General features: G+C 37.0%; 1 protein-coding gene across 2 annotated transcripts; it reads left to right on the plus strand.

The window, feature by feature from the left end:
- Positions 1 to 5,397: 5,397 nt before the first annotated feature.
- Positions 5,398 to 40,253, plus strand: LOC131047696 (heme-binding-like protein At3g10130, chloroplastic). 2 transcript variants are annotated; one of them, XM_059220019.1, is made up of 8 exons: positions 5,398 to 5,737; positions 6,161 to 6,268; positions 6,464 to 6,534; positions 38,356 to 38,457; positions 38,582 to 38,686; positions 38,794 to 38,929; positions 39,678 to 39,787; positions 39,974 to 40,253. In XM_059220019.1, exons 1-8 carry the CDS (start codon positions 5,413 to 5,415, stop codon positions 40,046 to 40,048), a joined length of 1,032 nt encoding a protein of 343 aa, XP_059076002.1. In that variant the 5' UTR covers positions 5,398 to 5,412; the 3' UTR covers positions 40,049 to 40,253. The 2 variants fall into 2 exon arrangements, with proteins under 2 accessions (XP_059076002.1, XP_057837477.2); XM_057981494.2 differs by having other exon boundaries at positions 6,179 to 6,268.
- The last annotated feature ends 31,836 nt before the right edge of the window (positions 40,254 to 72,089 follow it).

A 72,089-nucleotide genomic window follows, 5' to 3' on the forward strand; every position in this document is an offset into this window, starting at 1 on the left:
AATTTCCACGTTAGAGCCATGTCTTGATCCCTCACATGAGGACTTGTCAAACATTTTTGAGGAGAATCCTACATATGTCTCTTTGTCTAGCTTGTCGCTATCAAAAATTGATACTTATGATATCAATTTTGAGAAGTTTATGATGCAATCATCACATCCTTTGGTTACTGAGCAAGCAATTATTATTGTTCAAACATAAACTTCTCCTAGGGTAACAACTATAGTCCAAATGGAACTTGTTTCTTCACTACCTCTAACAATTTCCGAGACAAGTTCGATGGCTTCACCTCCATGGCTAAGCTCCTTCACTCCTAAAATAAAGAAGCAAGAAATTTCTCTTGATATCTTTGATTTTCAGCAACTTAATAAGTCTAATCCCAAAGCTGCTAAAAGTGCTCAGATAATTTCAAGAGTGATAGTTGATAGCAACATAATGAAAGTTGTAGAAATTGTTGAACCAATTGTGGACAAGCCACATGAAGAGATGCAAGATTCTGACTATAGAATCACAAGGGTGGAACTTGGTAAGAAAACACATGCAGTTGTCATGCATGATGCTCAACACTTAGTGACTTCATTGGTGCAATGATATGATGAACTCTTGACAAAGAAAGACGAACTGAAAGAGGCAAATTTACAGCTTATCTCAGTGATCCAAAAGATTACTAAATATTCCAAGGAAGGGACCAATCCTTCAACTTCTTTTGTCTCAGAAGAAACAGTTCAAAAAGTTGAACGAGTTGTTCAAAAGGTGCATGCAATTGATTCTTGGGTAGATCATCTTTCTGATCAATGTGCTCAAGTGGTGAAGGAAAAGTTCCAAGTGATGGTCAAAATGGAAATGACCAAGGTGAAATTGAACCAAACTTCTGAGGCTTTCAAATAGAATTTGGAAAACATTGAGAGCGACTTGAGAGTTTGGCATAGGTTATCATAGGAAAAGATGGATGTTCTATGAGAGAATGACATCATTCCTACCATAACCATGTATATAGAATTTGGAGAACTTTTAGAGAATATATCCCTTGTTCTGAAGGAACTCATTCAAGAGATTGATGATGCCTTGAAATTGTGCATGGAAATGGTGCAAGATATTGTTTCTCGTTTTGAGAAAATATCTTGTAAGATTGTAAGTTGTAATGAGGAGTTGTTATTAGAAGAAGCAATTCTTTTCGATTTGAGCAGAAAGATTCTTCAGGAATTGGAAGCAAAATAATTTTCAGTTGCATCAATTCAAGCTTTGGTGAAATACCAAGTCGTCCTGGAAGAAGTTCATACTGTTCTAGAAAAATATAGAACCACAATTCTTAGTTGTTGTGATGTTGTTATCAAAATGGTTGTTGTTGCTAGGAATAACCATGAGCCAAATCCTGATGAGCTGCAAGGAATCATCCAAAAATTTGAAGGATAAATGGCCAAACATGCTGTTGCATAAGTGTTTGACACTTAGTTTTAATTTCAGAATTGCAGCTTTCTTTTTAACAAGTTTATTTATAAAAACAATTTTGTAATTGCAAGTTAACTCATCACTTGCACTTTTGTAATTACATGTAAACAAATTACAAGTCAATTTAGAATAGGACTTGTAATTTTGAATAAGTCTTAGTTATTTGTTGAATAGGTCCAAGTTAGTTGGAATCCTCCCTTCTTTTTCTCTTGAGGGGATCTATTGTAATTTTTATCTTTAGGAAAATAAGCAAGTAAACACTGCCAAAATTTACGGCAAGAAAGACTTTGTACTTTTTATGTATAAGTTGAATTTGAAAGGAATAGAAGAAAATCATTCAAGGATTTAGACTTTGTGCTGAATCTCTTGAGTTTTGTGTTCATTATTCCACCTCTTGCATGTGATTCTTGAGAGCTTAATCAAATTTATTTTACAAACTTTGTGCTGCAAATATTGGAGGTTAATATAGATAAAAGTAGAGTTCTTATCAAGGAAGGTTGTAGGACTTTGTGTCTACACTTGTTCTTGAAATAAATTAGAGTAGAGATTGATTTGTGTTGAGAAACAACTGTGAGACTTTGATTTCACAATAATTCTTGTTGTTTTGTGCTAAAAGCGATAATATACTTCAAACTTTGTGTTGTTGTACCTTGCACTTGTTCTTATTATCATAAAAGGGTAGATAGGATTTTAGATATTCAAAACTTTGCATTTGATATCATTTTCCCATCTCGGAGGAAGTGATGGAAGTCTTTGTGCTTTCAGGAAACTTCATTTTCTCTTTCCCATTTTACTTTAAAAGTGTTACTAATTATTCATTTACAATTGTTGTTACTTTTCTGTGAAGAGAAAAGAATATGGTTTTTCTTGAAAGAAGAAAAAGACTATTGTATCACCCATATTAGATTACTTTAGTTTTTAGATAGGGGATCCTTCCCTAAATTAGGAGAGTTTTATACTCACATACTATGGTTGAAACCATAATTTTGTACATTTCCGAGGTGTACAAAATTTTCACCTAGCACATATGTATCATGCTTTAGAATATGGAATGCATCTTCAATAGCATCAGGCAAGATATCTTGGATCACATTGTCAAGTGGGCCATATACTGTTCTTTCATCTAGATTATACTTGGATGCACAAGCCATGATTAGGTCTGGAGACTGTAGTGGTATTGAGAATCCTATTGCCTTAACCAATCCAAACGGTACTAGAGAAGTAGCCCAGTTAATTCTCCCATTTGGCGCAGTCATCCTTTGCATCTGAACTCATTCAGGTTGACATGTCTTATGTCCGTGTCAGTAACACCCATGCCCACAAAATGGAGTTTGGTCAGGGGAAGGTAGGAATCAAACTTATACTTCATTGCAACAACCATTAATTCAAACATCACCAAATTTGCAATATAAGAAACTGATATCAAGGGCTTTATTATTAAGTGTAAAGAAAAACAAACCACTAATTGATTAGTGAAAACACCTTATTAAAGAAAGCATGCCGAAGTTAAGAAAAATATTTGCAAACAGTTGGGGTTAGGGGTATATGCATCATCGATCCCTACTTGAAACAAGCTTTCATGGCCTTTGGGGGTCGAGGGTGCCAATACCCCCAATCCTCGGTTGCACTTTATTATGGTCAAAGGGCAAGTGTAATAGATGTCACTACCTCTGATCCCCGATAACAAGGTTATTGGGGGTCAAGGGTAACAAGATCCCCTATTGGACTGATCCTATCGTGGATCGTTGAAAACGCCAGGGATCAGGGTTGTTCAATTCTTGATCCCTTTGATCGGGAATTGGGGATTGAACATCCCTGATCCCTAAAAGGATAGTGTAAAACAAAATGACACCCTAAGGCACAGAGAAGGAAACCCTTAGTTCAGGGTTTCGGGTTCTGTCGATCCTCGACTAAGGCATTGATTAAGCTCAAGCCATTTGTAAAACTTCAACTAAGGAAGAAAAACAAGAAGAAAAACCTAGCTAGATGAAACCAAAATGAATAGGCGAAATGACATCCAAACCCTAAGGCACATACTCAACTCATTTAGGCCTTTGAGCAAACCCAAAACAAACACTCAAAACACGAGCTTGAAGAGCAGGTGGAATGATGGGGTTTTAGAGGAAATCCAGACACAAGAAAATAAGCAAACAAAATGAAAAAAGAGAAAGAAGAAAGGGGGAACAAAGACTGACCACTCCGATATGCTACTAGGCTACCCATGCTCAAACTCCCCAGAAACGCGCACAAATGACTCTCTAAAACACCAAGAAGCACCAATAAAAGCGTTGAAAGCTTGAGTGTAAGTGAGGAAATGAGTGGGGGATGTAACTTATAAATACCCAAAAGGGCTCATTAAATGCAGTGCGAGGTAGGTCGGACCATCAGAGGTAGGGGGCTCGAAGGTCATCGAGGTGGCGGTCCTTGGGATCATTGGTCTCCAATCTCTACCTTGAAGAAGTGGGGGTCGGGAGTGGATCAACCTCCAATCCTCGATTACCTAATTGGTGATCACTCAAACAAAGGCAGGAGTCAGGGATTTGAGGTTCCATCTCCCAAGAGAAGAAAGGGGGTTTGGAATCCTCGATCTCCTATCCCCAAAGACACACAAAACACCAAAGGGAGAAAGGAAAAAGAAAAAAGAAAAAGGAAAAAAAGAACCAACAAAAAAAAGGGGAAAGAAAGAAGGAAAGTGAAAAGCACAAAACAAAGAGGGGTCCCCTTTCTTGAAGCAAGAAATAGGGGTGTGAGTTGTGGAGGCACAACACTTCCTATGGTAGACCAAATGAATTATCACTAATAACTTTAGTCTTAAATTAGTTCATAATATCATCACTTCTAATATTTTTGGTCAACTATTCTTGAGTCTAAGTTGGCATATTTTGCTTAATTTATTCTCTATCAAGGTCTTCCTCGTAGTGTTCATTTCGCCCCTTTGGGGAACTCAATCCTTATTGCCTAGTTTGTGGGTAAATCGAGAATTTCAAGCAGCTTTTCTGATTTTGTCCCAAAGTTCAAAAAGCTTGGCTTTTACCATGATTTTTAGGCCTTTTAGGTTCACTCCATTTTCTTGACATATGATTTTGCTCAGAGATTAGCTCTATTTCATGTTAAGTATACCTAAATTTGGCATGCTTTTAGGGTGGAAATTCTCTTCAACATTTAGAAAGATAGACATGTAGCTCTTTTTTAGGTTGTTTTATAGATAAGTATTTTTTTTATGTATATTAAAGTTGTGATTTGTTCTAATATTCTTATGCAAATTTAGGTGTATACTCATAAAGTTACACTTGAATTTGCTTTTGGACAATTAGGGGAATATTCCCAACATTGTTGTTAGAGTTCCTCCCAACCCCTCTTCTCCTCAAAGGCATAGGAGTGGTCAAAACTAGTCTTCTAGACATGACAAAGGTTATTTGTCTCTTGGATCTCAACCTTTGGGTACTAGAGATAATGTTGCCTATGGAGAATGGTATCAATATTCTTGACAACCCTATGCCTTTTCTCATAGGTGTGATGTTATTACGTGGCCTAGTTTTGGTATGATTCCATGCCTAGATATGTTCATCTCTGTAGTTCATGCTCCATTGATTTCAAAAGATACATTAAAGAGAAAAGAGCTCTCATTGATTGGTGGTTTATGTCCATTGAAATACCTATGAAAAGCTTCATGAAAAAGATCCACCTTCTATCAAAATTGTTTTAGTTTTTTAATATTATTGAACTTGACCCTTATCATTTTGTCTTTGTTTCAAATCATATCTTGCTTTTGACTTTGAAAATGTCTCTTTATACCACCCCTTTGTTTTTTAAAGATGTACTATTGTCATTTTAATTTAATAAAAAAATTACCCCCGCTTATTCATAAAAAAGAAAAAGAAGAAATGATGAGAGCCTTCCACTTTTTTTAATTTGTTTATTTATTAATTTGAAATTTATAGATGAAATATATAGGCCAAGCAAAAATGTGTCCTCCCTTCAACAGAATTCCTCATATTCCACACCCAAATATCCGCAGTGCAATTCATTCCGTGTATCGTAGAATGGTGGCGTGTAATTTCTTCTCCATCTCAACCCCGAAGAATGCATTGCTAATCCCTGGGTCATTCAATACATTGAACCTGTGCGCTCATATTAAGCCAAAATATAAATTGGCTGTAACAAACAGAAAAGGAGAAACAGCTACCTTATCAATGGCTGTCAACACTTCTACAATTCGCTCTGCAGATGAATCACGGCGTTCCCTATTATTCGCTCTGGCTACCCAGGCCGCTTCTCAGTCTCAACGTTGTAATTGTTTAAACCCACTTCATTTTTTTTGAGGCTATAATTGTGCAAAACAATTTATTTTGTAGTACTATATTTCTTTCAACCTTTTAATTTATTATATTTTAAAAATAAATTTTACATATTTTGTTTCGAATATATATCTGGATGTGATTATGGTCGACTCTCTGTATTTTATGGGTTTAACTTCTATTCCTCTCCTCAGGGACTCATTGGATCATACAATAAGGTTTAATTTAGTTTGATTTTAAAAGCTGTGCTAAAATAGGTTAACCACTAATATTTTGATTGGTAGATCTTGGATGAGGCTGTTTTAAGATAAATTTATACATGCTGAATTGAAACGCCATATAATTGTTATACTATAAACTTGCTGCAGGAATAATTTTTTATTATTTGATTTTTTTTCTTTTAACATGTTTGAAGACTGGTACTTTGATACAGTTATTCAGGATTTGGTTTCAGAAACATTTAATTATATCAGCCCTAGCACTAGATTTGAAGCGCGTAGCCTGGAAGAAACTTTGATGACTGGTGGGCTGTTTTTCTTTTCCTTAGCTTCAAATATATTTTCATTATCATTTCTTGTGCTGCAGTTTTTATGGAATACTAATAATTGTATCTTATTATTCTTGGGTTTTCATTTGGCGTAATGGGTATGCATCCTTAATTATATTGGCACATAAGGTCAGTAGCATAATTTAATTTCTTTTGTGTTTTTGGATATAGTCCCAAATCTGGAAACAGTGCAGTTCAAGGTTTTAAGAAGAGAGAAGGAATACGAAATCAGAGAAGTTAAGGTGAGTGTTCGGTGATACATATTAATCACTGACAAATTGATTGATATGTTAGAATTTGAACGCTTAGTTTGATATCTTTCCCCTAATGTTATTCTAATTGGGGAGGGTGGAGGTTCTTTATGCACAAAATGGAAGGTGCAGGTCAATCATATCTCATCCTAATTGAATGCGTTTGCTGTTCCGTGAAAACCTTAATTGCATTCTGTTTTATATATTACTCGTCATTCATATATATGCATATACATTTTATACATTAAGTTTTACTTGTATTCTCATTCTAAATTAGAAAATAAACCACTACTAAAAAGTTTGTAAATAATCCATTTCCACATTATACTCACAACTCCTTGTGATGAGATTGTGCATATTACCACATCGATTCTATATTGAGCTTTCAACTCTGCTTTCAATCTGAATCCATCCTAAACAGATTATACATAATAATTGATAAAAAAAGTCGTTCATCAACTCCGTTCTTCATTGACAAATCCTTGGTTTAGATGGCTATTTCTATTTGTACTTTGGCTCTTCTGATTTGCGCTTTAATCACCTTTAGTTCACCCTCTTGATTTGTTTTCTTGGCTGTGGCTTTTTGTTTTTAGTTACTTTCATAACTTGGAATCTTTTTACCGTCCCCGTTAAATTACTTAAATGTAGGTTGTATGTTCCGCTGACGACTTTGGTCATTTGTGGATGTTAATGCAATTTATTTATTTATTTATTTTTTCTGTCACAACACAAGTCCAACAATGAATTGAGCCTACGTTCTAAACAGAGGGTCATTTGCATTGATCTCATAATCTTGTCTTGGTAAATTGCCTAATGCCATCTCTAACATGGTATGCAAAAAATTCTCTATCAATCGATCTTTGGTTTGTCTTTGGTCGTAACTTGTGACGCTTTTGAAGCGTTGCACCATTGCCGATGCTTTCAAATTTACTTCTTCATTATAGGGAGTTTCATACCATCTTGTCAAGTTTAGCAGGCATTTAAATACTCAGGATTGAAGAGAAGAGAATTATAGAAGGGACTATGGTGGGCCTGATTAAGACAGGCCTTCAAAATGGATTAAGGTTCAGTTTCCCGCTCTTACCCAACACAAGTTCACCAAGCTATGCTTGGTAGGAGAACATCTTAACTAGATTTCATCACAAAAAAGTAGGAAGAAGGCGGTCATGTTTCCTTGATCGTAAAGAGAAAAGGACTTATGACTCATTTGTGATTGTGTACTTTGGCTGTATACTTTATTATCTCTTCTGCTTATTTTTGATAGGTTTATCTATTTGCCAGATGCATTTCATATTTCTAGATTTTGTTTTTCTGAAAACAGCCAAATACTACTTTCTATATGGAATTTTGTAAAAGCTTCCGGAAAGTGGAAACAACTATGTGTTTAGTTTTTCATCTAGAAACTACTTAAAGAATTAGTTTCTTCTATGACCTTGATGGAAAAACAAACACACAATTGTTTTGACAAGCATTTTACTTAATTACTTTCCATTGTTTTGCACACACATAAAAAATTACAAAAATATTTTGAAGTTGTCCTTATGTGACTTCTAAATGTTGGAGTTGATTCCTCAACCCTACAGCTCCCAAAGATTACTTGCAATCAAACACCTATTATAGAATGAGAGAAAAATTAAAGAAATTGCTATGGAGGTCAAAGAAACAATCCAAAAAAACATGAATCACTATGAATGTGCAACCTTGAATGAATGATGCAATAATGAATCTTTAGAAAAAAAGCAAAAAGCAAAAATAAAATCCCTAGATAAAATCCTTGATGAGGATAAAAATAGATAATGACATGTGTCCCAATCCTATGACTTGAAACCAAAAAAAGCATATGACCTAAGTAAGCTTAAGTAGCTAGTGTGTAAAGGGACATGAGTAATTAAATAATTAATTAGGAAGATACCCTTTTTATAACATCACCCTTAAGTTCAACTTAGGGACAAACTAAAACCTTTAATGATGAATGTATAAAAATCAAAATATGGATTCCAACAACTAGGCTTGATGAGATACCTGTATACAAATGAAAAGGACCTCTCATAATTGGAGGAAGAAGCAGAAAACCTTATGGAAAAGCTCTTCTCCAAAAGAGATGAAGACATATGGAGGACTAAGAAGCCTCCAAAACAATGTCCCAAAAAGAATAGAAACTTTAAGATGAATATGAAGAACACCATTAAAGCACAAAGAAGCTGCCAACTGTTGGATCAATGAACACTGAGAGGGGGGGTGAATTAGTGTTCCGATAATTATTAATTTATTAATCTGATTCTTAATCAATCGGATGCCCAAATAAGAGACTGAAATGCAAAAACACAAAGTAATCAAGCACATAACCATAACACCAATATTTTTACGTGGAAACCTGGAAAGGGAAAAACCACGGTGGGATTTGAACCCACAATATTATTCCACTATGGCCAGTAGCAAAACAATATTACAAAGGGGAATGCACTTACATTCAGGCACACTGCCTAGAGCTCACTGCTCAGTTACAAAAACTGAGCTACAACCTCGAAGGAAGGCTCACTGCCTTACAGGCTAATAGAGAATGATTACAATGAGTAGTGAATTGAATAAAAGCATCTGATAATGCCAAATAACAATTCTGGTTAGGCACAAAGTGATCCGTTGCACTGTATGATAAACTGCTTTGTTATGCTCTGCTCTGCTTACTGGATCAACACAACTCAAGGTGCGCACGTGAAACTGCGCTCAATCGCTCCAAAATCATCACACACATCATATCCATACATAAATGCATTAACCAAGTCGATTTTATATATCCGCACTAGCAAATTTGATCTCCTACAAGTCGGCTTCACAAAATATCAAAATATGAAATGCGTAGCTTCAAGTTGGCTCAAGTCTTTTCAAAACCATATTCCGGATCCAAGACACACAATCACACGCTTCCCATAAGTTAGTCCAATCACCTCGAACTTGCCATTAACCACCAGAATCAACTCAAGGAATCCAGTTCACACGTTACACCACCAAAAATGAAGATAACCTTGTTTTGCTGTTCAACTGGATACCAGACCTTCTAACATGCCAAAATATCATCACCAGAGGATAATATTGTATGATAATCTGCTTCTCATACCCAATCAACTTAACTCAAATCATTGGAACCAAAAGCACGTCACCAGAAATAAGAAATACCCACAAAACTGTACACTGAGCTTCACCGAGCAGACTTGATACCAGAAAACTTACTCAAGACATCCAGTTAACCAAAACTCCATACCGGATAAGATCAGAAAGCTGAGTTGCCATCAATGACAACTCCTAAGAATCTACATGCATCAGATATCACCAATCTTCACCAGAGCATCACCAGAACAACATCAAATGCCAACAATCTCCCCCTTTGGCATTGATGGCAACACTGTGAAAAATGATAAGTGTCCTAAAGATCCAAAAATTGCAAGCAATCCGAAAATCTGAGATCTATACACTAAGCTGACTCCAAGACTCCCCCTAAGAATAAGCATCATTTTTCACTGCTCTATCCAATTCTCTCCCCCTTTGACATCAATGGCAAAGGGTAGGAACCCGCCAAAACTTATGTAGAAAAGAATGTAATAATTTACATGAATTTGAAAATATCTGCATATGTAACCTTCAAGGATTGCAGGCACCCATTCCATCCTCTCAGAAAACAATCTAATACATTAATCAGAGCACTGAACATATATGCATGCACTTCAACTCCTTTGAGATCAGATGGCACCGGTTTACCTAGTGCACCGATTGCATCCTGTTGAGCTCTGAGCAAGGTGTCCATCCGAGGAGTAATCAGCTTCTCAGTTCTCCCACTCTGCTCAATGTTTGCTCTTTTTCTTTATTCAAGCCCTTTATTTTGTCAGTAAAATCCATTATTTGGGCTTCAAGGGAGCTAGGAAAAACTGAATGAGGTGCAAATGAATGACCTATACTAGCAAGCTTCCCTTCAAAATCTCTTATTTGCTTATCAATGTCCGTAGTAAACTTAGGCAAAAATATACATGATTTAATTATTTTTCCGCCTTCACTTAATGCATCCTCTGCACTCTTCACCGCAGTCTTCAAAACTTTTCTGTCATCTTCAATTGTCTTCAAATATGTTTGAAGCCTCATCTTATTGAATTTATTGAAAACCTTTATGTCTGCCGCCTTTTCTAATGATACAAAATCAGATTCAACTTTATTCAACATATCCTGAAGCTTACCAGATGGTGAAATCTGCTTAAGTTCAAGTAAAACTTTTTCCAAAAATGCAATGGCCAAAGATATCACTTCCTTCTCTTCCGAAACGGACTCGAGTAAGTCCTCACTGGCCTTGATCTGAGCAAGAGTGGGCAACTTTAATGCTTGAAGAGGGGGTAAAGTGCTTAGATCTACCGGACCATGAGAAAGATCATCATCGACTACAATCTGCTTCCCCTTATTAGGCACAGTAGATTTGATCATGGTTGCCGGAGCTTTATCTGTTTACCCTTCACCCTTTTCCTTCACCGGATCTTCAATCTTATCCTTTTCAGCCTCTTGGCCATCATTTTTGGTCTTTCCCACTTCCCATAACTCCTCTGCTATCATTTCTGCGATAATCTCTATCTTAGGAGGATCCTGAATAGCATCACCGGAGTTATCCATTGCTTGATTATCAATGGCATCAACGGGAGGCTGTTCAACCGGATCAACAGATGATTGATCTTGCTATTCACCGTAAACATCTACAGATACATCTGGGATAGATGGAATATCTTTAGGCTCAGAAGCTGCTGCTTGCTCTTTCGGAATAGATTTTTCTTGAGAAGAGTATGTCGGATTTACATCTACTCTCTGTTTAATCAAAAACTATCGCAAAATTGTTTCCGTTTCTTTTACCACCTCATCTTTCTTTCCTATCATGAGCTTATTTACCCTCCTCTTGCTTCGGAACCTATCCTTAGCAAGTTTCAGTAACCGGATGACTTCATCTCTAGAAATAATAGAAGATATATTTACAAGCACATATTCCTTTATTCTCTCATCCTCAAGCAAAGTTGTATGTCTCCGTACATCCAAAATGTATAATTCTATTAACACCTTACTGAATTTATCCATATATTCTACAATTGCTTCTCCTACTGCCCGTTGGTCTTTATCCCCAAAATTCTCATAATATATAGAAACATTTTTCAAATTACCATCTTTCAAAATTTCATCAATCAATTGCTGCAAGGTCAATGGAGGAACAATCTCATATGGACTTTCTATCTTACCGGATTTGAGAGATTCATCTATTTCGGATTTCTTCTTCTTGCTGGCTCTAACCTTTTCGGATGGCTCTATTGGAGATTTAGCTTTCTTAGCAGAAGGAGCATCACTGGATGTAGGCTTCTGGATTACCCTTGCATAGGTAGCGGTCTTCTTAACTTGCCTCACCTCTTCATCCAACTCGGTTTCCTCTTCAGCTGCAATATACTGCCCTATAGACTTTTCTTTCTTCCTTTTCTCTGCTCCATCGATAGATACTGCTAGTTTGGGATTAGGTGGAGGTACCGGTTTCTATACACCGAAGGTAGGTGCAGATTTACTAGGCTTGGCTTGTGTCTGCTTCAGAATGTTCTTGTCTCTTGCCTCCTGTACTGCTTCTCGGGTAATACCCATCTGCTCTGCAAGTTCCTCTACCTCCTTTCTTACTTTTCTCTTCCTACCGGCATCAGCGAACTTTTTATGCAAGTTGAGGTCCTTTTCCTTAAATGTTCCAAATCTTTCTTCCTTTGGGTCTTGTTGTGACCATTTCACACATCGCCCCATTGCAAATGGGGACCCCCTTTTTTTTGCTCGTTCCTTTGCTCGTTTTTTGCTTCGTTTTTAGGATTTTGTTAGTCAGTCAATTGTCTGGATTTAGGGTCAAGCCTTAGGGTTTTAATTACCGTCTTTTTAGGTCAGAATCTAGTCAGTTTTGAGAGCTTTTGAGCTTCTTTGTAGAATGCAAATTTTGAATGCAATGATTTCGCCAAAGTGGTCTATTTTCAATTGGAAATTTTGAGTGCTGAGCTTAAATTTGTCTAAGTATTGATGATGAAATGTGATTTTTGTCCAATTGAGTATTTTTTGACCAAATTTTGAGTTTTTTGATTTTGATCCCGGGCATGGGGAATGATTTGTTTTCGCCTTGCGAAGAGATTAAATGTGCAAAATCATGATATTTTGGCCTGTAGGAGCAAAATCGCTCCTGTCCCTCAGTGAAGGACCGGAGCTCGTTTTCAAATATCTTACCGTCCCTGCAGAGTCAAGATGAATTTCGAATTGCAAGTGATAAAGAATGGCGTGATCTTTCCGTTGAATATAAATTGAAGAATTTCACGAACACGGAAGTACCTCCAGGAAGCAAAATCGCTCCTGTCCCTCAGTGAAGGACCGGAGCTACAAATCAAATATTGCTTTGTCCTTGCAGGATTTTGACGACTTAACAATTTGAAGATGTCCGAGGAGATATGTTTTATCAAATGAATATAACTTGAAGTGTCGAGATGAAGGAGAGTGGTCCAGAATGCCAAAATCGCTCCTGTCCCTCAGGAAGGGACCAAGGCGAAGTACATTGTAGCTCCCGTCCCTCTCCCAGGGACCAGAGCGATATTCTTCATAGGACATGTACTAAGCGAAGATCAAGCAAGTTATAAGTTTGAAGGCAAGAAAGACGATGAGTTGAACCCGTTGAAGACAAATTGAAGATTTTGAAACGTCAACAAGGGTCCCAAATGTCCTAGTTCGCTCCTGTCCCTCAGGAAGGGACCAGAGCGATTTTTGTTTTAGATGATTTTCTTGCCCAGTTTGGATGGATCCCAAGGCATAGATGAATGGAATGGAACATTGCGAATCCGTTGAATATAATTTTTGAAGGATATGAAGTAAAGTGAAGCCTACAAGAGCAAGATCGCTCCTGTCCCTCTCCAAGGGACCAGGGCGATGTAATGAGTATATTACTTCTTATTCAAGTTCAAGACATTCCAAGACGGAGAACAAGGTGGCAAGGACATTTCAAGACATTTCAATCAAGCACGAAGTATCCAAAGTTGCCAATATTGAAGGAACCTCACCAAGACATCTAATTCGCTCCTGTCCCTCAGGAAGGGACCAGAGCGATATTTCCATAAAGGCATAGATTTCAAAAGTTAAGCAAGTGTCAAGCGACCAAGGGGATCAAAAAGACTACGTTTTACACGATGATAGCAATTACAAGTTGGAGAACGCAAGCATAAGCTCAAAGTGTTGAAGTTCGCTCCTGTCCCTCAGGAAAGGACCAGAGCGATGTCTATTATATTGGCCAAATCTTTCAAAAATCACGTAAGGTCAAGGTTTTGCAAGGTCGTAAGGGGTCCAAGACATGATTAGAAGGTGATATACAAAGACTTCAAACGTTAAAAGATCCTCAAATTGAACAAGGAAGCTATATCGCTCCTGTCCCTCTCCAAGGGACCAGGGCGATTTGTATGGGATCCTTCATTTTCCTTCAAATTCATGCCAAGTCAAGGTTTTTCGAGATCACACAAGGTATAAGGTGTCTTTTGAAGATGATATGCAAGAATTTTGAACGTCAAAGTGTTACCAATTTGTGCATGGAACTCATATCGCTCCTGTCCTTTGGACAAGGACCAAGGCGATTTCATTAAAACACTCATGATCCTTTAAATGCATGTCAAGGCAAGTGCACGTGAGATCAAGGACGTCCTTCAAGAGGCAATGAACGAAGAATCAAGGTTGAAAGATCACACATTTTGGCTAGAGCTTCCAGGTCGCTCTTGTCCCTCTCCAAGGGACAAGGGCGATAATCTTTCTAAAGTCTAAATGCCTTGTAAAAATCAAGTGGAACCAGCATGGAATGAACAAACAATGTTATTATTCGCCCTACAATGAAGATTAGAGATTAAAGATGCCAGGTCAAGGAGAAATTATTAAGATCGCTCCTGTCCCTCTCTAAGGGACCAGGGCGATATTTGCCAAAACACATGTTATCCTTTAAAGATCACCGCAAAATAAAGTTGCACAAGGTTTGAAACGTCTTCTAAAAGGTGATGAAGGAGGAGTTGATATCAAAAACGGAGAATTTCAAGTGAAAATATTTGGATCACTCCTGTCCCTCTCCAAGGGACCAGGGCGATAATACATCCAAAGGCACTCATGCACACATGCAAGTCGATCTAGTTTGAAGGACCTAGCGAAAATGGTAAATCCAACGTGGAGATGGAGACCTTGGACGTAAAAATTGCAAGAATCAAGACAAAAGTGATGGATCGCTCCTGTCCCTCAGTCAGGGACCAGGGCGATAAGGTTAGTATTTTCCATATTCAAAAAATTTGGCGCTCAAGCAAACATTTTTTTAATTTATTTTAAATGCTAAGATCGATAAGTTTGAAAATCCTATTAAATTAGCATTTAAATATTGCGCTTAACATTTATTAATTATTTTGCCTTTAAAAAATCGAATTTGATAATTTAAAAACAAAGGCATTTAATTAATTATTGATTAATTAATAAAAAATCAAAAGGAGCGCTAAGATATGGAGGTCGGCCTTTATTACTTATTTAAAAGGTTCGTTTAAAAATTGCTTTATTTCACAAAAGTCGGCCTTGGGGTGAATGGTGAGATGAGTGCTATAAAGGGAGAGGTGAAAATCATTATTTTCACATTATCATTTTTCCATCTCATATGCGATCAAAGGGAGAAGTGCGAATTTATATCCAAGGAAGTGCGAAATTGTGTTTGAAAGTGCGATTTGGAGTTTACAAAGCTAGGTGGTGCGAACTACTATCCAAAGTGGTGCGAGTCCAAGTTTCCATTTGTGCGAACTTGTCAAATCCATTGGAGATCACGTCAAAAACTTGAAGGGTGGCGAACTCGATAAGAGGAACGTGGCTTTGAAGATCACATCGAGGACATATCAAAGGGTGGTGAAATTGATATTTTAAAGGAGAGATTGCGTTGAAGACTATTTATACGTCAATTTTGCCTAGGCGAATCCTTTTTATTTTGCATTCTAGAGTTAGCTCTCGAGTTGAGGTATGGCGATATTGCTTTATTGTTTTATTCGTTGATCGTCATAGCCTAGATTTTGAAATTTTGAATTTTGAATTCCTAGCTCAATCGTTTTATTTTAGGAAATGATAATTCTATGACTTATCTTGAGATTTCCTAAAATTTTTACTCTCTAATCTATGTTATTTATTGCAAAATCTAGCTTCTCATTATGAAATGTTGTGTAGGTATGGCAACCCCGAAGGCGGGAGCATCCACCAGTCGTTCAGCTCTCATGAAAGAAGATCAGAAGACCGAAGAAGTGGAGACTAAGATCGTGTCCAAATGGAGCAACATTGGAGATACTAACTTAGGCAACTTTAGCACGAAGAAGTTTCGAGATGTCCCTTACATTGGTAAGCCATCACCTGTCGCCTGGAGAATAATCGAGAGTGGCATCATTAAGGCGGCCGGCTTTCGTCCAGCTATTTAGTGCCATGAGTTGATGATCGAGTGTGCTCGTCACTATAATCCACAGTCCAGAACGATCGTGTCCAATGAGGGAAACACTTTGGCGTACCTTTCAGAGGAAGCTATAAGTGAAGCTTTCCATCTTCCAGAGCACAGGGACATGATATACAAGAGCATAGAAGGAGCCAGATCAATGTACGAAGATGATCCAGATGCTTGTCTAAGCATTATCAATAAGAACTGGCTACTTAAGAGCCGTCCCCGTCTGAGCAAGGTCCCGAACACACCGCACAGGATTGATTTCCAGGAGGAGTACAGAGATTTGATTACCATGCTCAACCGAGTTACAGGAGCCCCTCACGCCTTTTATTTTGAGAAGTGGATGTTCTACTTCATCCAGGTGATCGTTCAAGGGAAAGGTACGATACATTGGGCTAGGATGATTAGCCATTGCTTAGACGTACAGTTGAGGAGACTCAAGGCTACTAAGTCCTTCCACATGAGTTCATACGTCATCTATGTTTTGATCAGGAGTGTTGAGTACGCAGGACTACCTCACAGAGGAGTGATTGGAAGAGGACTCGGCGAGGTCAGAGCTTGTGATTCCTATGCCTACTTGCATCATCCGCTAGGGAGAAACTACAAGTTAGTTAATGATACCTTCACAATGAACATCACAAGGACGTTGCAAGGTGGAATTCACAACAGATTATCTCAGGATGCCCAGGAACTAATCAAGAGGTATGGTGCTTGGTTCATTCAGTTTCCCAAGTTCACTTATATTAGAGTGCATGGATGTCCTTTACCTCCATACATGTTGCCGAGATATCCGACAGACAAAATTGTGTTACTTGAAGTAACGAGACAGTTGGCAGCATATGTGAAGGCATTTAGACACAGACATCAGAATGGAGTTCCAGTACCTATCATTTTGGGGAATTCAGTTGAGGTATGTCCTAATGCTTTAGCCATGGATGACGCAGAGAAGGAGTTAGCCTTGTATTCTTTTTCATCTTTTGCTTTGAGAGAAAGCTTTGATCCACATGGACATTTAGAGGAGACAGTCGGTAGAAGGTTTAGGCATGAGTACCAAATAGAAGATTTTATGATGAATCTCTTAGATGATCTTGAAGTGAAACGAAAAATGCATTCTAGATTGCCTTTGGATTTCATCAGGAAATGCAGGATTTATAGAGTGGCCGACCAAGCTCAGGACAGTGGCAGACATATCCAGTCTTCCTATGATCGAGAAAGCAAAACAATAAGGTTGGATTGGAATGAGCCTGAGGTCGTGGATCTAGATACTTTGATGGCACCAGTCTTGTCTTGTACTCGCAGATGGGTTGACATACAACATCAGAAGTTGAGAGAACAAGGCATAGCTATGACTTTCACTTTGGAAGAGAAACCAGCCGAAGGTGGAGCTAGTGTGAGTGAAGGCAATCCTAATCCTAGAAATTCAGGTGAAGGAAACCTTCGATGTGCCAGTGAGGGCAATCTCCATTCAAGAGGTTCGAAGAGAAAAGAGAGACCTGGAAAGAGAATCTTCCAAGAAGAAACAAGATGCTAACAGAGATCGATCATCCGGTACTTCTTCTAGACCTGAGAAGAGAATAATTCAAGTGGAAGAATCCATGGAATCGATGGTAAAGAACGATAGGCAGGAGGAATGACAGGCACAGCAAGGGTCACCAGATGGATCTCTCCAGGACTATGAGTTAGATGAAGATAAAGAGGACAATGAAATAACATCTCCTCCCAGACAAGAGGAAATAGTGCACAAAGAGATTCAATTTCAAGAAACAAGATCAGCTATCCCAGATTGGTTGAAGGAAAGATTAACCAAGGTGATCGTAGTTGAGGACGAGGACAATGCAATTGATTTAGAGAGCCTTGTTGGACATTCCCAGGAAGTGACAAAGAAGAGAAAGGCTACCAAGATGTCCAAGATGATTCGAGATGAGACTGGATCCAGAAAACTGCAGATAGCTACACCGGCAGTAGACAAATATGAAGGTGAGATCCTAGCAGAAGAATATGATATACAGACTTTTGAGTTAGGACCATCCACAGCAGAGCAGACTTTAGATGATGCTACCGATTCATTTGAAGCATTGAAAGACAAGCTTAGAGAAGAAATGGAGAAGAACAGAAAGCTTGAGAGAGAGGTCGGTGCATGGAGGACATACTTCAGTCAGATCAATGAACCTTTGGGACGTCAGGATCCAGCTAGATCACCAGTGCAAGCACTTCCACTTCAATCAATCAGTGAGGCAGAAAGATTCAGGAACATGGTCCAACGTACAAGTACTTGGATGGATAAATCTCATACAGTGGCCATAGAGTTTGTTACAAGGATGATGAAGATTATTCATCAAGCTATCCAAGTTCTTGAGATAATCCACAATTTGATGATAACAGTAGCTGCATTTGCCCATACCAAAGATGTTATCATTCCTGTCTTGAAGGTAATTAGACATACATCAAGGAAGATCTTAGCGCAAGAGAAGATTTTGGAGGGAGAATCTCACAGTTTGTTTCAGTGGTCAACCTTACTCCATATGAAGAGTGTTTTCTTTGAGGACATCAGTACTAGATGTGGCCAAGTTGAGGAGGTGATCAATCCGATCCAGGACAGAGTATTTGAGGTACTTCGTACCATTCTTGGTAGAAGGATCGAGGTCGAGACAGATGTGGATATGCAGGAATTAGAGGATAGAATCAAGGTCATCTTTTGCAAGGACGCAAATGTTATAGATGAGCAATATGATCAAATGTTTGCCACTATGCTCCTGATTGAAAGAACAAAGGAACTTGAATCTACTTGGGACGCAGCTCTTCTAGATGCATTCGATCAGGTCATCCACTTGGAAGAGAGTATGAAGAATCTTCCCGAGATTCCAATTGCAGAAATCGAAGGAATCGTGACAAGATTCATTGCATATGCCAAAAAAGAACATTGGAAAGGGAATAAGGTTCTAGATGAAAGGTTGTTATAGATGACATGGCATCTTATTTGTCATTGGTTTATGTCTCCTAGATTTTTGTGCCAAATTTAATATTTGGCTATGTATTTAATATTGTTCAGTAAAAAGGAGGCCATTTGTAACAAACCCTAATTAGGGTTTAGGTGTCATGATCTCGACCGTTGATCTACTTTCGATCTGGACCTTTCATTGTAACTGGGGATGCTATTTATACCCCCATTTTTCATTTCATTTAGTAATAGTCAATAGTTAGATTTCAGAGAGTTTATTGTATTAGAGAGATTAGAGTTAGAAGCAATTTTATTTTGTAGCAAGATTGAGTTTTGAAGAGAGGAATTCAAGCAATTGTTGTACATGATGACTTGGAAATCAATGAAATATTGAAGTTATGGTGTTTTGTTGCAACTTTCTTGGTTATCTTCATGGTTGTTTAATTTACTTGAATCATGCTCAATCAAAGTAGTGTGTTAATTTGAAGGACATAGTATGAGACTTGATCTTTGGTAGGATTCGTAATCCAAACCACTAGCTTCTTGCTGATTGTAGGAACGCCTTGCGTGGTCAACTGGAGAATACCTTGAATCCCTTAATCTTCAATCGTTGTTGTATCTTGGATATGTACCTTTGTGGTAGTATCTTTGACCTTTGATGTATTGAATATCATTTTATTACCTTAGAAGATCGCATCAATTTCAATTGAGTTGTTATCTTATGGCAAAATTGAAGTTGGTTGAACCTTGCCAAGTCTTGTCCATACGAAGTCATTCTTAGCGTTAGGTTAGATTAGACCTCTTTCAAACCCTACTCTTCTGTTATTTTTGAAAAGTTTCTTTAGTTTAGTAAAACCTTGAACTTTCGGAATATGTAAGACCCCTTGAAGGAAACAGCAAATCACATCATACCGCTGGAAGCTTGTCCACATGTAGAGACCCTACTAACAGAACCTTGGAGTCTTCCTAACTGATCCTTTATGCGAATCTTCAGCAGTTAGAGACTATTTTCTCAAGAGAGGATAAGATGCCTATTGGTATTTTATTCTGTGTATGATGGTGTATAAAATACACGTCAACAGGTCTACCGGCTTGCTCAATAGGTGTTGAGCATATGCTTCAAGCGTAATAGAATCAACTTCATACCCCATGGGCATGATCCAAACTGTCCTCGGCTCAACAACTTCCATATGGCATTGATCTTTATTAACCATAAAACAAATTGTTTTCTCATACTTCTCTACTATCTCCTTAGGAATTCTTTCTCGGGCTTTGATAGAGGCTTGGAAGGTCTTAAAATAACCCCATAATGTAGATATTCTCATTGTGGCATCACCTATGCTCCACAACCCTTCCTTAATTTGCATGGCCATCGGTTTATCATAAGCCCATTGGACTTTTCCTTTTATTCCGGATATCTCATTCAAGAAGTAAAATGCCAAACAAATAAGAAGGGGGACCCAAACTTGAAAGTGTGTTTCTTGTCATGTTTAATCTTCTTCAAGTTACTTATCAATTCATTCAGGAGAATTGTGCATAGATCATACCTTTTATCTTCCTTGAGCATTTGATATGCTGAAAATATTGCAGTACCGGAGACCGAGTTATGCCTGCTTGATTGATAAACTTTGTAACCAACCACCATCGAGGCAAATCTGACATCATGCTCCAAGATATCACTGATAGTCATTGCCCTGTTGTCAAATTTGGAACCGGTAGCGACTATCACAGTGTTATTCTGTACTTTTCTTAGTCCAGGCACTTCACTAGTTGCACTTAAGCATGTGACTGCTTAAATGGCCTGCTTTGTAATCTTATGTGGTCTATCCAACTAGATGAATTCATCATGAACCCTGTTGAGAATATACCGGACCCATTCCGCTTCATCAAATATGGGAAAATGAACAAACTGCGCAAAACCCTTGTCGTGAAGAATCTTATGTTCCGGCTTCAGGTTTCCAAGGCTGTCCGCCAAATGCTTGTTGTAGAGTGTAAGCATGTCAACATTTCCGAGTTCTTCAATGTCACAATGAATGTATGCCCTTATATCCTCGTTGTGAAGAACCCCGTACCACATTGAGGAAATAACTCCTTTCGGATTGTGTTCGATCGATTTGAAAGGATGTCTCTTGAAAATGGGCCTTGCCCTCTTAGAAATCTCAACCACCAGAGGAGTAGAAATACCAGACGCAGATGCCATCGAATTTAGGGTTTAAAACAGATAGCTTGTGAAAAATGGATAAATACCTTTAATTCTCAACCGGGTGTAGGAAATTGCTGGATGATCGCTCCAAACTTGATTTCATTGTCAAATCTCTTTCACTTAGATGCTCTGCTCTTTTCTCTTGATTGCATTTCCAGTTGTAATAAATGTTCAACCTCAAAGCTTCCGGTTACACTATTTTTCATCAATTCTTTCACCAAATTGCCAAACTGCTACAAAATCTTCCGGATATCAACTACATGCTCGATCTGAATCTTCTGCAACCTTCCAAAATCGGTTACAGATCTCCGCAAGGGGTTTTAAGGATTTGCATGAAAAACTCCCCCTAAGGCCAAAAAGCCCTAGTTACCGGATGAGGTTCCATCACCGGATTCAGGTGTGGAGCCATTCTGTACATTTTGATCTTCTTTCTTTACCCACATTTTCTTATACTGATCTTTGATTTCATCAACCTTTGCTTTGCCTTTCTCATCAGATTTGTTCTTATTCACCGGTGCATTCTTGCTTCTGCAATACCTTGCAATATGACCTTGTTTGTTACATGCATGACAGACAACATTATTCTGTATAGGCCTAAAGCTCATCTGATTTGGTCTCATCCTGCATTGGTTAGATATATGTCCAAACATTCCACTTGCAAAAGATCTCTGAAAATTGATCATCATTCGGCACATATTTGACTTATGTCCAAAATTGTTGCATATGAAACACTGACCGGTAAAGGTAGGACTATTGTTCATATTATTCATCCTATTTCTGCATTGGTTTGCCATATGACCGAATTTATTGCAAGTAAAACATCTACCATTGAATTTATAGGCATTAGGCTGTCTTATCGGAGGTTTCTTGCTCTGCTGATTATTTGATTTTGCATTGCTCTGTCCAGAACCAGAGGATTCTCCTTTCTCAAATACAAGTCCTCTTGTATCTTTCCCATGTCTCTGACTATCTAGCATCTCATCCAACCGGGCTGAACTAGCTTTGAACTTTTCCTTGTACTCATTAGCAGTAGTCAGCTCATCTCTCAGAATTATGATTTGTCTCTCAATTTCTTGTCCATCATTCTTTGTCTGCACCAGTTCAAGCTTCAACTGATCATTCTCATATGTTAATCTGCAACATTCATCAGATCTGTCGTTCAAGGATTGAGTCAAGCTTTCTTCATTCTTCTTCCGGTCTTCAATCTCCTTAGTCAACTTCATCACAGTAGATTGCATCTCATTCTTCAAAACTGCATTCTCTCTGGCCAACTTCTCACATTCATCAGTCTTGTCTTGTAGAATTTGATTGTCAACACTTTGTTGTTCTTTTTCCTTCAGCTTGTCCATTAGCTCCTTTCTCTTTTCCCAAGAAGTGTTTACTTGATCTTTCAGGGTTTCAATGAAGTCTTCAGCTGCACTCAGATTTCTTTTCAAGCTACTCTTTTCCTTCATTGGTGCATCAAGATCTTCAAGTGCCACAACAAGCTGTCTTTGCAAACCGGAGTCCATTGATTCAATCTTCCGGATCTTCCTCAACCCGTTAGGCTTCCTCAGAGGAACTAAGCTCTGATACCAATTGTTGGAATCAATGAACATTGAGAGGAGGGAGGGGATGAATCAGTGTTCCGGTATTTATTAATATGATTCTTAATCAATCGGATGCCCAAATAAGAGACTGGAATGTAGAAACACAAAACAATCAAGCACATAACCATAACACCAATATTTTTACGTGGAAACCCGAAAAGGGAAAAACCACGGTGGGATTTGAACCCACAATATTATTCCACTATGGCCAGTAGCAAAACAATATTACAAAAGGGGAATGCACTTGCATTCAGGCACACTGCCTAGAGCTCACTGCTCAGTTACAAAAACAGGGCTACAACCCCGGAGGAAGGCTCATTGCCTTATAGGCTAATAGAGAATGATTACAATGAGTAGTGAACTGAATAAAAGCATCTGACAATGCCAAATAACAGTTCCGGTTAGGCACAAAGTGATCCGCTGCACTGTTCTGATAAACTGCTCTGTTCTTCTCTGCTTTGCTTACCGGATCAACACAACTCAAGGTGCGGATGTGAAACTGCGCTCAATCACTCCAAAATCATCACACACATCATATACATACATAAATGCATTAACCAAGTTGATCTTATATATCCACACTAGCAAATTTGATCTCTTACAAGTCGGCTTCACAAAATATCAAAATATGAAACGTGTAGCTTCAAGTCGGCTCAAGTCTTCTCAAAACCATATTCCGGATCCAAGACACATGATCGCACGCTTCCCATAAGTTGGTCCAATCACCTTGAAGTTGCCAATAACCACCAGAATCAACTCAAGGAATCCGGTCCACACGTTACACCACCGAAAATGAAGATAACCCTGTTTTGCTGCTCAATCAGATACCAAACCTTCTAACATGCCAAAGAATCATCCCCAGAGGATAATATTGTATGATAATCTGCTTCTCATACCCAGTCAACTTAACTAAAATCACTGGAACCAAAAGCACACCACCGAAAATAAGAAATGCCCACAAAACTGTAGACTGAGCTTCACCGGGCAGACTTGATACTAGAAAACTAACTCAAGACATCCGGTTAACCAAAGCTCCATACTGTATAAGATCCGAAAGCTAAGTTGCCATCAATGACAACTCCTAAGAATCTACATGCATCAGAGATCACCAATCTTCACCAGATCACCGGAACGACATCAAATGCCAACACCAACAACTGTTGACGAATGATTGCTACAGTGTTGTAAATGAAGAACCTCCTTTGGAATCAAGATGATGATCAAAAGTGACCCCAACAACACTACACGAATAATTATCAGATGACAAACTAAGGAAACAGTCTAACAGTGGAAAATACAGATGGCACTCAATTTGCACAAGTGACCTTGATCAATTCAAAGAAAACTACAAGTAAAAAATACAAGTGCCAATAGTATAAAGAAACTAATCAACTGAGGATGGAAGGTCACCTCAACAAAACAAGAATGTAAGGCTGTTTACATAGTATGTGTTCCATCTCATTCATGCATGGGTAACTTGTTTTTGCATCCACCTAGTACCTAAAATCAAAATACCTATTTCACTCCAACTCAAAACCAAAGAAGCATTACCAACACCAATATGAAACCCACCCATAATGTTGACAAGTTAGAGGTATGACAAGTCCACTTAAACAATGTGTCACAGTATAGTGCCTGAAGGAGAAGAGACATCATTAGAATGTGCACAAGATAGTACCTATAATTGAAAAAGGGTTTGCAAATAACAAATCACACACCACAAACCCCCTATGGTATTTTATAATATAGTGTGAGTATGAAAAATAGCATTTGATGTGCAAGATTGTAATGTCCCCTACTTGTTATAGGCCTTGTAGCAATGATTTTCCTATTTTAATACATTTATAACTTGAGTTAAAATGATTAATGAGGAGACAAATAATATCTAATGTCTTTAATTAAAGTTCTTTTTAATGAATATATGAAACAACTAATGATCTTAACTCTATCCTATGAATTAAACTGTTATTTTTGAATACTAACAATAGTGTATAAAGTAAAGATTGTGACTTACCTTGTATTGGAAGAATGCAGCCTTGAGAGAACAACCTGCACCCAACAAAGCAAACACCTTCATACATATTCCATTATTATAATTAGATCTAATCTATTCAAGCAGATAGAGTTGGATAGTTGGAACATAAGAGGGGTTGTGTGGGCCCGTTGTCTACCAAGCCCAAAGAATGGTTGCTTCTAACCTCCTTGCTAGACTTGGCGGCCCATGTGGCTTGCCCTTCAAGTCCATTACCCATACAAGTCTTACCTTGTGGGTTTGTGTAATGTCCCCATTTTAGCAGACATGGTTTTTGGGTGATTAGCTTATCATTCTGACCCTCGTAGGCTAATGAATATGTATAGAGGGTCTCCCGAGGCTTGTATCGTCTCCAGAGTTCAGTGTGTTTTGATCTGGCTTTCGTTTGGTATCATTTGGACTTCGTTTGCTATACTTACTATTTATAGTAAGTTTGAGATGTTAGAGATGGACCCCTTCTATTTTTAGTAAAGGGGTATGGTCATATGCAACTTTAGCTCCCAGTTCGGACGACATTAAAAAATGTTGAGTATTAATGGAGATATTAATGTTTATTTAGTTTAAATAAACATTAATGTTTTGAGCTTATATTATTAAGTTATAATATAATTTTATATTATAACTTAAGTAAGGGTCCAAGTATCATTAAAGGGGACCATTTAATTAATTAATTGTGGCTCTTTTACCAAGGTGAAATATTAAATGACAAAGTGAAAATATTATATCATTAAATGTCATTTAATAATAAATATCATTAATTGATTTAATGCCTTATTGGAGAAAATCAAACCTTCATGGGAAATATATATAAGGCTTTTGAAAAGAAGAGAAGGGGGATTGATCATTGTTATTTTTGATGAGAAGACTTGTCTCTTGGCTTTGGAGAAGAAGCTGGGGTTTCTGCAGCTTGTCCAGAGTATTGACATTGGAGAACGTGAAGACTTCATTGCATCAGCAATCTGAGGGTGTGAGATATTCATCTGAAGTTGCTCCTAGGGTTGGCTTCAACCAGAAGTTGACATTGTGTTGATTGGAGATTTATTGGCATAGCTGAGGGCATATTTATATGGCAGACTGAAAACATCATACAAAGGGTTTATTTGCTGCTACAGTATCGTGAACAGTGCACATGAACAGTGCGCGTGAACAGTGCGCTACAATGTCATGAACAGTGCACGTGAACAGTGCACTGTTCAGTGCGCTACAGTAGTTCGAATTCTATAGAAGGGAATTTAGAAAGGTGAACAGCTATATATATTTGACAAGGGCTTTGCATATGAGGAGAATCAAACCAATATATGAAGGCAGCCATTGAATTTCTAGGTTTTCTATCTATGGTCATTGTATTAGAAAATCATTACTTCATTGCATCATTTGCTATTATGATTATATCATGAAACACTCGGGGGTTACATATGTTTAATGGAGATATAAGTTGCATATTCCACATTCATGGTGACATTCAACATTGATCAGCCACTTAGCTTTCATGCCAACTGTTTGCTTAAATGCCTAATGGCTGTAGGTATACTTTGGGATGCATGACAAGTGTTTGTCTTAATGTGAACTAGCTGTACTAGTTAATTTCAGTCATTACATGTGTGTGTAAAGGTCTAAAACAGCTAGCATATCATTTTTATAACAACTTTGCATTGTTAGAAGCTTTCCATAACTTCATTTGCAGCCTACAAACCCAAAGAAGACAAATAAAGAATTCACCACAACGGCTTCAAACATTGTATGCCAAGTGTTTGACAATATTCCTTGGGGTTCAAATAAGCGAAACAAGGTCGGATTAGCCAAGGGATACTACAGTTTGCCATAGAGGGTGCAATCTGTCTCCTTGACTCCAAAGGTCCTTATGACTGCTTGGAAGCCCCTCGTTGCCACTGGATTACACCTTTATCCATCCCTCACAAGATGCACAAACAAATCTTATTCAATATATATGGAGTGAAAGTGCAGTAATAAATCAATCACTATATTATCAACAGTTATAGTCTGATATGATTCGTATTACAGACTTGTTCCCTTATGCTAATTCATAATCCAGTAGATTAACAGAGATACCAATCAATAGAATCTACGTATAAATCATAATGTCTTCATTCAGATATACACAGTAAAGTACCAGCATGATGCTCCATAAATATCTATTCCTACTAACTGAACATACCTTAGTTTTTATGCCATAATGGCAGAGTGGGTAGATGATATACTTTTGCTGAATATTACCTTCCAATTGGGTCTTTTTCTGCAGTAATAATCTTCCTCAGATTGTTACGCAGTGGTGCCAGTGTCTCTTTTATTTTCCATGGATTCCTTCTTTCTACTTCAGCAATTCCTTGCTGTCCTTTTCCTCTTCCTATTGATAGCAATGAAGCTAAAAAGTGTCATGTCTGATATATCCCTATGATTGCGTAATGATGAATACCCTCCCTCCCTGAATTGGATGTCTTCATCTTCCTTTTATGCCTTACCAATCAAATGGTTGCAACTCTTGAATGAATAAGAGACACGTACGTCCCTAACCACAACTCTCCATCCACTAATGATTACTTTTAATTATTAAATTTGTAACATAATAATTATTCCAATAGTTGTCTTTATCTTATTAGTTGTTATTCACAAAATGATCGCTATCTGACTTTCTGATGTCCATGATCATGCCTCTTCATATTGGGTGATGATTCAAATTCTTGTCTCTAATCGACAACACCACTAAATCTGGTGACTAAGTAATAATCACTTCCAACGATAAGGATTAATCCAAGGTGGTGACATTCAGTGCTTTGTATTCTACATCCTTCTTATACATGACCGTCTGTTGACCCGAGTCTTACATAGCATTGAGCATTCTCAACTTCGCTGTCTTCCTTGTATTGTTTGGGATATTTATCGCTGCTTCAATGGCCATTGCCATGTCTTGCGGTACTTCCTTCATCGCACAACCTTTCGATATTCATATCATGTATCACCCATTCGACAATAAATATCTCACTCGCATCCCTCGATAATTAAACTATTGGCGTCAATCATCGGTGTCGCATTGAATCTTTTTTTGGGATGTTGGCAAAGGTTATTGTTGACTCTCTGTTTTGACCCTTCGCCACTGTTGTAGTATCCTCGTTCTTATTCTGTAAGTTCACTGTCTTTTTGTTGGTTGGCATCAATCGTTGTTTAATCATTGATGGCTTATCTCCGATTGTTCTATAGGGAATGTTATCTATGTCTTACGTCTTAGTGTTACATGTATCTTCTTTATTCACTAATGTTACTTCTTGATCGATTGAGTTCTTTTTTGACTAGTGACTCCTTTCATATTACGCTTATCCGATTGTTGTATGATCTTTTGATTCATTATCGCAATTTTGTCTCTCTAGAGACTTCACAAAATTGAGATACTTAGTTGACATGATTAGGGTTTCAAGCTGGGGTCATGATAGTGCTCCCCTCCCAAAATTGCTTGTCCTCAAGCAATGATTTTAACTAAATCCTGTTTGGTTTGAAGGCTCTGGAACTACCCCTTGAAGTTTAGTAATCCTTAGTTCTTTTTGTGATTACCTTAAATTTACCATTTGAACTTTAACTTTCGACAAGGTAATCTAGAGTTGGGGATTTGCCAAGTTCGTAACTTCCTCACTCTTTCCTCGTATTTATTTTGTAGATGGTATGCCCACTTCCCTCAATGTCTCTCAATGTTAACTGGTAGGTCATATCCATGTAATGTTCTACAAGGATGTTTGCCCAAGGCATCGTAGGTATTTTATGGAGATATTTCAAGTTGAGATTTTTCGAACTTTCTTATCTTGTTTCCCGATCTTATAAATGTGTCCCTCACCACCAAACTCATCTTGAGTTTCTCCTTCTAGCTTGTTTCCCCAAATTTTAGAAGGATTATAGACTAGTGCTTATAGACAAAATTGAGTTTTACTTGGGTCGTAAGGATTCAATTAGGTGGATTGAAAAGAGGATTATTATTTGTATTCTCATGTATTCTTTCATCGTATCTTTTGACCCATAACTTATTGCCATGTTTAATAGTTCGTTTTTAGTTGGGGACAGGGGTGTCTTTATAATCCAACATGCACCCCTGAATTTAAGAATATGGCTCTGGGAACATCTATAAGTATTCATAAACACTCACGGAATAACCTTGTACATCAACCATGGAGTGTACCCATTAGGAAGACATATACACTCATAAAGTAACCACACTAAAATGTGTAACACATGAGGTGTTTACTTGAATATGCATAAGGCATGAGTCATACATGCGAGTATGAAGTAAGCATCGGATACACATAGGGCGAAAAACATCTAAATACACATAAGTCAAGAATCATACTTATAAATACATTCGTACATACGTGATAGAGCGTGAATTATACTCGTAAAGCATGCAGCATACAAATGAATACATTTGAAGCATGAAGCATACAATGAATACTTAAAGCATGAAGCATACAAATGAATATACTTGAGGCATGAAATATACAATTGAATACACTTGTAGCATGAAGTATACAATTGAATACACTTGAAGGATGAAGCATGCCAATGAATACACTTGAAACATGAGATATACAATTAATACACTTGAAGCATGGAGCATGCCAATGAATACATTCGAGGAACGAAGTATACAATTAATACACTTGAAGCATGAAGCATGAAGCATGCCAAGGAATACACTTGAAGAATGAAATATACCATTAATACACTTGAAGCATGGAGTGTGCCAATGAATACACTTGGGGAATGAAGTATACAATTAATACACTTGAAGCATGGAGCATATGTTCATGAATACACTTAATGCATGAAGCATACATGTAGATCATAAAGCATGAAGTATGAACATGAAACATAAGACGTGAGTCATACACATGAATACGCATAAGGTGTAATACACGCAAAACATGAACCATATATGTAAAACATGAAGTAATACGTAAATACACACATGGTACAAACGTACATGCACATGGAGTAAACACTCTGAAAACACATCAGTCATGGAGTAAATATGTTTAAGATATGAAGCTTTTGAGAAAGGCATACATAAAATGCGCATGGAATAAACATGTTGAAAATACATCAATCATGATACGAAGTATATTCAAGACATAAAGAACACATGAAAAGAATACACGTATACAATGGAGCTATCATACTGAAGACACATCAAACATATAGCAAACACATAAATATCTGCAAACTATGGAGTATATATACATGAAACATACGTTTGAGAGAAATATACATAGGCATGTGAATACACTTAAGGTATGAAGCATACACTTAAGGCAAGAAGCATGCACATAAAACATAAAGTATACACATACGGCATAGAGCATGCACATGGATATATGCAAACACGAAGCATACACACAAATACATGTACTGTTAGATTCCTTCTTATCAACTAGAATGACTCATTGATTTGTGTTTACCCTGCAGGATGGCAGGATCAAAGCTCTGATACCAATTGTAATGTCCCCTACTTGTTATAGGCCTTGTAGCAATGATTTTCCTATTTTAGTACATTTATAACTTGAATTAAAATGATTAATGAGGAGACAAATACTATCTAATGCCTTTAATTTAAGTTCTTTTTAATGAATATATGAAACAACTTATGATCTTAACTCTATCATATGAATTAAACTGTTATTTCTGAATACTAACAACAGTTTATAGAGTAAAGATTGTGACTTACCTTGTATTGGAAGAATGTAGCCTTGGGAGAACAACTTTCACCCAAGAAAGCAAACACCTACATACATATTCCATTATTATAATTAGATCTAATCTATTCAAGCAAATAGAATTGGGTAGTTGGAACATGAGAGGGGTTGTGTGGGTTTTTTTGTCTACCAAGCCCAAAGAATGGTTGCTTCTAACCTCCTTGCTAGACTTGGCGGCCCATGTGGCTTGCCCTTCAAGTCGATTACCCATACAAGTCTTACCTTGTGGGTTTGCCATAGAGGGTGTAATGTGGCTCCTTGACTCCAAAGGTTCTTGTGACCGCTTGGAAGCCCCTCGTTGCCATTGGATTACACCTCTATCCATCTCTCACAAGATATACAAACAAATCTTATTCAATATATATGGAGTGAAAGTGCAAAAATAAACCAATCACTATATTATCAGTAGTTATAGTCTGATATGATTCATATTACAGACTTGTTCCCTTATGCTAATTCATATTCCAGTAGATTAACAGAGATATCAATCAATAGAATCTACATATAAGTTATAATATTTTCATTCAGATATACACAGTATAGTACCAGCATGATGCTCAGTAAATATCTATTCCTACTAACTGAACATACCTTAGTTTTTATGCAATAATGGCAGAGTGGGTAGATGATATACTTTTGCTGAATATTACCTTCCAATTGGGTCTTTTTCTGCAGTAATAATCTTCCTCAGATTGTTACGTACTGGTGCCAGTGTCTCTTTTATTTTCCACGGATTCTTTCTTTCTACTTCAGCAATTCCTTGCTGTTCTTTTCCTCTTCCTATTGATAGCAATGAAGCTAAGCAGTGTCGTGTCTGATATATCCCTATGATTGCGTAATGATGAATACCCTCCCTCCCTGAATTGGATGTCTTCATCTTCCTTTTATGCCTTACCAATCAAATGGTTGCAACTCTTGAATGAATAAGAGACACGCACGTCCCTAACCGCAATTCTCCATTCACTAATGATTACTTTTAATTATTAAATTTGTAACATAATAATTATTCCAATAGTTGTCTTTATCTTATTAGTTGTTATTCACAAGATGATCGCTGTCTGACTTTCTAATCTCCATGATCATGCCTCTTCATATTGGGCGATGATTCGAATTCTTGTCTCTAATCGAGAACACCACTAAATCTGGTGACTAAGTAATCACCACTTCCAACGAGAACACCACTAAATCTGGTGATAAATCTGTTGATTTATCAACCCTACAGTACTCAAGTATTACTTGTAATCAAACACTTGTCATTGAAAGAGAGAAAAAGTAAAGGAGTTGATCCAAAAAAGCATGAATCTTTATGAATATGCAACCCTCAATGAATAATGCAATAATGAATCCTTATAAAACCAAAAAGAAGCCCTAGATGAAAATAAAAATAGATCATGACATGTGTCTCAATCTTAGTACTTGAGACAAAAAACAGATGACCTAAGTAAGCATAAGTAGCTAGTGTGAAAAGGGACCTAACTAATTAAATAATTAACTAGAAGATTTCTCTTTTACTTGAACACCAAACAATCATTGCAATCACATTTTTGCAAATCCAAAATAGCAAAAGCCACTCACTACAAAGAATGAAAGTTCCATCTATTGAACTTGTTTTCCCATAATATCAACCAGATTCTAAGTTGTCGGTATGGGTACAAGATCAGGTTTGTGTTCACTAGTATGATAAAAAATTTCCTTGGGTTTGGTACAACTAGATATAGGTATATACATACATACATACATATATATTCAAAATATATGAAATAGTCATATTTTGTTTAAGAAAATATAGATTTGAAAACATAGTTGAAAGTGATAAAGATAATTGATAATTTGTTGTCAATTGTCAAATCAATTCAAAGTACAATCAATAATATTCATATTGCTCTTCATTGAGAACATTGAAGTTATCATTTGGTTCATTTGAACCACAAGCAATTGTAGTGCCACTCCCACAAACTATGCCCTATATAGAAGCAAGTTAGCAAAACTAGGGGCTATGTTCCAATTCTTCATTATCACCACTTTCTTGTCCTGAAGTTGGTTATGTGATAGGTGGTTCAAGTTGGAATGCATATAGACTAAACTTCTTTTTTGCAGCCAACTGTTTGTGCTTAATTGAGTCGACAAAGGAGTATGTATTCAAGCTTCACAATCGAAGTCAAAGTCACAACTTGTTGAAATTGGAGCTAAAGTCAATACAACATTTGTAATTACAGAATGCGATATAGCTGAGAAAGAATAGTAAGAAAGTTGAGAAATAAAAAATACTTACATCCGATAAAATTTTGATTGCAAGAGGTTGGAGGTAAATAGAGCCTTAACCATAGAGGTGCCACCATATATGAGTGTCCTTGTAATTGTCTCAAAGAGTGCTAAGATTGTGATTCTTTGAAGTTATGAAACTACCAAACCCATCCACAAAAATATCCTCTACATTTGGATCTAGAAAGATTCTTTTGAATGTAGCCCTATTCCCATCAACAAGTTCTACATCTCTATATGGTGCCACTCTCTTGTGCAAATAAAGTATATTGTGTTGTAATATTCAGGAGAGAATACAAATGCAAGGAGCAAGGGTGTGATCGTAAATTTTTGTGGGATCATTCTCCTTAGTTGCCATTGTGTGCTTTATTTTTCAATCATGCAGTCCATGTCATCATATATTTATATCTAACATGATCAATACATATCAACCTAATCATACACATGATAGGCTTGGTGAAACTCATGATAAAATCCACACAGACCCATCAATCACCATCTAGAATCAATGAGTTGACCTTTTGGGCCCTCTTAATTTATGCCTTGACACATCTTAAAGGTTTTTAATGACCATGTTGCTGAATGCCTTTCGCACCTTCACAAGTTGTCTTGAGATGATTGAATGTGATGCAAATTAAGTTGCAATAACCTAATATAGTGTTAAAAAAAAAATTTATAATTATTTTATTGTAGATGATATGCCACATAACTAAAATTTTATGCCAAGCTTAAGGTAAATTAAAAATAATATTAAAATTTCATAAACTTATCTTCAATAATTCCAACTTGGAGAAGGGCCTGAAAATGTCTTGTGATGAATGATAGTGTCACAGGCATCTGAATCCCCTTGACCTCACTGTACATTTCTTTCACACACTATTTTTATATTAGTCTTCTGCATCACCAAGTTGAGGAGTGCATGCCATATGGTGTCCAAAAAATGTGCCCATGGCTTGCCTCCACTGATAAACTTTTTATCTTGTAATTTTTGGCATTGCCTGTTATGATTTGGGCAACGCTTTTAGCACCCACCATCAATGAACTTCATGAGGATGCTGACAATAGATTTTGCATCTTTCACTTTCCCTTCAAAATCAGTTTCCTTCAAAAACATTGCACCTTCAAGACACACTGCAATGACATTAATTAGGGGTGTATTAAACTTTTTTTCTATAAAAAATGATAGATGCTCTTGTTTTGCACCATGAATTGCTAATTGACTGTAGTTATGTCTCTGCAAATTATTTTCCTTTGCTAATAAGGTTGGCAAACCTTTCATACTTGAGCCTTGTGTGAATTTGTAGGTGTTTAATTAATTTTCATCACCATTTCTTGCCAATATGGTGATTTCATTAAGTTGAAAGGGAGTGCATAGTCATAAATGCAACACACGATGTACTCATCTTCTATGCCTCTTTTCTCATTCTAAAATGCCCCATTGGATGTTCCTCTTTGGTGGAAAGAAAGGGGGTTTCATCTTCTTGGGAAGATAGTGTCACGATGAATGGAAGTGGGGCAATTACTATTGCCAAGATAAAAGATGGTCCTGTAGGTCGCTTGTGTGATCCTTAGATATTTGATGCTTTGTGCTCTTTTATATATGAGAGGGGCAACCCTGTTCTGCTTGATTCTGGACAAACTCTAATCCTTTAGTTGTCCTTAGCACATAAGTGAGATTTCACTCAATTATATGAGCTCTTATGTTCATTATTGAAATGACTACTGTACCAAAGAAAACTCCCACCTCTTGGAACCTGCTCAATGATTGTCATGTCTCCAAAGAGGGGATCCTTGGTCAAATTTGAAAGACCTCCCAATCCTTGGGCCCACTGAACTTGAACTAGCAACAACCATTAGAAATATTTTTTTTAAAATGCAACCCTAGGCTCCATAAATAGAGAAAACTAAGAAAAGTTAAAATACAACGAAAAAACTATAATCTGACCCTATGATACATTAAAAATAAATAGCAAATAAAAAAATAACAACAAAATATTTTAAAATAATATAGGAAACCTGGAGATAAATTTTTAAAACTTGAAAAGAACTTTAAATAAACTTACCTTTGAATGGTGATTCCGTTTGGTGCAATCTATTTGATCTCTGGACACTAATGAAATGCTTTTTCATGCTTTTGCAATCCTTCACCACCCAAAAAACCAACAGCCTTTTCTCTTGACAAAAATAAGTTTGAGCAAGTTAGACTGTTAGAATGAAAGGTAAGCTGTGTTTTTTGTTTTGTGTTTATGTTTTAAACTTTGTTGTTTCTTTTTAGGTGTTTTTAGATGTTTTTTAACAGTTTTTAGGCCATTCGGCCTGTGAATCTGCTTGGGTTACCTAGGGCACCACCCTAGCAACTAGGTATGCATTTGGATACTTGGGATGTGCTCGAGGTGGACTTGAGACATACCCGTTCCTAGACTTGGACGTTGGCCTGTTTGGACTGAGTATGAGGGCCTTTAGGGACAAACTTGATAATGTAAACCAGATTCATCAACCAAAATGTGCTTTCTGCTGGACGATTGTATTAATGTTCACAAATCACCAAAGTAGGTCAGTGGGATCTGAAAGTACACAAATTTATAATAAATATGTGCTAAGGCAATTTTAGCCCATATTTTTGACAATTAGAGAGAGAGGAAGAGGAGAATTAAAAACACGTTTTTTAAATCCTTGAAACCCTTTGAAGAGAGAATAATTGAAGTGTGGTTGTGGCAATTGCCTACTACCTATATTATGTAGTAAAGTGGCATATACAATGAATTATGCAATAATAATATGGGTACAATACCCTTTGTTCTGTTCAATAAAACTTGGCTATCAATGCAATCTGGCAATTGCCTGCTACCTATATTATGTAGTAAAGCGGCATATACAATGAGCTTTGCAAATAATAACATGGATACAATTCCCTTTGTTCTGTTCAGTAAAACTTGGCTATGAATTCAATCTGCCCCTTGCTCCATTAGCTGCATACCTCTCATGTTTGTCTATGCTTCTATGTTTTTTTAAATTGCCTATCATCTCTTATTTTGAAAATACAACGATTGTTTTCCTCAATTTTGGAAGAAGATTCAACATACAATTGTTCCCTTCTCCAAGAAGGAAGAACATTCAATTGGCCTCTCATTGCCTTTTTACAACCAATACAATCACATATTTATAGATTAGGAGAGTTCTCTCAGGCCCAAGAAGAAGTTCTGTCAACAAAGGAAGTTGAAACAATGACTATTCAGTTCAGATTTCAAGTTCTGGCATTTGTACTGTTAGTGGATGCTTCTGCAAACATGGTCCTGTCCAGCCCACTTCCCTCAATCGCAGTACAGTCCCTGTGTTTTTTCTAGCTCTGTAGCACTGTCAAACACCTGTCTACAAAAATCCATGTCTTTAAATCATAATTTTAATGATCCATTCAGATCATTAAGGGGCACATGAAGATGCAACATCTGTGATGTCTTGAAGTTCTAAGTCATATGCATTAGTTGGATCTTTTAATAATTTAGGGCTCATGTTCAAATTGGATGTAATTGGCTAGCTATAGCTTTAGGTGATATAAGTCTTAAGTACAAGTTCGATTAATATTTGTGTGAAGATACCTTTGATTAATTCGAATTGATCAAAGCATCTTAGCATACAAATATCACCACATCATGAAAATTGAGGGTTGGGATGTCCAAGAGGTAAATTTAGCAAGAGGTTAAAAAAGTTGGTAAACAGTAAAGGTAGTTGTGTAAATTACACTTTATCCAGCGTTGTATAAATGACTTGATGTTTAGTGAAAAAAAAGTCTTCTCCAACTCCTCCTACCTGATTGAAAGCATGCAAATCTGTGTTTTTACTTAGCAGTTTGGATGCTTTCACTTTGACCAAGTGACTGTGCTTATGGATTGGATGCATTAAATAGTTTGAGATTAGTATTATTTGTTTGTTTAGTTATGTCTGGAAAATGTAAGAGACTATTAATTTCATTTATGAGTTCAATTGATTTTCCTCTACCAAAATCAGTTGAACTAATTGCCAAGAAAAATTAGTTATATTCCTGTAACCAATCCCAGGCGCACGAGGATTTTACGAACTGTAGGAAACTGTGTGCCACAAGGATTGTGAAAGGTGGACTTTAGGCCACCAATGTGTAGCTGATGTCGGTAGAAAGTTGAGTTTTCCAAAAATCTTACATGTTTATGTTACACATGTATCATATACCACTTTCCATTTTGTAGATTAGGTGAAGGGTGAGGCATTTTCTATTTCACAAAATTTTCTGGTTTCTTGGAGTGTTTCTTAGCCTTTATTATTCTTGCAGGTCAAACATTTCACCAATCATAGTCTTTTTTACCTTGTCTTTCCCACTTTCAGCTAAAAGCACAGTACAATTCCTTTTACCGTGTAGCAAAAATGTACATAGAATTCATTTAAGTTTTAAATGGAAAAAGATGAGGCAAAAACTTTGGAAACTAAAAATGGTTTAACATTTGTAAAAATGAAGGAAAAAAACTGGTTAACTTATTTCATTGCATGTTTAATGAGATGAAAACAATAGTTTGTTCAACCCTAATGCATTTTCTTGTGATCAGCATTTATTTATCTATTGTATTTCATTGCAAGTTTAATGAGATGAAAACAAATACAATAGATAAATAAATGCTGATCACAAGAAAATGCATTAGGGTTAAACAAACTGTTGTGATTTTACTTGTGAGCCAATTGATACAAATATTTAGCTCCTTACAAGCAATACAATACTTACTACCTTAAGAGCATTAACATTTAGGTAGTAATTTAGAAATTACTGCTAGAAGCCAAATAGTGGAAGTCCAAGAGTTATCATATAGAATTTCATCATAGATTTCACTTTGGGGATTTGAACTTGGTATCAACAATGAGAACCCAATGCTTTAATCACTTGATCTCAACCCCATGAATTGTCATATATTAAAATTAAAAAATCCTCATTATGGCTTAAATTAAAATGCCCTAACCCTACACCTAAACTAAAAATTCAGTGTAAAAATGAGAGAAAAAGGATATTTCAAAACTTCTTTATAAAAAAAATTTAGAGTCACTTTTAGAACAACACAGCCAATGAGACAAGTGTTGACTAATCGCCATGGCATCACAAACAATGCTATTCTGGGAGAAAAGTACAATACCCCTAAAAAAGCCACCCCTTTCAAATGGAGAAGAAATCCACCATGCTTACATAATTTTTTGTACATGTAGCCCATTTTTATTGCATTGCATTGGGAGGAATGGAAACATCATCAAGGGTTTCGCAACAAATATGGGTGCTAATAGGTAGAAAGAACCAATCTATGTTCTGAAAAGTAACTAAACACTGTAACGATGAATTATGAAAACATAACTAATTATAAGATTGCTTCTTCTGTAATATACCAAAAGAATTGTAGGATGCTCGCTGCAAGAATTAAAACCATTAGGCAATGATTCATTTTCTTTCTTTTCGCCAGTGGAGGATATCTTGCTTGATATTTTGGGCATCTTTTTGTAACTCTTGATTTTTGTTAAACAGTCCTTCTATGTAGCAGAGACGACAATGCCTGGAAATACAGGATTTGACTTTTATGGATCATCTCAGGGTTTCAACACTTTAGCAGCTTATCTCTTTGGTAAGGTACAATTTTGTGCTATCACTTTGTAGTTTGTAGCATTATTTTTAATTCTTTCTGCGCAAGTAGGTTTCATTAAAGTCTAATTTTAATGTATTATAGTACTATTGGTAACATGCACATGATCAGAACACAAAAAGTGAGGAGATGAAAATGACTACCCCTGTTTTTGCCCAAAAAACCCAAATTGATGGGGAGAAGATGGACATGACAACACCAGTAATCACAAAACAGGTTTACAAGCTTTTTCTTTTTTCTGAAAGCTGATTCTAAGTATTTAATTTTCCCTTTCTTTAATCTTTCAGTCTTTGATACATTGAATATCCTTATGATTATCTTAGGAGCAAGATCAAGGTAAATGGCAGATGTCCTTTGTTATGCCTTCCAAGTATGGGGAAAACTTGCCAGTTCCAAATGATCCTTCTGTCAGGATAAGGAGAATACCAGAGAAAGTTGTTGCAGTTATTGTGTTTTCAGGTACTAAGCAGTTATTTTTCATTTTTATTCACTTCTAATTTTTTCAATGATGGTGCTACATAATATCAGAAATCTGGCTCTTGTCTTTTCAATGATAGCTTATTTAATCTAAAGGAGTAAATCATCACGAAATTCTTATATCCACTGATTAGGAAGAAATATTTGGTTCTCAATTTTTGTCAACATGAAATTGTTTTTGATTCTAGTGCAGCAGAAGGAAAATATTAAATATGTATTCTGTGGGGCTATGTTCATTGTTCTTCATAAATGCCATCTTTAAATTCAACAAGTATATTCTTATCTAGGGATTGTTCATTTTGGCAGCTAGTAATTTCCTTTTTTCTTTCCAACCATAAGATGGGGATATGTTGTTTAGTGACTATTTGATGAGTGCACTTTAAAACTCTTCCTTGAATTAATTCCATGGATATACTACTCTTTTCGAGGGTTTGTGTGGTAGTCAATGTAGGTATACTTTAAGCATCTCGAACATACGATTTTGTAGGTGTTGTGAATGTTTCTTTGTTGGGCGAAGGGAGCTTTGAGTTAGGAAGTATGTTCTCATGGATTAGTTCAACCTAGAAATCTAAAATATTGCCTCTTCAGGAATTTTTATGTCCATGATATCTATTTAGCTAAGAATTAGATGAGTCCTTAAAATTGATATCATTCTGGTCTTGGAAAATTGTCCTCCTTGTATCAGCACTAGAAAAGAAGACTTTTGGGCTTATGTGTTGTTCCATCTCAGGGTTTGTGACTGATGACGAAGTGCAGCGTAGAGAATCCCAATTGCGAGCTGCTCTAAGCAAGGATCCTCTGGTGCATATAAAAGAAAATGCAACAGCAGAAGTTGCACAGGTATGTACATAACTGGTTTGGATGGATTATGTAATTCACTAATGTATCTTAGAGTTGGTTTGGATGGTTTATTTTATGTATCTCAGGATGCTGAAAGTTGAAACAAGAATAACTTTTGTTTTGCGTTAATGATATTTTACTATGAATTGTAGTAATTGATTAAGAATTATTTCCTTTGTACAACAGTATAACCCTCCCTTTACCCCTCCATTTATGCGGCGCAATGAGGTAATCTTGGAAGTAGAGCTGAAGCAAGATTAAGCTTGCTAAAGGAGAATCTACTGATTTTTCCATGTTACATGTATGCCCTCCATGTAGAGGTGCCTCGACATATGAAGAATTTACTGTAAAGGTGTCTTTGCATAAGCATTTGTATGTGATTCTACTCTGCATATATTATAAATGACTATAAAAAATGTATATATTTGATAGTAAGCCTAAATTAATTTGTATAAGGTGTTTTTGACATCTGTTTCTTTTCATTGTTCAGGAAAAAGGGCCAATAAGATTCTATTACGAATAATAAAAAATAGATTATAACATCATATGACAATTTTGATGTTGTCCAACATGCAAAGAGCAATAATGTTTAATTATCAGGATAAACCAGTTAACCTGATACATAATACTACTGCTTTTATTGCACAAACTATGGAGCAGTAGTATTACTTAGTAGTATTACTTATGTTAGGGGAAGCATACCAATAGTCGTTATAGTTAACTTTGCGCACCCACATATTCTAAATGGTACATCAGATTTTGACCTTTTTTGTTGTTGTTGTCTCTGCATGTGGCTCAACTGCTTATAGCTATTGTTTTGACTTCTGGGTAGTAACGATGCATGTTGTGGGATTTGTTATGTGCACAAGGGTAAAAAAGTACATGTTTCAAAGTGTCACCCAATACCTACTTAAAGATGCCCTAATAATTGTGCACTTAAAATTGTCAATACTTATGCAAAAATGCCTAGTAGTTGCGCGCTATGAGGACCAATAAAGGTGCACAAATAGGTCAATTATGATCCAAAAATGCTAAAAAATGAGCAATATTGGTACATGTTAATTTTATAATAGGCTTTTAGTTATTATTATTTTTTTTTTTGAAGTTAGTAATTGGGGGTTTGGGTGTGCAAGGAGTGAATGGTTATTGGAACATGAATGGTAACTAGTGCTCTTCCCCTAACTATATCACAAACTAACTAAAAAAGAAATTAGTAGCTAATATCACAATTAACAAAATCAATGAGCATCAAAATATAATTATACAGTCATACACCCTCTTCTTAAAAACATACATGGTAAAGGTACAAGTATGATTATAAATAAGGTTATTTCCTTCCTAGACATTAGTTGGTACCTATTCACATGTTAAGTTTACTTAGGTCTTGGTGCCATTTTAGAAGTCTCAATTGTTAAGATAAGAACACATCATATCTTATCTTTATGACTTTATTTACTTTTAGTGTCATAGGCATTTAATATTTGCATTAGGCATTTAATGCTTTTCTCATGTTAGTTTTTCTTGTTACATCTAACCTTTGTCTATATAAGCAAGGCTCTTGTACATTTGTTACACATGTTTCATATCTCAGTATTCAAGTAAGCTAATTAGTGCAATGGTACCTAGAACCAAATTGTGGAGTAGAGTGGAAGTATTGGAAATTCCATAACAACACTGTTGTTCATAGTTTGTATGACCAAGTCTAGACCAAAATACAAACCAAACAAGGATTATCAAAATTCTTCGGAAGTGATATTGGGGTCAAGTAGGGCTATCCATTATCTCCTACTCTATTTGGGATATACATTGACAAGTTAGAGGAATGTATATACAAGTTTGGTGGTGGGGGAATTTATTTGACCAATTATGTAATAAAGCTACTTCTATATGTTGATGATCTTATTTTAATGGCAAAAACAACACAAGATTTGAAAGAACACTTGAAGGCTCTAGAATTCTTTTGCCATGAGGTGGGGATGCAGGTGAACACTAGCAAAACCAAGGTCATGACCTTTACCTTGAAGAGAAAGAAGGTTCATAGAGAATTTTTTTTTGAGGGCAGACCTTTACAAATGGTCAATGAATATAAGTACCTTGGCCTTGACTTCCACAATAAACTCAGTTGTGAAACATGTAGCAAAAATGATTCAAGGGGGATGGAAAACCTTATACTCATTGCAAAATAGATGTAGAAGAGTTGAAATGTGGGACTAGAAAACTAAGAAAACTCTTTTTGGGCTTCTTGTGGTTCCAGTGGTACTATATAGATGTGAGGTATGGGGTAGCATAACTTCAGCAATGAAATAGAGATAAATGGAGAGACTACAAAAACATTTAATCACAAATAGCCTTAAGATTAAATCATCTAGCCCATATGAGATTGTCCTAGCGGAAGCGAGGGCTTTTCCTATTGAGGCACTGGCTATGTTCTGGTATATTTGAAGAAGAAAAGATAACGAGAGTTGTAGACTTCCTAATCGAGATACATAGTAGAAGATCCAAGATGCAAAAGGAAAATAAGGTTTAGCAATTGCAATGTTAAAAAGTATGTGCAAGGAAAATTCAAAGAAAACATGTGGACATGACAACTAGGGAGGAAAAATGAATACTATATCAAACATTTCAATCCTGCACATGACCATACGCAAAGAACTACATAGGAATGAAAATAAAATGGAAAGCGAAAGTGTTAATTGCTCAAATTAGAATTAGCTCACATCAACTTAGATGCGAAACAATGGATGATACATAAAGAGGAGCAGGAAGATAGAAGATGTAGATATTGCACTCAAGGAGTGGTCGAGACATAATGTCATTGCATCATGAAGTGTCCAACCAACAAGGATATTTAGATCTATGTTGAGACATTAAATGTAAACACCTTGAGTAATATATTTGAAGAAGAAAAGATAACAAGAGTTGTAGACTTCCTAATCGAGATACATAGTAGAAGATCCAAGATGCAAACGGAAAATGAGGTTCAGCAATCACAATGTTTTTGGGATTTGCATGCTATTTTTTGGTTGGCTATCTGTGGGTCCCGTAGGTTGTTTGGCCTCGTGGACGTTATTAATAAAATTCATTCATTCATTCAATGGAACAAGTAAAGTGACATTCGTGCCATTAATAGGACATGGTGTCCCTTCTCCCATAGGAAAATCGGTAGCTCATGAGTAAATGGCATTCCCTACTATCGTAAGAAAAACCCTTGAAACCTCCATATTTGATCATTTTTTTGGCTCTACACAAAGGTGTGACTGGTGGTAGGAGGGGGCTTGGTGACTGAAGTGTGAAGATATTTTGGTGGGAAAGGAAGATAATGTGAAGGCATGTTAGCTCATAGTTCAATAATTGAGATCTTTCAAATGCCCTATTTTCAGGTTCCTTTTTTTTCTTTGTCTTGTATTATCAATCGTTGCTTGTAATAACCACCCTCAATTTTTTTTTGAAAATTTGTTAGCTTCAACTATAAATGCAATACCAACTTCATTTCCTTTTTTTGATCGCCTAGATCTCAAAAAGGGCAAGGTGAGAGCATACAATGTCTGGATTACAATTCAACTGGAAATAAATCGCTGAAAGAATTTAGGCATCAAGTAGCAAGCCAACCAAACCATTTATTTAGTGGGTTGCATCATGCAATACATGAAAGTAAAAATTCACTTATATAGAGGGAATTACAATGACACATTCACTTTTTGTGAGAAAGTATATTTAATTTGAAAGTAAATTGAACTTGTCACATCCACTAATAGTAGAAAAGCTTATATAATTGAAAGTAAATAGCATGCTCTTTCCACTTGTCTAATGGCAGGCAATTAAAAAACCAATTGCTTAGTGGGGTAAGTACGAACTATAATCAAATCAACTTACTACCAGATAACCATCCAAAGCTTAGAATGTTAGATCAAAAACAAGAACAAGGAATAACTCTTATCATTGAATGCCTGTAGTGAAAATAAGTTGATGTAAATGTTGATTTTTGACTTAACACTATTGAAACACCCCAAAACTATGCCCAATATGAAGGAAAGACACCCAACTTGAATATAAATTACATGCTGATATGATGAGGGACAAGTTTGAGAATCACCATGTGGGTTGTTGTATGTGATGTATCAGGTTTGATATGACTAGAAGAGTTGTTTTAGGTTTTATATTCAACTTTTGCAAGTCAAATGTCATATTAAATAATCAAGCACCTTCCAAAACCATAAAAGGACACACCAACAAGAAACAATAGTAACATACACATCTACTACCACCAAACAACAACAAAGGGTCACAAAAATATAGGCGATTCATGCCCAACACCTCACTCCAAGCCTCTAGGGGTTATGACCTATACCTATGTTGTACTACAATTCCAAAGTCCTTTTTCGCTCCTTCAATCACCCATGACTTTGGAAGAGACAACCTTCAAAGGTGGCAACTAGTATCAATAGGTAGAACCTTCAATCCTAGCAGCCAAAAAAATGAGCTCAATCACTCCCATGTGAAAGGAAAATGGGCAACCAAAGGACTAGTATGACGAGGTAGTCAACTCTATCAAGTCACCTTCAAAGCTTCATCAACAAACTCTACAAAAAGTTAGACACCATTCCCAAAACTAACTATTACCAAAAAAATCAAATACCTCCATCATGAAATCCACACTGAAAACTTTGCTTGAAGCTGATGGTGATTCTTGAATGAAATCACACCCAATCCAATCAGGGTTTTCTTTCAAATATGAAATGAGAATTTTAATGAGGGTTTCATCCTTTGAAGAGCATGTAAGATCTGTTAGGTTTAATCTAACAACAAAACAATAACAATCAACGACACTTGCACAAATGAGCCCACTCAGCCAACTTTTATAGCTTTTGGAGGGAAAATATGCAATTTGAAATTATAAAATAATTCATTTATCTCTTAAAGGTCTTTTTGAATGATAAAAATAGCTTTCATGTGCAAACTACCTTCCTTTTTCCTAAGTGTCCACTTTTGAGGTGGCTATAAAACAACTTTATAAAGTATAGCACTTACATAAATAGTTTACCAATTAACATTAGAAACTTAAGTGCATATTTTAAATATTCCATTTGAGTTGCAAACAATACTGATAACACTTCAAAAACCAATTTTAACCACACCATGATGAATATGAAGCAATGAGATGATAATTAGAGAGACTTACTAAAATAAATAGCTCTCCAAGAAGTTTGGAGAACACCTAGGATTCAAAAATAATTTTGAAAGCATCATTGTGATTCTCCATACAAATACAAATACAAATACAAATACCAATAGAAATGAATACGAATACGAATACGAATACGAATAACGAATAACGAATAACGAATAACGAAGGACGAATTACGAATTACGAATTACGAATTATGAATACAAATACAAATACAAATACAAGAACAAGAACCTACCTACAAAGAAAAAGCAACTGCTTAATATAAACACACACAAAGACATACATATACAAACCTACATCCAAAGAAAAAACAAAAGATATATAAATAACACACACACACACACACACACACACACACACACACACACACACACACACACACACACACACACATAGAAATGAATACGAATATGAATACGAATACGAATAACGAATAACGAATAACGAAGGACGAATTACGAATTACGAATTACGAATTATGAATACAAATACAAATACAAATACAAGAACAAGAACAAGAACCTACCTACAAAGAAAAAGCAACTGCTTAATATAAACACACACAAAGACATACATATACAAACCTACATCCAAAGAAAAAACAAAAGATATATAAATCACTCACACACACACACACACACACACACACACACACACACACACACACACAAAGAAAAAGGGATGGAAAAACGAGAAAAGGAAAAAAAAAGAATCGAAGACCCTATAAAAGGAGAGAGAAAAAAGACAAAAAAGGTGGAAAAATGCTAGAACCAAGAGCAAACACCAAAAGGCGGGGGTGGGGGGGGGGGGAACAAGTTGGGGAAAGGGGGAAAATGTCAAGGTGGGGCAAGGGGAAAAGAAGTCAAGAGAAACAAAGAGGGAAGATAGAGAAGCAGGGGCAAGGCAGAGAAAGGGGAAAAAAGAGAAACAAAGGGGGAAGAGGGAGAAGAGTAAAGGAAACCAAGAAAGGAAAAACAACACAACCTTTGGACAGTCATAAAATCCAACTGAGAAACCTAGAAACCTGACTGAAAACACCAAAACCAAAAATACATAGAACAACACATTTGTACCACAGAATAGTGCATATGACAAGTGATTCAATGCCTTTGTTAAATACTTTGCATATAAGAAACAGTCTAGCGCTTTTATAACATCTCCTGACGTCGTTTGCGACAGGAAGTAGCGCATCTACCTACCAGCCTGACGCATTTACGACCAAAAGTAGCGCATCTGTCACCCAGTCTGGCGCATCTGCGACAGGATGTAGCGCATCTATCACCCAGTTTGACACATTTGCGATATGAAGTAGTGCATCTAAAATAGAGGCTTAAAAACTTAGACTTATGGAACACAAAGTGACAATTTGCACAGAAAAATACTAATGCACAAAAATATGACCCGAAAACACTATAGACATAGATGCCAGGAAGAAAGGAATCCAAGGAACCAAACTAGATCCAAAAATGAACTCAAAACATGGAGATTAAATCAAATTCCCCATGAAACTCAATCATAGAGAAAAAAACTAAAACACAGAACCATTCTGAAAAACTACTCACGAAAGATTCAATAAAAACAATTCTCAATCTTATACATTTATCTCCAACCATATAATATATCTATAGATTTAATCTGTAACTAGAAATAACTCCCAAAGCTTCCCAAATACAGTCACGAAGAAAAAAATCTTTCAGAATTGAAAAAAGCAAAGGAAAAGTACTCCGATTTGGAAAAGTAGAAGTGGTCTATGAAAATTTGATGAAGAAAATTCCAATCCAAAGCTCAACGAAATCAATCCAAGCTCCCAACAAGCAACTCCAAAATCCGAATCACAAAAAAATGCATTCGACAACCAACCCCCGGGCAATGACAGGAAATCAAACCCCAAACTATACAAAAACGTCGACCAATAAGAATAATAGAATAAATAATATTTCTTACCAACCCTTCCACATACCAAGACAAATATTAATATAATAATATTTAATTTACTTACCCAATAAACTCAATCAATCATACAATAGGGTAGCTAGGATAAAGAATTATTTAAATCAACCCAAGAGGGTAAATAGCAAATAAAAATATAAACAACCAATCATAAATAAACCCATGGGCACCATTAAATATAAAGTCCAATAAATAAAATAACCGAAGGCTATATAACTAAATATTCCAAATTAATATTAAAGCCTTAACTTTACAAATGGATAATAATTCCAAAAGGCCAATTAATAAATAATAAATGATAACTAGCGAATATCCAATAATATAAAATCACTTATCAAATATAAATCCAATATTGCTCTTCCCATAATATTAAATATTAATACCAACTATTTATTTATTTTATTATTATAAACTATGTAAACTCATTAATTTAATTTATCATTATTAAACTATATAAATCAATCAATCAATCAATCAATCAATCAATCAATCAATCAATCAATCACTTAATAATTAAATCAATCAATAATCATAACACTTCAAGAAAACTAACAAAGAATAACTCAAGAGACCACTCGATACTAAACAACAACTCACACCAAGACACTAAAGTGACAAGGGTAATCAACTTAAACCTAGAGTGTAGAATGAGTTTTCATGTCATCTCCGATCAACTTGCTATTAGGATAAGACATGCTCAGACCTGTGAAGCCAGGTGGAGTCAATGTCTGGTACCTACAAACCTGTCATCACCAACACAAGTGCAACAATGTATACCATAAAATAGGCAGACAAGTGAAGAGAATCACAACATCATATCATGCTCGCAATGAGTGATATGACATCGTCTCTAACACGAATACAATAGAAGACACTCACAACCAAACAAACACTAACATAATCATCATCATATCATGAAATAGGGTTAGTACACCATAAAGTACCATCAAATCACCATAAGTAAGTATAAACAACACATAGAATGAGTATGCATAGATCATCAAATGAGAGTCTAACATTGTAATAATCCATATAACAATCCATAATATCATCATCCATAAGGAATCATAATATCAAATGGAGATGTAATATGTCTATCATCCATAAAGAAGTATCCAAATCATAAGTAAATCCATAACATCAAATCAAAGTATCACAAAATAGTCTAAGCTATGCCAATATAGTCTATCGATGCACAAAAAAGAAAGATAAATCAAGGAGGGGCACTACAATCTTCACCTCCCTTCACGACCTCACTCCTTTCCTTTCTTGGTTTCCTTTACTCTTCTCCCTCTTCCCCCTTTGTTTCTCTTTTTTCCCCTTTCTCCACCTTGCCCCCGCTTCTCTATCTTCCCTCTTTGTTTCTCTTGACTTTTTTCCCCCTTCCCCCACCTTGACATTTTCCCCCTTTCCCCAACTTGTTCCCCCCCGCCTTTTTGTGTTCGCGCTTGGTTCTAGCATTTTTCCACCTTTTTTGTCTTTTTTCTCTCTCCTTTTATAGGGTCTTCGATTCTTATTTTTTCCTTTTCTCATTTTTTCATCCCCTTTTCTTCGTTCATTAGTTGCTTTCTTTTTTTTGAGAGGTGTTCATTTCTTACACTATTTTATTCGTCTCTCACAATTGATATTCTTTTTGGTTTTTCTTTGTTCGTTTGCTTTTTCTTGAGGTCTTCTTTGAGGTTACTTTTTTGTGTATATATATATATATATTGTTGGGTGAATATTTTATCACCAACGTACCAATGACAAAATATATATTTCACACATAACACAACTATGATAAGACAAAGTCTTTCCTCTCATCAAGGGGAGGTTCCCTATTGGAATTTTGGGTATCTCAACAACTTATACAAAACAAAATTTGGGTGTAAGCTTAGAGCATGTAATTCTCTTTTTTAAGAATTAATGTATTCTCCCTTCACTTGGTGATATTTCTTACAACTTAATAAACTTTAACAACTAAAATAATTTCTTGACAAAGATTCTTAATATCTAGACAATCATGTAAGCTCAAAGTCTTACGTGAGTGCAACTACTTTAATCACCACTATTTTAACTTGAACCACAACTTGTAGCTCAAAGTCTTCAAGATGTGATCAATGATTCCTAAAACTACAAGTAATTAGAAGCAATACAAAGCTTCCTACGCAATCACTTAATTATCATAAAATTTCTCAAATATGTAGACAAAGTCTATTTACGTAATTAGAAAGCTCTTTTATTAACATTCACAATTTCACCAAAAAGATTCAAGTGCATAAGAAATGATTATGAGAACTAAACATAAGAATGATTCCAATCATAATCACAATCTTCGGCCCAGCACAAAGTCTGGAAACTAGCCGATTGCTATCTTTATTTCCTTGAATCAACTTTTACATCAAGAAAGCACAAAGTTTTAGTTGAGACAAAAATTTGGCAGAGTTTTTCTAAGCATAATAAAAGATAAATATTTACAAAAGGAGGGCCTCCTTATATAGAAAAAGAGTGGAGAAAAATGTGGGCATAGTTGATTAATTCAATTGTACAGTCCCACTTGACTACAACTGCTGCATCAAATGAAAATGCAACTGCAAGAAAACTTGCAGTGACTAAGAATGCAACTACATGAAAATAAAGTGTCAATGGGGACACTTTATTCATTTTTCTCCTCATTGGATTTTTGGAATTCCTCAAGCTTGGCCAAAACAACTTCCATCTCGCCTTTATCTGGCATTGTGGTAGAACTAGTGATGGCGTGAACACGGGAAACTGCATCTTCAACTTTCATGTATTTCTTCCTTCCATCTTTCAACATTGATGCAACAACTTCAAAACTGACTTGTATTTCTAGCAACTTATCAAATGCATTCAATGTGAAATTTTGTTTTGTACAGTGATCTATTAGGGAAAGAAATTCTTGTATGATGGTGTCACTGGTCACAAGCTTTTGATTATCATCATACAAATAACAAGGAATTTCAGTTATCCTTGCTAAAATATGGTCAATCTCATCATCACCTTCTTTCTTCTCCCGATCCAGCTCCATAATCATTGACCTTATTATTTCCCTCTTATGAGATAATAATGATAGAGTCTGGATGCATTTCTCTCTTGTTGAAATTACTTTATTTTCTACAAGGACATCAATTTTGAAATCCTCCATTTTACCCCAAAGTTACACACTTTTCAATATTTTGTGCCTCTTGAGATAAAGAAGTTTTAACGCCTTGCATTTGACTTTGAACAAATTCAAATTCAGTCAACAACTTAATCATTGGATCCAAAAGATGAGAACCCTCTGATTTCAAATGGGCAATCTATTCGTCCACTACTTGACCCTTGATGCCCACCTATTCCACTTTTTTGAGAGCCTCCGTATCAATTGAGGAAACAATTGACTCAACTTCCTGAGAAGATTGCGTGACCTTGAGAAGCACACTGGTCAACTGCTCACATTTTTGCTTCAATTCATTCTTTTCATCTCTTTCTTGATCAAACCTTTGCACAAGAGAATTGAAAGCAATTTGAGAGTCTAACTTGACACTCTCATGTGTCTCCACTCCAAGTTCTACAGTTTGCATAGTATAATCTCCAGGTTGAATATTATCCTTGTTCTTATCTGAAGATGGCACCATGACCTCAACATATTTTCTTTTTGTAGTAGGATCCACCAATACCCGAGAGATAATCTTTGGCTTTTTAGTGCTTTTGGATTTAGGAGGAGCCAACTGCTCAAAATAAAATTCATCTGGTGAAATCACCTGTTTCTTCCTTTTAATTGGTACTATATCCATCCATGGTGGTAAATCTGCTTTAGTAGATGGAGTTGTGGCCTCCTTCTGAATGACAACTAGCATTTGAGAGACATTCTGACTGGAAGTTGCAGCAACAGAAGATGGAATTACTGGTAGTAAGGTTCCGACAACAGATGGTGTTTTTGTTAATGGAGCAACAGTAGCCATTATTGATGCCTCCTTGGAAACAACTGTGGTTGCAACTGTGGATGGTGCATTAATAGCAACAATAGTAATTACAATAGGTGGAACTTCAGTTATGATTGTTATGGAAGGTAGGACCACTGACTGTTGTTCTATAGTTACTTGTTCCAAAGATTCAGTAAAATCCATAATTGAAGACTCAATAATGGATGTAGGAACATCATCAAAACTCGATAGACTAGACAATGTAACATATTGTTGATCACCCTCCTATTGTGGTGGGGGTATCACTCTCACCTTGAGGAGTTGGTTCTTCAGCTTGCATTTACTCTTCATGAGGAATTTCTCCTTCTTCTTGTTCTTTTTCTTTCTCAACGTCTTCATCAGCTTGTTGCTCATGCTCCTTTTCTTGTGTCACTTGTGCAATTGACGATGATTCACCTTTCTTTGATCCTTTGATAATGAATTTGATTTTAGGTCCTTTTCCCTTAGATTAATGAAGGTGCTTGCACATCTGCTCTGCCATTGGTCCTTAATTCAATTGTTTTACCAACTGGACCATCACTATTATCATCATCACCATAACTGGAAGGAAGCTGCTTCATTCTTATATTCTTCTCCAATAACCATGCATTATTATTGGCCAGAATAGGAGCAATTCTTTGAGTAATAGACTTATTTTCCTTTCTAGACCATTGGATGGGTGGAAATGGAGAATCAATGATTTTCCGTTCAAAATAGACTAGGTCTTCTATATCATCAGTATCTTCCATTGTATATGAGATTTTAGCCAAATCCAGGTTCTCAATCTGTTCCAAAGTGAGATGACTAAAATCCATTCTTCTCACATCTTCCTCATTTTCACAATCTGCCCAGACATCTTCGAGCCAATATACATGTGTATATCTCCTCTTGATTTTGTTCTTCATCCCACGAAAAATCAAAATTATTACGAGCCTTGAACCTCCTTATGGTGTTCCATTGCATTTCCTCTTCCATAGTTTTGGCCTTTGGGTTGGTCATCACTGAATATCAACCAATGAATTTTGGAAATTTCATGCCAGTCTTATGAGCTTGTGACTGTTTCTCATGTACATGGATCAATTGTCGACATAATTCCATGAGAACAATTTTATCTGAAGGATACCTTGGTAGCATGAATGGTTCACCTATATAACATCCTATACAGATATATGTGAAAGTGGGAAATTGGAGGAATACACAACCAAAGAAAGAAAATCTGTTGTAAGCCGCTTCTAAAAGTCTTTTTTTCTCTAAACCTTTATCAAACATACACTTCCAGACAACAAAGAAGGCATCATTGACCCTTCTGAAATGACTTCCCTGGTTATTGATTGTAAGTTGATCATAATAGTTCCAGACAGGTACTAACCTTCTATCACCCTTTGTAGACAAACCTGGATATTGCCTCATAGAGGCGGCTGCATACACAAGGTACGAGGTCATATAGAACTTTAGTGTTGTTTTGACCTCTTTCAGCTGTGCACAAAGTGCATCACTAATCTGCTCACCCCAATCAATTTTGGTATTCCCTTTCTTGATTATGCTCATGTAGTAGCAAATCCAGTTCTGAAAGTAATGAGAATCTCTCAAACCTTTCACTCGTGCCAACATAGTGACCATATCATTGTATTCTTCATTGAAATCACTCCTATAGAAGTATTTAGGCCATCTTGAAGTGGTTGAGCCCTTGGCTGAAGATAAGAAAACTCTTATATTAATCATCTTCTTACATTTCACTTCATTTTTCTCATAATACTCTTGAGCTCCATCTTTGGTTATGTTTGCTATTTCTTCCACTGACGAACCCTTAAACACATTGTTGAAGAAACACTGTCTAATGTCATGACAACATTCTGATTTACATCCTTCACCTGCCTTGTATGTAGATCAAAATGATCTCCCACTGCAAGTACAAAATCCAGATCATGAGCTGCTACTAGGAAAGAAGCATACTTGTGTAACTCTGATTTGATTAAACTTGCCATATGTGAAGGGGCTTTCTCAACTCGATCAATGAACTCTTGCATGTCCACATGACCGATCTCTGTATCCCTTATCTCTTTGACATTGGAATCAACTGAGCTCTATGGGAACATGTTCAAGTATTTATCATACTTGTACTTCATCTTTTTCACAGATGACTTGCTTGGCGAAGGCTCTAATTGACTTGAAGAAGGCTCTGATTTGTCTTGAGCGGCCTTAGAAATTTGCAAAGTTCTATATTCAATAATAATCATTAGTACTTTGAAAATTATCAGCATCAGAAGGGCAAATTTCATCGAACAGAACAAGAATCTGGAGTAAAAAAGGACTCAGGAAAAAACTGGACAAAAACTTGCAGGTCAAACTTTAAAGTCCGATCTGCAAGTAAGAAACCAAGATTCGCACATTGGACTTTAAAGTCCGATGTGCGACTAGGATAAAACAACTTTGCAGGTCGGACTTTAAAGTCCAACCTGCACTCTAGCAAAGAATAAGATTATTATGCACATTGGACTTTAAAGTCTGACCTGCATAATAGGGTAAAATAGAAACCTGCAGGTCGGACTTTAAAGTCCGACTTGCACTTTAACAAAAACATGGCCTGCACATCGGACTTTAAAGTCCGACCTACATAATAGGGTAAAACAGAAACCTACAGGTCGGACTTTAAAGTTTGATGTGTAAGCGAGGGAAGGACAAAGCTCGGCTCAAGGAAGAGCAAAGGATCGACAGGTTGGACTTTAAAGTCCGACATGCCACCTTAGGAAGAATCTTAAGCTTTTCACATCGGACTTTAACGTCCGATGTGAAGACATGAGCAAACAACTCCCACATGTCTCCGATTTGTGGGAGACGGTAAAATGGGAAAAACTAAGTTTCTAAGGTATTCGGATTTTAAAATTTGACATACTCTAGAAACAAAACCAACAAAAACAAATGGAACCAAAAACAACGAAAACCCTATCTAATGTGGAACAAAAATAAAACAAACGCAAGAAAAGAACGAAAGGAAACAAAACATACCTCAAACATGAAAAGATGGAAGAAAAACGACCTACAACACCTCGAACGTGCTCACACAGGAGAAAGATCTGCAGAATGGTGAGCTTGGAGGAGCAGAGCAAAGACAAGGAAAGAAACTAACTTAAAACAAAACTAAAATGACCAAAAACCTAATTAATAACCCCTAATAAAAATTTATTAATGGCTGCAATTAATGCAATGCGCGCCATGCAGGTTGAACTCTAAAGTCCAATCTGTAGCTAAAAACCCTTGCAGGTCGGACTTTGCAATCAAACAAAGGTCAACTCAACTGGTAGGTCGAACTTTAAAGTCCGACCTGCACTCTACTTAACAACTGCAAAACTTGCACAACAGACTTTAAAGTCCGATGTGCAACTGACTAAAACAACAAAACACCATGTAGGTAAAACTACAAAAAACATCTAACTTAAAAACGACAAAAACAAACGACAAAAAACAGAATTTGACTAACCAATGGAGTCGATTAACCTTTCCCCGAGGATGTGAGGTACAAAACGGACCAGTTTCCTAGGGCTGCCTCACGATTTTGTCCATGCTGAAATCGAGGACAACACACACACATTTACTCATATACTTGTATTTTAATTAATACATATCCACATAGGTATACATATTTATGCGTGTGTGTGTCTATATATATATAAACTACACACACATTTATATTTCATTTGTTTTTTCTTTGTATGTCAATTCTTACACACACACACACACATGTATATATGTATGTATCCATGTATGTATGTATGTATATATGTATATGCATATGTATATGTATATGTATGTATGTATAATACACTCAAATACATATTTATATATCTTTTGTCTTTTCTTTGGATCATATATATATGTTTCTGTGTGTGTTTATATTTGTAGACACCTAAAATTATCCTGTCTAATTAAATAAATTATTTTAATCCTAATTCTTCTATTAATTAAATAAATCTTTATTTATTTAATTAATTCATTTATCTTCTTCTATCTTTATTTCTCATTTAAATAAATACTTTTATTTATTTAAATTATCCTTTTCCTAAATTAAATAAATATCTTATTTATTTAATTGATCCCACTTCCTCTATTAATTAAATAAATCTTTATTTATTTAATTAATTCATTAGCCTTTTCTACCCATGACACATGTCATTCATCTCTTAATTCCTACACTGCCTACTCTCTCATTATTTTCTTATTTCCTCTACCTACCCTCTAATTCTAGCCGACCATTTATCTTTTACACCTCTCAATCTTATTCCTCCATTTCTTATAGTGTCTTCTATATAAGGAGATGCTTCTTTCATTATCAACCTCATGAATCTTTCAATCATTCTAGCATTCAAACTTTCATATGCGATCAAGCCTACTTGCAACCACATTTCCGTTCTTTATTGAGCTCTTGTGCACACATAAAATCTGAGAGCAAATATATCAAGCAAGATCAATGGAGATAAAAAGAATGGAGATCCAAACCCTATTGGACATGTGATGGTATAATCTTTGTGATTTTCTTGATTCTCATTTGTCTCAGGTAATCTTCATATGTTATGGTAGATCTTTGTTGTTGTTAGGCTAGGGTTTCGTGGTTGAATCTATTCAGTCTTTCAATATTGTTGTTTCCATTTTCACCGTATACATTTTGGCACACCTGGTGGGACTTTGTCCCTTTTGCATTTAACATTTTTTGTTGCAGATTTTGTGTTTTGAAGTTGCAGATCTGACATTCTCGACAACATTTCGACATTTCCACGTTTGCACATTCTGGAATCACGTTTTTGATTTTCTGCTGCGTCTGTGACCTCCGTAATCGCGTCTTCATTCGACATTATTTTATTTTATTTTGCAGATTGCAGGGTTGCGTCTCTGTTTTCAAATCGCGTCTGTGCACCTTTTAGATGCGTCTGTGTTATCTAGGCGCGTCTGCGAGGGTTTTAGGCGCGTTTGTGATTTTCTGCCACGTCCGTGTTAGGTTTAATCGCGTCTATGTTTTTGATCTCGCATTTTTCAGTTTTTGATCTAGTTTTGAGGCTTCATTTTGTCATTTGGATTTTAGATTTGGTTTATTTCGAGCTAACATCTTGTGATCTAGCTAACAAAATTGGTGCAACTTGTCCTTGAAGCAAATATGTCTTGTCGAAGGCCCCCTTTTCACAAAGTCTTTTGGATCTAAAATTTACCTAACTTGTGTGCTTGCAGGAGGGGTATTATTGCAAAACTACTAACAAATCTTTGTTGCAGAAATTTTGGCAAGGGTTTTTGATCTTCATTGTGTGCCTTGTTTTCATAGATTACCAAACACTTCAATTGGTGCACTAAAATTGAACCAATGTCTTTTGTGTCTTGAGCAATAGGCTCTTTTTGTTTAAATCTCTAGAGAGCCTATCTCCCCTTGTGGTCATTAGGACTACTAGTGAGGAGAGAATGACCCAAGTGGTAGTGAGGAAAACCCACCTCTTCCGAACCAATATAAATAACTGTATCCATGGTGAAAGCCATGGGTAACGTGTGTTGATTAGTTCATACCGACACTATGTCTCCCCATAAACCTGTTTGATCAAATTTATTTGATCAGTTGTAGGGTGTAACCCCTACCGGCTGGGAGCCTTTTGTATTTACAGAGCTGAAAGTGCCACATGTATGGCCACACGAGCGGATGCCCTTACTAGTACCTTTTTGTTTTAGAAAGCCAAAATCCTTCTAGTTGTTGGGGCAGGAGGTCAGACCTCTGGAGCGGCCCACAGACATATGGTTCTTAGTAGAGATACAAAGTTCGCCACAGGGAGTTTTCATGGGGACTGGTGCTTGGATGCCCCGAAGAAGTGAGTGTCGAGGGTGGAGCCAGTGGGGTCAAGCATCTAAGTATCTGCTCTGAATGGTGTAACCTCGGGGGAAACCCCATGTGGAATCAACAACTATTGTCCTGGCCAGCTGTAAGAATTGTGCTTGTCTTCTTTTAAATATTCAAACATTCAAGATCAAACATCAAAACATTGCGTCTTTTGTGTCTTCAAGTGTATGCAAAACATTTTTACATCAAACGACACACTTTCTTTGAGTCATTTTGATTCCAAACACTTGCAAACATTGAGCCCTCATCAACATTGTGTCCTCTTGTCACGAAAAATAGTCAAAAAATTCAGATTTGGTCACAACAACTTTACAAAATTGGAGAAATTGCACTCAGTTTCTGGAAACGCGTCTGTGCAGTGTTAAACAACGTCTGTGTCATTTAGCCACATTTATGAAGGGCATAAATGCGTCTGTGTTATTACAAGCAACATTACATTCACAAAATCTCAGAAACGCGTCTGTGCAGTGTTAAACGTCTGTGTCATTTAACCGCGTCTGTGAAGTATACAAGCACGTCTGTGTTCAAAATTGGAAAAACTTGCAGTCCGACAAAAACAAGAACAATCAGTTTCAAACTTATTGAGCTTCCTAGGTTATCTCTTCAGGTTTTCATCTAGCATTTAGCCTATTTATGTGTCTCACAAAGTTCATCATTGCTTTACCCCTTACATTACATTCACATTTGTCTAAACTTGAGTCAAAAGGTCACTTGCTTGTCCTCATCATACTTTGTTAACACACTATATACAACAACATTTTGCTAAGTGGTCACTCATCAAGGCCTATCACCTTTGGGTCTCATTTGGTCTTACTTAGAGTCAAGGTCAACTTACTTCATCAAGAGAAACTATCATCTCTTTGGAAGCCACACCTACTCTACTACACACATACTTGGTCTTACACTTTGGACATTGCAAATAAACTTCAGATTCATTTACATTCCATCCAAACTCTTGGTATTCCATACTCTTTCCATTTTCATCTAGTCTCACACATCTTGGTCAAGACCTAGGTCATGGTTGAAACCCGTTCCCAAAAATCTAGAAGAGAAGCTAAAGAAGCTCAAGAGTCCACAAACATGAGTGCCTATGAGTATGACAATGATGTCTTTTTCAATTCTGATCATACCACATTACATGATATGGACGCCTATAGAAACACTCAAAATATTGAGAACATGGATAACACAAACAACAATGATACACACAATGACAATATGGACAACTTTTCCCTACATTCAGTAGAAGTGGAAGACTCCATTATGGATCCCCATTTTAATCGGTTGGTTGAGGAAATCATGAGAAGAGAGACAAATATTTCTTACAAGTAATGGCGCAAATTGGAGCCAAGTTTCCTCATGATTTTGACATGTCTCAAATAATGGAACATTGACCTTCGCAAGAACCTCAACTCAACATGGATCAAAGGAGGCCTAATAGTGGAGGTAATAGAGGACCACATTTTGTACCCAAATCACCATCATCTTTGTTTCAAAAACCTGAGGTCCCACATACACACGGTCAAGCTTATGATACTCACCCTCACAGACCATTATGGAAGACTTATGCAGAAAAATATACTCAATCACATACCAATGCTAAGGACCAACCACAAAAGTACTTGGATATCCAAAGGTATGCTCAAAATTTGGACACAAGAAAAACCCAACGTCAAATTTGGGGGCAACACACTAGAACAAACTCATGACATGCCTGTAGAGTATGGTATACATGGAAAAAACAAATACTCCATTCCTCATCATGACTCTATACCAGGTGGTTCCTATACACAACATCATTATAGACCTCCTCCATATGAACATGTGTATGATCAATGCCATCCATACATGCAATATTCTCCTCCTCCACCCGGTGGCTCAGGCATGGGACATGGTACAAGAAGTCGATATCCACCTAAGAACAATTTGGAACAATAAATTAAGGACTTACAAAAGAAAATGGAGGACATAAATACACTGAAGCCAGCTTACACAATGAGAGAGATATGTCCTTATCCATTTGACAAAATCATTCCAATGCCTCCTTTTCCTGCACATTTCCTGACGCCTAAGTTTGATAAGTACAGAGGAAAAGGAGACCCTAAGGCACATATAAGACAGTTTTTCACAGCTTGCATTGAGGTAGCATCGGAAGAAACATATTTGATGAGATTATTCCCACAAAGCTTAGGTGATCAAGCTATGGAATGGTTCTCCCAACTTCCACCTAGAATTAAGTCATGGGGTGATTTAGCAGAGGCTTTTATCTAACATTTCTCATACAACATAGATACAGATATATCAATTACCACTCTGTGCAACACCAAACAAAAGAATGGGGAGTCTTTTTCATCATTCTTGCAAAGATGGAGGAATTTAGCTAGCAGATGCTCTTGTGAAATTCTACAAAAACAAATGGTAGAGATGTTCACCCAGAATGTCAACAAAGACATTGGTTATGAATTGAGAAAAGCTTGTTTGTCCACCTTCAAGGACATCATTGAAAAAGGCTTAGCGACAGACAAGGTCTTAATTGAGCAAGGTGTCATCAAAATATTCAAAGAAAACAAAGAGGACTTTAAAGGAAAAGACAAGCCACAATTTTGGAACAAGAACAAGAACACAGTAAATGATGGCGTTGTCGATGTTGATACAGTGCGACCCAAAATCATTCTTTTTGGATCAAGTTCTACAAACAACCAAGTGAATACAACTTCCAAACCAATAAGGAAATATACCCCATTGGGAGAACCACTTGAATCATCTTTCAAGAAGCTAGTGGCAAACAAGATAATAACAATTCCTAACAATCCTCCATATGAACCAAAGGTCAAACCAAATTGGTGGAATGATGATGAATACTGTGAATTTCACAAGAGCAAAGGGCATAAAACAAGAAATTGTCACCGGCTAAAAAACATTATACAAGATCTTATTGATAGAGGTGACATCGAGATTGAAGGACATTCATCCAATCAAGAACATGAGATGTTTAAGGAACCATTCCCAAAACATAACAAGGGAAAAGCCAAAGCCACATATGACCAGACCAACTATACCAAAGAATCCTATAACTATGATTCAACTGTTAATAACATTTCGATGGATAATTACATTTCTACCATTATCATCAAGGACAAAACACCTGGAAATTCTACCCAAAGACCCAAAGTTGTCCTAAAAGGCATTGGACCTTCTTTTGAATCTACCTCCAAATGTAATGTCACAACTCGTCGAGGAAAGGTCACTTTGCAAGGTGCTCCAGCTAAAAACACCTTTTCCTCATCAGCCAAACCTGATTACGATCTGGTAGAACAGTTAGGGAAGACACCTGCGCTTATCTCCATCCTTGAGCTCTTACGCATATCCCCCGCACATAAAGCCATTCTTGACAAAACTTTGAGAGACACTACTGTCCCCACTGATCTGAACGTGGACCAGTTTCAAGCTATGGTGGGATACCTTTCCGTTCCATATTCTCTTACATTCACATAAGCTGATGATGCCTCCGTGAGCCAACCACTTAATGCACCTTTACATATTGAAGCCTTCCTACACAAACATCGAATAAAATGAGTCCTGATAGATGGAGGAGCTGGTCTCAATATATGTACTTTGAACACAATAATACAATTGGGATATTCAGATAAAGCTGTGAATGCTACAAACAAAATTACCATCAAGGCATATGATGATGAAGAGCGCTCATCCAAGGGCACAATCACCTTGCCTCTTACAGTTGGGCCAGTTACAAAGGATGTGGTTTGTCAAGTCCTAGACCTGGATCTCACATACAACATATTGCTAGGGCGTCCATGGATCTATGAGATGAGAGCAGTTCCATCTACATACCATCAATGCATTATGTTTCCTCACAATGGAGTTGAAGTAACAGTTAATGGTGATCCTAATCCATTTATGTACTGCAATAACTTGAGACCAAAAGCTGAGACAATCATTCCAATTAATAGAGAAGCTATCCCTTCTTCTGCATACATTGACCCCGAATCATTAAAACCTTCAACATCAAAGCAAGGTGAACTTAAAAGAAAATGTCAGGACAAAGGCATGGGTGAATACACTTTGAATCAAAACATGTGCTTACGGAAAGTTATGAGTTCACCAAAAGAATATGGATGACCACATCCTTCCAAACGGGTATTTATCATTACACTAAAATGGGATCCTACTATATTCCAAAAGTGGGGTGAAATGGAAGAAGAGGACTTATATAAAATGCTTTACAAAGACCTTGAAAAATGGTACACAAGATCACATCAAGATACCATGTGAAAAATATGGCAAAGGATTCAAGATCCTGCAAAAGTTTGGGTACGATGGCAAAAGTCCTCTTGGCTTAAGAAAAGAAGGTATCACTCAACCTTTGCAACAAGAATTAACATTTAAAAATCAGCACTTGAAAGGGCTTGGTTTCATCTCTTCCAAGGTAAACACTCACAAAGCAGAAGAAGCATTACAAATCATGATGTCCAATGATCAACAAGAGAACTACTATTCCACCGACTCTAATGAATGGGAATGGGGTTTAGACAAATCCTCCAGTGACTATGAACTCACCGAGACATTTAGAGAGCCAGGTGAACCCACAAAAGAAGAGGAATTCATAAAAAATTCAAAGTTGGTCAAGAAACAACCCCTGAGGATCCCACACAGTCTTTGTCTCTAGGTTCTAGGTTGAAATCATGAAAAATGAGGACACCAGTTCCAAAATGCACTTTTAGTGATGACAATTTGGACTCGTTCACGATCGAGACAGATGAGGAGAGTGCCAATGATGACCTCGACAACTACCTTGACATACCTGAATATAACTGTATCTGTACCCTAAAACCCGCAAACTTCAAAAACACTGAAGGCCTTCCCCTTGTTCACCACCAACTTATTGACTGGGACCATGAAGGACCTGTACAATTCGAGACATTCCAAAACGTTGAAGCCTTTATCGACTATCTAGGCATACGAGACAATCTTCCGCTTGGGGACCATAAGGCAGGATACACCATAGAACTCAATAACATGGCATATTTTGGTGAGGGTGTTGGGCCTTCCAGTCGCAAAAATGTAAAAAACAAAACAAATCAAGGGTTTTACGGTGAAAACCACATTGGGGCACTGTCTGACCCCAAAAAATTAAAAATAAAGGACGTTTCTGAGGGTGAAAACCTCTCTAAGGCACCTGAAGATGGAAGGCCATTCTCCCAGCATCATATGAAGAAAAATCATCTATGTTAGTAGAGGAGACCATCAAAACCAACATTGGTACAGAAGAGATTTCACATAACATATTCTTGGCACAATCTCTGACAGAGGGAGAAAGATCAAAGTTCATAAGTTTCTTCACAGAGTGACAAATCAATTCTGCATGGTCATATGCCGATATGCCTGGACTGGATCCGGATTTAGTAATGCATCATTTGACAGTTAAACCAGGGGCAAAACTAGTAAAACAGAAATTAAGAAAGATGCATCCACAAGTGGCATTATTAGTCAAGGCAGAGCTTGAAAAATTATTAGATGTCGGATTCATACGACCAATTGATTTTCCTAAATGGATCTCCAATCTAGTACCAGTCAGTAAGCCAGATCGCAACATCAGAATATGTATAGATTTTAGAGACATTAACAAAGCTTGTCCCAAAGATGACTTTCCATTGCCAAACATCGACTTGATTGTAGATCTCATAGAAGGTCATGCTATGTTATCTTTGATGGATGGATTCTCTAGCTACAATCAAATAAAAATCGCATTTGAGGATCAACACAAAACAACATTTACTTGTCCCTGGGGAACTTTTTGTTGGAATATCATGCCCTTCGGGCTAAAGAATGCATACGCTACATATCAATGAGCCATGACTACTATCTTTCATGATCTCATGCACGTAACTGTAGAAGATTATGTTGATGACCTCTTGGGAAAGTCAATAGACAAAGATACACATTTGGACATCCTTTCAGTCATTTTTGATCAGTTGGAAAAATGCAAAGTAAGACTAAACCCCAAGAAATGTGTCTCTAGAGTAACCTCCGGGAAGCTCTTGGGATTCATTGTCTCAAAAAGAGGAATTGAAGCCGATCCAACAAAAGTCAAAGCGATCCTAGAAATGCCACCACCAAGAAATATCAGCTAACTTAGATCTCTATAAGGAAGACTCCAGTCCATACAACGGTTCATAGCACAACTTGCGGATAAATGTCATCCTTTTCAGCACTTGCTACACAGAAACATCAAATTCAAATGGGATGATAACTGTCAACATGCGTTTCAGATACTCAAAGATTATCTTCTGAATCCACTAGTATTGATGCTACCAGTCCCATAACAACCCCTGTTACTCTACATATTGGCTACATCAACAGCATTGGGGGCACTCTTAGCACAAGAAGATGCTGAGGGAAAAGAAAATGCAGTCTATTACATCAGTCGTACTTTGGTTGGTTATGAGCTAAATTAAACACCAATTGAGCGTCCATGTCTCACTGTGGTTTTTGCTTTGCAGAAATTATGACATTACATGCTAACTCATAAAACTAAGCTGGTCGCAAGGATCGATCCATTAAAATACCTTCTCAATAAGGTGATGCTTATTGGCAGACTAGTCAAATGGGTGATGTTCTTAAGTGAATTCGATATTGAATATATGGACAGAAAAGCAATAAAAGGACAAGCTATCGCAGATCAGTTAGCAGATGCTCCCATGATAGATGATGCTCCTCTAACTTTGAAATTTCCAGATGAATCCATCTTGACGGTATCACACACAAAGCCTTGGCAACTGTACTTTGACGGCTCATACATGCAACATGGTGCAAAAGATGGCATCCTCTTTATCACACCTAAAGGGGATTCCATTCCAAAATCATATCAAATGTCATTTCCTTGCACTAATAACATAGCCAAATACGAGGCATTAACAACTGGACTATGGATTGCAGTTCAGTGGAAGATCTAGGAACTTCATGTTTTTGGGGACTCTCAACTAGTAATTCATCAAGCAATCGATGATTACCAAACAAAGGATGAAAAATAATTGCCTTACAAGAAAATGGTAGATGACTTCAAGCAACATTTCATGAAGATAACCTTTGAGAAGATACCAAGAGAGAAAAATTGAGCTGCAGATGCCATGGCTACTATTGCTTCACTGATCAATCTACCGCAGAATGAAACCCGCTATGAGTTTTTGGCGGATAACCTTTTGGTTCCCTCGTATGAGATCACTCCTACTGAGATGATATGTGTCGTTGGTCCTGATTCTCAGTTATACGGTTCCATTTTCACATACCTTCGTAACAATACCCTTCCTCCCGACTTATCTAACAACCAATGTCACACTTTCATTCGCCAATCTTCCCGATACATCATTTTAGCCGATATCCTCTACTGTCGAGGTCTAGATGACACTCTCCTTAGATGTTTAGAAAGGGACAAATCTCAGATTGTATTACACGAAGTTCATGAAGGGATATGTGGCCCACATTCTAGTGGTCCTACCTTGGCCAAGAAACTCATTAGGACTGGATACTACTAGCCCAATATAGAAAAAGATTCATATCAATTTGTCAAGAAATGTAAGCGATGTCAAATTCATGGAGACCTTATTCATGCACCAGCACAAGAACTTCAACCGATTGCGACTCCTTGGCCCTTTTGTTAGTGGGCACTCGATCTCATAGGCAAGATTCACCCTCCTTCTTCCAATGGCCACAAATTCATTATCACTACCACAGAGTATTTCACAAAATGGATCGAAGCCGTGCCTCTTACACAAGTCACTGGAAAACATATTGCTACATTCATTCTCAACTATATCATTTGCAGATACGGTATTCCTCTTTCCATCATCACTGACAACATATGTCCCTTCAAAAACCAGGATGTTCATGAACTTTGTGATCGCTTCCATATTACTCATCGTTTATCCACTCCCTATTACCCCCAAGGTAATGGTCAAGCTGAGGCATCTAATAAAACTATTCTTAAAATCCTCAAAAAGACAGTCGATGACGCTGGCCGAAATTGGCATATCCAACTTAATCTCGCACTTTGGGCTTATCGCACAAGTGTTCGCACACCTACATGAGCCAAACCTTATTCACTTGTCTATGGCGCTTAATTTATCTTTCCTATCGATGTCGAGCTACCATCTTTACAAGTCTCTTTGCATTACATTATCAATGATGAAGACTACAGGGTCTCTCGCTTACAAGAACTAGAACTATTGGATGAACAAAGACAAATTGTTTTTAATCATCTCAAAGCTTATCAACAACGAATGAGTCGCAGTTACAATCACAAAGTAAAGCCTCACACATTTGAGGTAGGTGACTTAGTTCTCAAAGAAAACCCCAAAAATCAACAAGACAGAGAGAAGAAGGGCAAGTTCGAACCAAACTGGCTTGATCCTTACATCATTACAACAGCCTATGGATCCGGTGCATATCAACTCTCAACCCCAGAGGGTGAACCTTTGGAGGATCCTATCAACAACATGAACCTTCATAGGTTTTACACATATCTCTTCGGAATATCCTAATTCAAAAATACAAAAAAAATAAATAAAAAAATTCAAAAATACAAAAAAAAAATCATAAAAAAAATAAAATCGTTACTTGGTGAAAACTTGGCAAACAGGCGCCTTGTGACATAAAAAAAATTGAAAAAAAAAAAAAAGTAAAGAAAAAATATTTCGTCAAACGGTGAAAACCATTTCGGTGGTGCCTTGGGCAAGTACCATGGTGAAAACAGAGTCACCGACGCCATGTGTAGAGACATTGCTCCTCCCTCCTTCAACATTCAATTTCATCCTTTCACTTTGCACACACTCACAACCTTTTCATTCATAATAAATCAAATCCTATCTGTGGCTAAGGTGAATCCTACGTCTAGTGATGGGTGTGGAACTAAGAGCATCACATGTTCCGAGGAGTATAGTTTCCTCCAATCTTCTCTAGTCTATCTGTGCACAATCCACAATAAAGCAATATTTGCATCATCGATCTACAATAAAGTTCCATCTTCTTCGCAATAAAGTATCAGTTTCATGGATCTAGTTAGTTCAGATGAGACATAAGCAACAATGGGCTTCAACAAATCAAATCTTTCAACAGACTCATACAACATTATGGTTCAATGCTATTTATCCTTTTGCGAAAGTAAACATTGTGACTACAATCAAATTGACTTATACAAGTGACAAGAGACACTAAACTTGAGGACTACAGTGGATGTTGGTGTTGAGTCTTGGTTTTCTTTTGATTTTATCTTTTGGTGACATGTCTTTTATCTTTTCCGGGATGTCTTTGACTAGAGATTTTATCTCTAGGATGTCTTTGACTAGAAAGGTGAGGATGGGGTATCATGACCTATTTTTCTTTGCTGTCTGTGGATTGTCTGTTAGTAATGCTATGACTTGTCCAAGGATATGAGGACATTGTGAGTCTAGTGTGAACTGGGGCATTCTTTGTTTGTGACTGTCTGATCTCCATGCAAACGGGTACAATGGCTTTCTGGGTCGAACATATGCCTCGATTATCATAACCTATTTGCCATAATAAAGCTCAATGATGATAATAGCACAAGAAGCTCTTTCACTTTCATATCTTCTATCTTTCATCCCCCTTTCTTGATTGACCTCCATAGTCCTTCTTGAGTCCGCGTAGCCCGCTATCACATGACTGATTATAATAACACGCCAAAAACATTTGCATTTCATGTAGTTTGCACCTGCATCATCACATGTTAGTATATCTCATTTCATATATACATGTAGATATCACAATTGCATCATATCCTGCACACAATACATGTTAGCACATTTTACATCCTTATGCATCTCATCCTGTACATTATCATATTCATCTGCATTTCATACATTCACATTTTCATAGCATATTAAAAACATAAAAGAACAAAAAGATGGCATTTCATCATGTACATATTTGCATCCATATCATAAGAATCATATAGAAACATGCATCTCATAAGCATCACATAGGTACACATGCATATAGATGCTGCAAGGATGAATCATCTCATATATATATCTCAAAAAAATTATAAGTTTCATGATACAATGATGTCAAAATCATATGGCTACACAATCACCTGAAGGTGTCTACATCATCATACAAAATGGTACAAACTGATACATAGGGAGCCCTCTAAGGCTATGATGAACTCCCTCCCTTGGAGCCTACTGGCCTCGATGAAGTCTAAGCCTTGGAAGGACCCACCCCAAGATCATCTCTCTTGCCCCCTCTATCTGATGGTGGTGGAGGACCCATGACCCCATCGCTAGATGCCTATCTCCTGTCTCTCCCTCTAGAGGTCGTCGCAGTCCGTGATGGTCTCCGAAAGCTCCTAGCTTGCTGATCTGGTGGTACCACTCCATAGTATAGATCTCTCTAGTAGGCTATCTCCTCTCATGCTCGCAGAACATAGGTGTATCCGCCTCCTATGTCCTCTGCTTCCTATCTCCCTGTCCTCAGTGCTGTCTCAACCTCAGTATAGCACTGAATAGCCCGATCCCTCTCCCGCTCAATGTCCCTCAGCTATCTCCTGAGTCTAGCTGTATCCCTCTCCAGATCCTGTATCTCATTTGCCTGTCTCTGGAAGATCTTCCTCAAGGATAGTAGCTCATCCTCCTCCTCTCTCCCCTCACCCTGTCCCTGGCGCTGCTCCTGCCCTTGTTCCCATCCCTGTACCTATCTAGGAACCAATACCTGTCTGGGACCCTGTGCTGCTGGCACCTCTAATGGCAATCCACCTCTAACCCTCACTACATGAGCCTGCTGAGCCTATCTCTCCTCTCCGCCCTCTCTCCTTTGATCCACTCTCCTCTCTATCACTGCGCCCTACCTCCGCCATCGGCCTCTGCCTCCGCCATCCCCACTATCATCTCCATCACCTCCACTGTCTCCCTCTATCAGCTCCCCTGGATCCATCAGCCATGGAAATGAATGCTCTGCCCAATATGCAGTATACTCTACATCCATCCTTGCATCCTCCACATCTGCCCATATTTCCCAAGGCATGGGAACCATCTCCTGTAGTTGTGTCATTTCCTGATCATAAGATAATAACGAACCCAAATGCACCTGATCCCTCACTGTCTGCGCATACATCCTTGAACCCCATGGCATCTGTTGTATCCTGCCAAACTGATTGCATACCCTGTCTATCAACTGCCTCTCAATAATATATGGTGTTTTCCCAATCAGATACCTACTCCGAAATACATACGATAGCTCCACTACGTCATCCTCCCACTCCTCACAGTCTAAGTAAGGCCTTCATACCACACTATCTATCTCATCAATCATCCGACGCCAATACTCTAGTCTCCCAATACATGGCTGTGAGGTAATCATATCATACAAATGAACATAGTTGTGCCCATGTCCTCTGCCCCTTAAGTATATCAGTCGTGTAACCGACATATGCTCATATGCCCATACCTGTAGTAGTGTCACTCCGCATCCTAATCCTGCTAATCCGTGATATACAAACTAATGTAGCTCATAATACAAGTGTGTCTACAAACATGACCCCCATGCAAACCTGGTGTGCTCAGTCACCAATGTCTCTAGATTCCTCCCCCATCCCACTGCCAACCCTCATGTCGCCCTATCCAGACATAGGAACTCGCTGATAACTCCTACCAACACCATCGATAGTGCCAATCCTGTCATTGTCATGGTGTCCCAAGCCATATGTTCAGCCCTCATCTCCAGTCCTGGATCCTGAAACACTCGTCTCAGTGCATCCCTGTCTCCCTCTCGATCGTATGGAACCAACTCCCCATCGATCGATATCTGCAGTATCCTATATACATCCTCTAAGGTGACTATCATCTCACCCATCGACAAATGAAACATACATGTCTCTGAGTGCCATCTCTCAGCTAATGCAGTCAACAACCCCCTGTTCACCCGAAACTCAGGCACATACATAATATATTGTAGGCCCATAGCCTCAACTGCTGCTCTATCCTCGAGTGTCAGCTCTGGTCGTAAACTTTGAGTCGAAGAAAATCTCTCCCGTGACTCCAACATAGGTAGGTCCTCCTGTGGTCAAGCAAATCAACTATGTCATTCCTAATAGCATTCCCTGTTCATCACAAAGTGCTACTTTTTATCCTAGTGGTACTCCCTGTTCATCACAAAGTGCTTCTTTTTATCCTAGTGGTACTCCTTGTTCATCACAAAGTGTTGTTTTTTATCCTAGTGCTTATATCTATCATATGGCACTCTATCCTAATAGCATTCCCTGTTCATCACAAAGTGCTGCTCTTTTATCCTAGTGGCATTCCCTGTTCATCACAAAGTTTTGCTTTGATCCTATCTTTTAGGGCACCTACTTGAGTGTATCCTCTTGAGTAGCTTATCCAATTGACAACGTATGTTCTATCACAAAATTGTCAATTTCAGCCTTATCCAATTGGCAACGTATGTTCTATCACAAAATTGTCAATTTCTATGATACTCCCTGTTCATCACAAAGTGCCTCGTTCTATCCTATCCTAGGGCCTCTACTTGAGTGTATCCTCTTGAGTAGTTTCTTGATTGGCAATGTATGTTCTATCACAAAATTGTCAATCCTAGCCCCATCTGCTATTCTAGTCTTTCCTAGAGGACTTGTTTGAGTGTATCCTCTCAGCAACTTATCCAATCGACATCGTATGTTTATCAAAGAAATGCTGATTGGACCTTGAAGACATAAACACGCATTCATGACACAAACGCGCTTGCATACTTCCTAAATGCGTCTGTCCTGCACAGACGCGCCTAAATCACACAAACGTGCCTATGCTCTGCACAGACGTGCCTGTCCTGTACAAACGCGACTGAAATACACAGACATGCTCGCATTGAACCCAAACGCTACTGCAATCATAGACGCACTTGGTACCAACACAAACACGCCTATCCTACCTTGACGCGGCTGACACCAATGCAGACGCGCCTTAGCATTTTTTTACCCCACTTGACATTTTTCTAGACATAACTAATATGCATTTATTGCTCTATCTGACATGCATTTATGACAACAATTAATGCACCAAGGTACAAGGAGGTTTTTTTGGTACTCATCAGCTCTCCTGCATCTATTGGCCTCTGATATCGGTGAACACAATCAAATCTATGCACCAATGCCATCACTGCTGACTGCTCTCTACTCTCTCTGCACTCTGATCTCTTAGGTGTGTGGATGACAATGAGGATGTTTTCCCTCGTAGTCTATCTTATAGACTACCCTAGCCCTAGTCTCCCGAGCTAGTCTTCTTTATCCCGTGACTCTGTCACTCTCTCCTATCTTATCCATCATTTCTCGCCTTTCTTTTTTATCGAGAGATTGTCTGTGATCTTTTCTGACATTTTCATCCAATCTCTTGAGGGGGCATATCATTCCCATCTTGGGGCAACTTTGTATCAGTTCATCTTATCTTCTTTGAAACAACGCGACAAGTTGCATTGTCTCAAAGAGGGGCAAAATGTAGACACCTAAAATTGTCCTGTCTAATTAAATAAATATTTTTATTTATTTAATTATTTTAAGCCCGATTCTTCTATTAATTAAATAAATCTTTATTTATTTAATTAATTCATTTATCCTCTTCTAGCCTTATTTCTCATTTAAATAAATACTTTTATTTATTTAAATTATCTTTTTCCTAAATTAAATAAATATATTATTTATTTAATTGATCCCACTTCCTCTATTAATTGAATAAATCTTTATTTATTTATTTAATTCATTAGCCTTTTCTACCCATGACACATGTCATTCATCTCTTAATTCCTACACTACCTACCCTCTCATTATTTTCTTATTTCCTCTACCTACCCTCTAATCCTAGCCGACCATATATCTTTTACACCTCTCAATCTTATCCCTCCATTTCTTATAGTGTCTTCTATATAAGGAGATGCTTCCTTCATTATCAATCTCCTTAATCTTTCAAGCATTCTAGCATTTGAACTTTCATATGCGATCAAGCCTACTTGCAACCACATTTTCGTTCTTTGTTGAGCTCTTGTGCACACATAAAATCTAAGAGGAAATATATCAAGCAAGGTCAATGGAGATAGGAAGAATGGAGATCCAAACCCTATTGGACATGTGATGGTATAATCTTTGTGATTTTCTTGATTCTCATTTGTCTTAGGTAATCTTCATATGTTATGGTGGATATTTGTTGTTATTAGGCTAGGGTTTTGTGGTTGAATCTATTCAGTCTTTCAATATTGTTGTTTCAATTTTCACCGTATACAATACTAAGCATTTTATTTTTCTTTGTAGGTAGGTTCTTTTATTTAGTTTCTTTGTTTTTTCATATTGATATTTATATTTGTATTTATATTTGTATTTGTATTTATATTTATATTTATATTTATATTTATATTTGTATTTGTATTTATATTTATATGTTTTTATTATATTATTTGTGTTGTCATTTATGGTGTGGTAGTCTATTTTGGGTTCCTTTATTTTTTATTTCTTCCCTTTGTCTTTCCTTCTTTGATTTCTTATTGCTCTTTTTGCTATTAAGTTTTTGTCTTTTTTTATTCAGGAGTATTGTTTTTCTTGTTTTCTTTTATTATTTTGTTCTCAATTTATTTTTATTATTATCCGTGGTTTTTGTGCCCTTCCCTACCTCCCTCCTCTTTTTATTTAGAATTAGATCTGAAACTCACTATTTCATCTCCTTGGAATTATTGGTCATCATGATGATGAATCACAGAGTGTGATTTAAAATGTTGATGATAAAAAATTGCATACACAATCGAATTCAGAAGCAATAAGTTTGAACACCTAAAATGTCGGGACCGAGGTGCTTGTCGCCATGGTCCTCCGAAATTTTTGCACACCAAAGGGGGATTGATTCGCTTCTACAAATAATTTCAATTCTTAAGATCGTAGCTCCGTACCTGCTTCCTACACATAGAAAGAAAGAGAAATAGGTTTGGAATAGGGGCTTGCCTAAGTCAAACCTCGATTTTGGAATTAACCATGAAATTGAGATAAAGATAATTGAAATTATTGTAATGGAAGATTCTCCTTTTGAGGGAGATGCTGAATAATGACCAAAAATCAAGTGATATACCTCCTTGTGAAGTTTTGTTTGTCTCCACATGGGATTATGGTTTCATGAAGTCTTCAACAAAATAGGATGAAAATGTTCACTTTAATGCTTGAATCATGACTTTATTGTTGCCCCAAGGCTTGAAGGAAGACTGATTACTGCTCAATTTGATTGCTTGATGTCAAATTGAATTTAATGGGTGTGAATATCAAAATGAGAGAGGAAAGCCTCCTTTTATAAT

Source organism: Cryptomeria japonica, chromosome 4 (assembly GCF_030272615.1).
Source record: "Cryptomeria japonica chromosome 4, Sugi_1.0, whole genome shotgun sequence".
Taxonomy (NCBI): domain Eukaryota; kingdom Viridiplantae; phylum Streptophyta; class Pinopsida; order Cupressales; family Cupressaceae; genus Cryptomeria; species Cryptomeria japonica.

What these genes read in the sequence shown, in the direction of transcription:
- LOC131047696 (XM_059220019.1), top strand. Translation starts at nt 5,413, where the DNA reads ATGTGTCCTCCCTTCAACAGAATTCCTCATATTCCACACCCAAATATC. An exon ending in ACGAAATCAGAGAAGTTAAG is followed by an intron (nt 6,535 to 38,355) that starts GTGAGTGTTCGG and finishes TTTGTTAAACAG; the next exon opens with TCCTTCTATGTAGCAGAGAC. An exon ending in CAACAGCAGAAGTTGCACAG is followed by an intron (nt 39,788 to 39,973) that starts GTATGTACATAA and finishes TTTGTACAACAG; the next exon opens with TATAACCCTCCCTTTACCCC.